Genomic DNA, 70,727 nt, shown 5'->3' with positions numbered 1-70,727 from the left:
GAATATCCTGTAGACATCTGTTAATCATTTGGTCAATGATTTAATTCAGACATTTCTGTGTTATTTTGTTGGGATCATCTGTGGATTGGTGAGAGTGAGGTATTGAAATTACTCACTATAACTGTGCTGGGTCAATCTGGGATTCTATCTATGGTAATATTTATTTCATGAAATTGGAGGTACTTGCATTGAGGCATATATGTTTAGAATAGTAATATCTTCTTGGTTTATTGTTCCCTTAATCAAAATGAAATGACTATCTTTCTCTTTTCCCACCAGTTTTTGTGTGAAGTCAGAGATTACAGTGGTAATGCATACTGGTTTCTTAGTCTATTTGCCTGGAATATCTTTTTACATCTTTTCACCCCAAGGGTAGTTAGTGTCTGTCCTTTGTGGTGAGCTAAATTTTGTGAAGGCAACACATAGATGGTCCCTTTGTTTTGACGCATTCTAGTAGTCTGTGTCTTTTGATTGGGGAATTGAGATCACCAACATTTAGAATTGTTGAAAGTTGTGTATTGATTCTTGTCGGTCTGTTCACTTTGTAATGGTTGGATTGCTTTCCTTTGTCTCTTGCTTAGAGCACTATTCTAGTCTAGTCTGTTCTTTCCTGTGGCCTTCTTCAGGAACTCATTTGCTCTTCAGTCTATAGGACTCTTTCCAGTGTCCTCCGTTGAACTGGCTTCATGACCAAAAATTCCTTTGGTCTATTTTTTATCATGGAAACTTCTTAATTTTCCTTCAAGAGTGACAGATAGTTTTGCTGGGTATAGCAGCCTAGGTTGGCAAGTTGCTGTCGTCTTCCAGACTTTTAAATACAGCATTTCAGGCCCTCCTAGCTTTCAAAGTCTTAGTTGTGGAGTCTGGTGTGACTCAGTATCTTGCCACTTTCAAAGTTCTATTTTTGTTCTCTGTGTTTAGGATTTGAAGTGACTGATCTTGGTTGTCAATTTGACTACGTCTAGAATCAACTAAAACTCAAGTTGCTTGGCATACCTGTGAGGGTTGTTTTTTCTTTCTTTTTTTAAAAATCAGAGTATTTATTTGATGTGGAAAGACGCACCCTGAATGTGGCTATACCTTCTAGTGACAACTGCACAGAAGAACATGGAAGGAGGTAGCTCTTGCTATTTGCCTGCTTGCTGTTTCACTGGCATGTCTGTCTATCCTGCTGCCGCAGCCTTTGTTCATTGCAATGTCTTCAGGATTCTAGTGCAGACTGAAGACAGCAGCTCTCCGGAATCTTCCAGGCCTCCAGCACCAGACTGGGACTGCTGAGACATGAGCCTCATGGACTGAATGAGGACCAGATTCTCAGCATTTCCACTGTGAGACAGCCACTGCTAGACTAAATGGGCCACAACCTAGAGCCAGTCTAATAAATTTCATTCATTCTATCAAGTCTGTTCCTTTAGATAATGTTTGTTTGTTTGTTTGTTTGTTTGTTTTCCTTTGGTTTTTTGAGACAGGGTTTCTCTGTAGCTTTGGAGCCTGTCCTGGACTAGCTCTGTAGACCAGGCTGGCCTCTAACTCACAGAGATCCACCTGCCTCTGCCTCCCGAGTGCTGGGATTACAGGCATGCACCACCACCACCCGACCTAGATAATGTTTTAATTAGAGTATGAGGAGGGAAGGATCTTTGCTTGTCTTGTCTGTTTAGTTTTCTAAATACCTCCTGCATCTGGATTGGCATCTTGTTTCCTAACTGGGGGACATTTTATGCTTTGATTTTTTTTTTTTGCAAATGTTTTCTATGTGTTTAGAGTGAGATTCCTCTCCATTTTCCATGCCTATAACTCATGCAGTTTTCTTTTCAGAGTTTCCTGTACATCTTGAAAATCCCATTCTTTGGACTGTTCCTGTCGTCCATTCAGTCTTCCCACTCAGATGTTCTGCTTCCTCCTTGATGCATGTCATGACCAAGATATACCCATTTCCCATCCCAGTTTTTTCATGGCTTATTATACTTTGTTTCTAGCATCTCAGATGGATTTGCTTCATTATTTCCATCTATTTGTGGAAGTCCTCTTTGGTATCATCGGCCACCTTCCTTATTTAATTCAGCTGTTTGTTTGTGTCTTTGAACATACTTATGATCATCATCTAACTTCTCTATCTGGGATTTAATTATGTTGTCTTGGCTTTTTGTGTTTCTTAAGTTAATGAATTGGGATTTATGAACCTGATGCTACTTCTTTACTTGGCTTAACTTTTTCAGCTATATTTTTTTCAGTTGCAGTATTTGCAATTTTCTTATGAGATTTGAAGGTGGTAATTCACAAAATAATTCCTTAGTCCAGGAGCCCCCAGTATCTGGTGTAATAAGCTGTATAATATCCCCTGAGTAGGGTATAAACTGGAGCACTCATAATTGTTTGGTGTTGTCACAATAGCTAAGTAATAACAGTGACCTCTTAGACATTAAAAAAAAAAAAAGCTGGTTGTAGTGGATAGCCATTCCAGCCTTGGCTTGGAAGTTCCAACCCCCACTGAGGCTTTGGTAATGGTTACGCCTACAAGGCAGGGCTGAGAGAGGATGCTGAAGACCCGAGTTCCAGATGTGAGGGCTCCTTTTGGTTCCTGGACCTTGGATGCTGGAGGTAGACCAAGCAGAGTTCTCCAGAGAACACCGTTGGACTGCACCATACCTTTGTCAGACCCTACAGCTGGTAGAGGCTGGGAGTGGTGGTGCACATCTTTAATCCCAGCACTCAGGAAACAGAGGCAGATGGGTCTCTGTGAGTTTGAGGCCAGCCTGGTCTACATAGTGAGTTCTAGGACAGCCAGGGCTACACAGAGAAACCCTGTCTCAATAAAATGACTGGAAGATGAACAACCAAGCACAGTATAGTGTACACACAGATTTTGGTTAAGATTAGCAGTGGGAGGGAATGGGTAAGGATAGGATTAGAACAACCTTGAAAGGATGGGGTGGGAATCAATAAGAATCAAGTGCTAAGTAACCTTTGAAGATGAATAAGAAGACAGAATGGGTAAAGCTGAGAGAGGAGAGCTGTGTATTGTTGGGTCTACAGATTTTAGGGACTGTTAAACTATGCAAGGTTATAATTAGAATTAAAAGAAAGAACTAGAGATAGCTCAGTGGTTAGTTAGTTAGTTAGTGGCTGCTCTTCCAGAGGACCCGGGTCCAATTCCCAGCAGTCACATGGTGGCTCACAAACATCTGGAACTCTGACCTCCTCTTCTAGCCTCTGAGGGTCCCAAGCACACACATGGCACACAGACATACATGCAGGCAAAACAGTTATAGACATGCAATGAAATAAAATGTAAAATATTTGAAAGAAGTAGAAGGAGGAGGACAGACAGACAAGAGAAGGAAGGAAGGGAAAAGGACTGGGAGTGTGTGGACTGAGGCAAAGGATGAAGAATACTGTCTAGTAGGCAAGGTGGAGAGACAGGAGAACAATCTCAAAGTAACTGAGCAATGCGCGAATGAAAGCAAAACCATCATGAGCTGGACATGTTAGAGCAGAAGGTCAATGCAGCCAACATAAGAGATGAACAGCATACCTATGGAACAAGTTCCTGACACAACTGCAGAGCTGAAAGATGAAGTTCTCAAATCCTTCTGCTTCTAGTAGGTTCCATGTGGTGCCATGTGGCAGAGGAGAAATGAGAGCTGTTAGTTTTCCCAACCTGAGTTCTTTGTGGATCTCTGGGGCTCTGGCAGCTGGAGGCCTGCTTCCCAGTGGTTTCTGGCCCTGAACTGTCCTCTGGACCCTTGGCATGTTCCTGTCCTGTGGGATTCCCTGATCCTTCTGCTTTTGTGGGCCCCGAAATGCTCTCTGGCCCCCTGTTGTTTAATTTTTAAGTACTTTATATATTCTAAGTATTGATCCCTGCCAGAATTGTACCTGGGAGAGATCTTCTTCCCTGTAATGCCTGTTCACTCTGTTGTCTCCTTTGCTGTGGGGAGCTTTTTAGTTTGATCTGAGTCCATTTGTCAATTCTGCTATTATTCCCTGAGCAGCTGGAGCCCATTCAGAAGGCAGCCATCTATCCTGTGTCTAGAGGTGTTTTCTCACAGTAGTTCCAGAGTTCTGAGTCTATATTAAAGTCTGTAATGCCTTTTGAACTGGTTTTGGTACAGAGTAAGGAATGGGTTGATAGCTCTTCTGCATGCAGATATCCAGTTTTCCTCGATGGTGGGCTGAGGAAGATTCTGGCCCTTTTGCAGGACATCAGCAGCTATAGTGACAACTTAGCAAGCAAGGTACTTGCTAGGCAAGCATTAGGGCTTGAGTCTGGTGCTCATGAATGGTGCTGTGTGCACAGAACCCCAGTGCTGGCGCATAGAGAAAGAAGGACTCCCCAGGGTGCTCTGCCTAATTGGTGAGCCCCAGGTCCCAGTTCTGCCTTAAAATAAGGTGGTGTCTCCCAGGAATCATATCCAAGATTGACTTCTGGCCTCCGCAAGCATATGGACATATATACATGGGCGTACACACACATATACACACATGCACGCACAAACATAAGGAATTCTCACTCACGAAAGAATTAGATAGCTGTCCTGTGAAGGCTCATTTCTAGGTCCTCTGTGCTATTCATTTGGTCTGTATGTTTGTTTTTGTGATGGTACCATGACATCTTTGTTCCTATAGGTCAATATTATAATTTGAGATCAGACATTGAGATCTTTCCTTTGTTGGTCTCTTTGTTCAGGATTGCTTTTTCAAATTCTGGATCTTTTGTGATTCATTTTAACTTACGATTTATTTTTCTAGTTCTGGGAAGAATATCTTCAGAATAGTGGTGATACATTATTGAACCTATAGATCCCTTTTGATCATATATCCATTTTCATAGTGTTAAACTTTTTATATTATTATTATTTTCTTTTTATGTGTATGGATATTTTGTCTGTATACCACCTATGTGCTCAGTGTCTGTGGAGGCCAGAAGTGGGTGCTAGATCTTCTGGATGTAATTCCAGCCTTATTCTGAATTTTTTTGTTTAATGTAGGCTCTTAAAACTATAAATTTCCTTTTCAGAATTGTCTCCATTGGCTCCCAAGCTATGGGAAATTGTGTTTTCATTTTCATTTACTTCTTCATTGGTCCACCACTCATTAAAAAGTATGTTATTCAATCTCCCCATGTTTATATTATTTCAGTAGTTAATTTTACTATTGATTTCTAATTGTGTTCCATTATGGTTTGATAAAATACAAGAAACTATTTCAGGTTTTTTTGTTTGTTTGTTTGTTTCTTGCATTTGTTAAGACTTTCTTTATGGCCTACAATATGAGAGTTTTAGAGAAATTTTTAGGAACTCTGAGACGATTGTACATTCCTTAGCCACTCAGTGAACTAGTCTGTGGCCGGAAGATGTCTTTTAAGTCTGTTTGTTCTCTGCTGATATTTAACTCTGTAGTTTCTTTGTCTGGGTGACCAACCTTCTGATGAGGGCAGGGAGTGAGATCACCGATTCTTACTATGTCTGAGCCCATCTGCGCCTGTGTGTCCAGTAGTATTTGTTTTAAGAAATCGGATGCCCTGCTACAGCCATATCACCCTGAATATGCCCAGTCTTGTCTGAAGTTGGGTATGCCAACCTGCAGTGTACAGCTGCTTACAATCTCATCAACTGTCCCTTTCATCACTGTCCAGCATCTTTTGTTTTTTTCTCTGGCCTCTGGTTGTCCACCCCAGTCTTCACTCACATCCCAGACAGCAAACTTCTCCCTCTTAACTGTTTGTCCTGCACCTCCCCCAGTGCGTTCTTCCTTGGCTTCCCTCTGTGATCTCTGGCTCCTGTCTCTTAGCAGCTTGCACTTCCAACCTAAGCAGATTTGCATCTGTGAATGAATCTAAGTCATACAGACTTCCTAGGTTCACAGTGATTCCTGGTGGTATCACTCACTGGTCCAGTGAAAGCAGAGAGGCCGTGGGGCTTGGAGATAGGCAAGCTGGGTTCTTGTTTCTTTCTAACCAAGAGATCCGACTGCCAGCCCTCTTCCAAAATAAGTCCCCAATCCCTTACCAAGGAGCAAGACTGGATTTCAGGGCACCCTTTTTCTGGGATCTTCTTGCTGGACGGCACAGGGCTCTCTTGTCTTAAACTTTATTTTCACGGGGACCAGCTGTATGCTTAGGTGCCTCCTTGTTCTTTGCTCACAGCCTTGGGGGTGAGGGTGGGGTTCTTTTCCATCCCATTGTTTTGCTTAGCACTCTGTGCTATGGTCTATTTTTTGTTTTGTTTTTATTTTTTTATAAATGTACCTAAAGTTCAGTATTTCTGGACTTCAAGTGGCCTCTGTCTACCGGTCTTTGTCCTCTGTCCTCTCTCTACACAAATCCCACTTCTCCCTGTAGCCACACACCTGACATTTTGTTTCAGATTTGTGGCAGCCTGGAGAATGTGCTGAGTGTGTCGCTGCTGCCATCTTCCCTTTTCGCGTCCATCCTGGAGTGGGTAGTTCTGCTGAGTGTAGAGCCCTGAGTGGACAGTTCCATGCCATGTGTGGGGCTGTGACAACTGTTCTCAGGTAAGGAGTCTGAAATTCTTCCCACTGTCAAATGCAGAACTTTCTTCTATCTGCTTTCAAGATCTGCCTCTGTCTTTGGCTTTTGCTGGCTCCATTATGATGTATCTGCATGCTGGTTTCTTTGAATGTAACCTGGTTGAGCCTTCTAAGCTTGAACTTGTATCCTAACTCCTTTTACCAAATTTGGGAAAACTCAGAAGGTGAAGATGCGTAGTAGTGAACACTGACAAAGAAGCCAACAGACTCTTGTTGATTGTCCCCTGACCTCCACATGTGTGCTGTGTGACACACACACACATACACACGTACAAAATAAATAAATGTAATAAGCTTTATTTTCTGAGATTATCATTATTTCCCCCTCCAAATTCTCCTACATACCCCTTACTCTCTTTCAAATTCATGAGCTCTTTTTTTTTTCAATAATTGTTATGCATGTCTGCGTCTCTCTCTCTCTCTCTCTCTCTCTCTCTCTCTCTCTCTCTCTCTCTCTCTCTCTCTGTGTGTGTGTGTGTGTGTGTGTGTGTGTGTGTGTGTATTCCTAAGTACATAAACATAATTTACTCAGTCTGTATAATGTTGGTATAGCTCTCAGCATTTCAACATGGCTGCCTAAACGTAAGTTGAACAAGGGCAACAGCAATAGACAGACTAACACGGACAGGGAAACCTCACAAGGGCTCAACCCTACGTACGAGATTTTAAAGAAAAATTTGGACTGGAGAGATGGCTCAGCAGTTAAGGGCATGCACTGCTCTTGCAGAGGACCTGAGTTTAGTTCCCAGCAGCCATAAGAGGGAACTCACAAATGCCTCTAACTCCAGCCCCAGGGGATCTAACCCCTCTGACCTCTGTGGGAACAGAGATAAACATAATTAAAAATAAAATTTAAGAAAAAAAAACTATTTTTCTGCATCAATCTCTTTCTTGAGTTCAGGGACAAGATCTGGACACTCCAACACTGTCCCACAAGTCCTGGAATCACTCATCTCCTGAAACAGTTAGCTTCCCGCTCAGTTTTTCAGACTGGACATTTCTGTTGCTCTTGAGCCAACTCACTGACTCTGTCCCCCATCTTCTTCTTTCTGCTGTGACTGTACTCTGTATCATTATTTCAGATACCCCCCCCCCCCAATTCTAAAACTTTGATCTAGCTGGTTTCTAATTAGCCTTTGATTTCGGTAATAATTTGTCTTTTACAAAAATTGTCAAGATGAATACAGTTCATTTCTCTCTGTCTCTCACTCCACAAATTTCTCTCTGATCCTAATGCCCATGCAATGCTGTAGCATGATATGCCCATCAAAGCTAATGCCGGCTTGATGCGCTTGGTGACTGTGGTGCCTTGGAAGAGCCAGACTCCAGTCTCTGCAGAGATTACACCAGTTCTTGTACACTCACATCCTTTGTCCTTGTCACTGGCCCAGGATGTCACATCAAAGTCAGTGGCTCTCTTTTCTAGGTTTTCTTCCTTTCCATTTATATCAAGATTTTCAGTGTTACCTAAGTAAAGATGGCACAGAGAGCTGATTTTTATTCTTTGATAATTTCAACATCCAGACCACCTTGAGGCAGTGTGGCTACCACTTTGTTTCATTTGTCTGTCTTGTTGTTTGGTGTTTTTGTTTTTGTTTTGTTGGTTGAATTTATTCTTCATAAACTGAGTAAAGCTTAGTTTTTAACTTGAATGTTTGTGTATGGTGTGTGAGAAGGGTGGATCCGGTTAGCCATTTGGAGAGTATAGTTTTCTCTTCTTCCTTCGGCTCACTCTCCAGTTCCGTCTATGGTTCTTCCCTCTCCCCCCACCCTCCCCCCTTCTTGCTCCTTCTTTCATTCTTACCCCTCTCTTCTCCCTACACCCTCTGCTCACGCCTCTTCCTTTCCCTTATCTCTGGCACCCAGTCCCTTTCCCATGCAAGCTTCCAGTTTCTTCTGTGGATGGCGGCTCCAGTGTCAACTGTGTCTTCAGTGTTTGTTGTTTGTGTCTCTCAGAGATTAACCTGGGCTTGAGTGATGGTGAGTGTTGTTGTTCAGACCTTTGGCCTCCAAGTGCTTTGGCATTGCATTTTGGGCCAGAAGAACAGGGCTCTTCTGCTAGAGTCCAGCTGTTCCGTGCCAGCGACTGGAGCATCTTCAGGGGCAAAGCTCAGGGAGCATGCTTCTCCCTTGGATATCGGTTACTCTTCCCATTGCTGCTTCAAAAGCAAGTTAAAGGTCAAGGGCTTGTTTGGTTTATAGTTTAAAGGGATGCTGTCCATCATGTCAAGAAGCCACAGCAGCGGGAGACTGAGGCATCTGATGGTATTGTAGCAGCATCAGGAAGTCAGCCTTCTCCTTTTTATGTAGTCCAGGACCATAGCCCAGGGGATGGTACCACCCACATTCAGGGTGGGTGTTCCTTCCTCAGTTAAACCTCCATAGAAACACCCTCATAAATATCCACAAGTGTGTATCCATGGTAACTCAAAGTTCAGTCAAATTGACAATGAAGATTGACCATCACATCTCAGTTCCCTCTTTCAGTCCAGTAGCATTTTTAGGAAACTGGCTTTTGTATTTGTTGAGAGTTCACACTTGTTTCTGACACAATGCTTGGCCCTTGGGGGTCTCCTGAGAGGTGCAAATGTCTACTATTTTCTCCAGTGACAAGAGAAAGGGCTGAGTTGTGAATAATGGAGTCATTGGGGCAAAAATCACTTGGCTAGGGTATGGAGGAGCCTTGAGGGGGTGCAGAACAATGTCCTGGTGCACCCTAACTGTGCACTGCATAGAACCTACATTTACCTCAGTGGCTTCTGTGTGTGAAAATGGGTTCCAGGTACCTGGGTGAGCAGGGACATCCTTTGATGATGTGCAGCCTGGGCTCCTTCACAGATGTGGATTCTGCCAACCTCTTCTCTGCTCATAACTCCTTGAAGGCTTCTATGGCTCTCAGAGTGCAGCTCAGCTGCCTCTACAGTCTACCTCCCCACCTCACTGAATTCCTTTATCCCATCCTGTTTTCCAACTCTAGGGGTCTCTGTGCTATCCCATCAGCCTGTCACTGTCTTCCCTAGCTGCAAATACATTTCCTTCTTTCTGGATAGATTTTCTCTATCTTCTGCTCCATTTAAATTTGCATCTCTGTACTTTTAGCTCAATCAGCTGGTCCTTAAAAAATAACTAGGTGTGTGTGTGTGTGTGTGTGTGTGTGTGTGTGTGTGTGTGTGTGTGTTGTATATGGATGGGCACCTGTGTCATGGCAAGCAAGTGGAGATCAGACAACAACTTTGTACCATCAGTCATCGCCTTTGGCAGTGACGTGTGCTCCAGGGATCAAATTCGGCTTATTTGGCTGGCACAGCAGGTACTTTTGCCCACTGAGCCATCTTTCCAGCCCACCAGCTGTCTAGTCTTTGAGTGATGTCTCCAAAATGTCCTCACCACATCATCTACCAAGGTTTTGGGGAGGCAGTTGCAGACTTTAGTGTCTTCATTTGTGTGACATTTTGATGAACATCCATTCCCCCCACCCCCCCCCCCGAGCTAGGCTACGACCATCATGTAACTGGAGATTATCTTTTCAACATTGTCTCTTGGCATCTGACACTGAGGAGGAGTAAGATGCATGCTTGTCGAATGAATAAATAAAAATGTATTCAAAGGTAAGGAGAAAGATGACATAGCCTTCTCTGCTGTCTCCACATCTGCCAGTTATTTATTTATAGCATGGGAGGAAATAGGCCCATGATGGCTCCTGACCACAGAAGGATATGATGCCTTCCTTTGGGGTCTCAAAGAGCCGTGTGTGGCTGTCTTGTTTGGCGTTCCCAGGGCTGAGTGAAGGCTGACTGGAGGAAGCAGGGCAGAGGGACAAAGGTGGGTCATCTGCTGAGAAAGGAGGAAGCTGCACTGGCCTCTGGCCCTCTGGGTTTCCCTCCCTGCTTCAGTAATGTATCTCTGGGCAAGAAGATGTAAACATTTAGCTAGCACATAATGGATGCCTAACACATGGAAAAGGAAGCCACCACAACACTGGTTAAATGCTCAGCTATGCCAGGAGGGAGCCCTGGAGATGTTCTCCTGGCTCTGGTGGGGCCTGTTTTGGCTGAAAGGGTGTCCTGTCCAGCCCAGCTGATGTGGGTGAGGAGCAGAAAAGGTGTGTTCTGTGTTAGAAGACAATACCCCAACAGATCACCAGACACGCCACACAAGTGGAAGGCTTGCAGGGAAACTCCAAGTCTGAAAGCTGCCAAGATGCCAGAGGTAGTCAGAGATCTGTTGGTCTCAAAGCTGATGCACTGTTCACAGACCAGCCTACTTCCCAGCAAGGAGCCAGAGCTCATCCATGTTTTAAAGTTCCTACTTATTTATTCTTTGCATGTGTGTGTTCATGTCTGTGACATGTTCAGGTGTGTATGTGCACATGTGTGTGTATGCGTGTGGAGGACAGAAGTCGACCTCAGAGTTTGTGCCTCAGGCTCTGCCTTCTTGTTTGTTTTTTAAGACAGGGTCTCTCACTGGCCCAGGCTTGCTGTTTAGGCTGGGGTGCAAGAACAACCCCTGACCCCACCCCTAGTATTTTAAGTTCATGCCACCTCACCTGGCTTTTTACACGGGTTCTGGGGATCAAACTCAGGTCTTCATGATTGTGTGGCAAGCACTTTACCAAGTGAGCCATCTCTCCAGTCCTACAAAAATATATTCTTCTTATTGTGGTAAAATACACACAACATAAAGTGTACTATCTTGCTCAGTGTGAAGTGTATGGGTTTTGAGAAGACTCATGCTATCCCATCCCTCCCACTCACCTCTAGAACTCTATTGATCCTGTCCAGGTACAACGCCATCAAACCGGCTCTCTCCCCTTCCTTCCCTCAGCCCTGCAACAGGCCTTCCAGTTTCAGCTTTGAACTGGTGAGTGGGATGGTGACTGGCTTATTTCACATGTTGGAATGGCCCCAAGCTTCATCCTAGTTGTTGCTTGGGTCTGGGTCGCCTTCTCTCTCAGGACCACTCCACACACATTGTACATGTTTGCATTTACTCCCTAACCCTCCATACCCACACTACCACTTCTGTGTTTAGCTTCAACCATGGGCCTACACACCTCTCTCGGATATCCTTGCCTTGGCTTCTCTGGAGATGTGCTCAGAAGCAGAGCTGCTGTGTCATGGGGTAATCGTACTTGAACTTTCGAAAGAGCAGCAGGCTGTTTCCCTAGTGCTCATGCCACGAGACATACCAGCCCTGCGTGACGGCTCCAATTTCCCTCCAGCCTCATCAACATTCATTATCTCCTGGGTTCCTTGCATAGCAGCCACCCTAATGGGTGTGAGCGTGTATCTCACTGTAATTTTGTCTTGCATTTTTCTAACCATTAGTCATGTTGAACATCTTTTCATACACTCATTAGCCATTTGTGTATCTTCTTAGGAAAAATGTCTATTCAACTCCTTTGCCTATGTTTGAATTAGGCTGTTTTCTGTTGTTGCTGTCGGGTGGAGGCTTTGTTGTTGCTGCTGCTTTTGTGATGAGCTCGCACTATGTAGCCTGACCTGGCCCCTGCTCGTGATTCTCCCACCTCGGTCTCCAAAGTAGCTTGAATTATAGGTGCCTGCCATTGTGTCCACCTAAATTGGTCTGTCTCGCTTTGGGAGAATGAGAATGGGGAGCGGAGCCAAGCCTTTGTGTCTGCTAGACAACACTCTGCTACATAATTTGAGTTATAGGTGTTTATGTATTCTGGGTCAGTCCCTTATTAGATATGTAATCTACCAATGTTTTCTCCTTTATACTCAGTTAATAGTGTTTTGGATATGCGTATTTGAGTGTATGGGTGTATGTGTGTGTGTGTGTGTGTGCGTGCGCGCGCGCGTGCGCCTGTGTGTTCACACACCTGTCAGGAGGTGCATATGGAGGATAAAATCAACATTGAGTATGTTCCTCTACTGCTGTCCATCATATTTTTTGGGGGAAGACAGGGTCTCTCACTAAACCCAGAACTCACTGATTGACCAACATCAAGCTCCAGGGATCTTTCCATCTCCAGCTCCCAATGCTGACTGAATTTGTACGTGGAGCTGACGATGAACTTTGGTTGTCATGCTTGTTTCAATCACGTTCCCCTTTGAGCCCCAGCCCCAGCCATTGTAGTCCTTTTTGATGCACGACATTTTAGAATTTTCACCAAGTCTCTCTCTCTCTCTCTCTCTCTCTCTCTCTCTCTCTCTCTTTTTCTTTCTTTCCTTTTTTTTGTTGTTGTTGTTGCTGGCGCTATTGAGGTCACATCCTAGACATCACTACCAAACAATGCCATGAAGCTTTTGTAGGGTTTATGTACTTTACAGATGCAGAAACTGAGGCTCAGAGCCCAGGGCCACACATAGACCATCCTGCGTATTTGCTCACTGGTGTCTTGGGAAGTGCCATGTCTGGCCACACACAGTCTAGTCTACTGGACTCACCGGCCTGTACAGGGTGGAACAAAAGGCAAAGGCTGTGAAAGGAAAGCAGATCTTGTCATGCATTGACTGTGCCAGCTCTGACGCCCCTTACTCCACATACAGGCACCAACAATCTGTGTGACCTTGGCCCTCTGTAGATGCTGGACAGGACAAGATCATAGCATATAGCCAAGGGCCTGGCTGTCTAGTAAACAGAAAACCGGTGGTGACATAGTAGTTCTTCTTGTGGTGGCTCATGGTGTTCTATGGTTGGCATGACGCCAGTCTCTGAGGTAAGCCCTAGGGTTCTCATTTCCACCAGGCAGCCCTCCTGAACACCACACACAGCTTTCTCCAGCCTCCAGCAAGGCAGTTTTGGCTTCTTTTAACAACTGATGTCTAAGTCTCAGGGTGGGAAGACACTCCCAAGAGAGGGGTCTGTGGTTCAGGGTGTTTACATGCATGCAGGTGGTGCCTAATAAATGTTGGTGAATGAGGAAGCTGGTTCCATGCCATTGGTATACTGAATGGCACACTAGACTAGCATGGGTATGAATAATCTCACAGAGATTCATCCAGATCATGACAGGAAAGAGGCATATAAGCAAGGAAAGATTTATGGGGTGGAAGGTTCACCACCCCACCATTATGCCAGAGCAGGACAGGGCCGGCTAACAAGAACAGAGACTTATGGCTGGAGGCACCTTTTGTTCTGACTGTGGATTGGGAGTAAGGAGCAGGCTTTTGAGCCTTTTAAGCCGGGAGGTTTGATTTTGTTTTCCTGACTACAGCAGCCTCCCCGGATTGATCTAAAAAACCCTCAGGACCACAGCAGGGCCCAAAGGAAGCCAAACAGCCTTAGGATCAGACATGGAAATGGACAGGTCATCTCCTCTAAGGAGTGTTGGTTTTGCACCTGTCCTTCAGTCCCCCCAGCAATACCTCGACCACAAACCCCAAGCCTCTGGGAGTGGAGACAGCTCTGGGCTTTGGGGGACCAACCTGGAGGCGGCCCCCTCCCCATCTGAGCCCTATCTTGGAGCTTAGTAGCAGGACCTGTATCTAGGCCCAGTGTGGGGGCGGGGGATGGAGTGAGCCAGCTGCAGGGCTTGTCTTCCGAGAGCTCAAAGGATGACAGTCCCCCCACATGTGCGTGGGGCTGGTACTTTTCCAGAGCTTTTAAATGCATTATCTTGTTGGAGGCTCATTTGAGGCAAGGACTCAGAACAGACTGGAAAACAACTAATTTACTGAGTCCTGAATGGAGAAGAAGCTGAATGCAGCATGTATTTTTGCTGAATCTCAAACCAAAACAACCTTTTGTTAAAGAACAAACAAATAAACAAAAATGCTGAACACTAATTCGCCAGGGAACACAGTCTGAACTGGAGCCCCAGGCAGACAATCACAGCAGAAAACTCAACAGGCGTTCATTGGGCTGGAGGGGCCTGCTGGGACCAAGCCAGCACCTGGGTGAAAGCTTTGGGGGGCACAGCAACATGTCCTTGCAGGCAGGGCACAACCTTCCCGGAAGCCCTCCAGCCGGGAACTCACAGGAGATGCTGGCAGGTGCTTTAGGTGTGGGCTCTGCGCAGGGGGAAGGGGGCTGGCTGGGGTGATGCAGAGAGATGTGCCTCAACAGGATGTCCTCTTGAGAAGAGCTTGGAAGAAAAGGTTTAGGGACAGGTGTCTGCTTTTACCAGTGTCTGATGGAGTCACAAGCAGACATGATCAGTGGTGGAAGTGCTAATTATTCACTGGTTCCCTCGGCCCCCAACACCCCTATAGAAATAACTTTCAGTTGGTTCCCTTCTTTAAAAAAAAAAAAAAAACAACATTTTTTAATGTGTTTGTGTGTGTGGTGTATGTATTTGTATGGGTTCATATGTGTGCACCTGTGTGTGTGGGGTGGTGGTGAGAATATGAGAGTACTTGTGTGTTTACGTATAGAAGCCAGAGGTTGACATTCAGTGGCCTTCCTTGATTGCTTGTCTACTTTAATTTGTTAGGTCTTAATTTGTCCCCACTGATTTGTTAGACAGGCTGACCAGCAGGCTCCAAGGATCTGCATGTCTGTACCCCTCAGAGCTGGGATTAAAAGCACACGCTGGTGTGCCTAGCTTCCCCGTGGGTGCCATACATCTAAACTTGGGTCCTCCTGCTTGCATCTCAATGCGTCTCCGAGACCTAAAGTGTCTTCAGCACTCCTAAAGGGCAGGTGAGCATAGACTACTTCCTAAAACACTCATCATGTCTTGTAAGGCATCATTCTCCTGCTGTAGTCACTTTGAATAGCCCTGGACTTTCCAAAGTCCCAGAAGCAGCAGGTCATTTGCAAAGATGCTGGATATGGCACTGGCTTTGTCTTGTTTCCTCCTTGCAGTTTGGATCTAGCTTTGAATGGATCTGTCCTCTGGAGATGCTGTGCTGGAGGTCTGACACTCAGCACAGCCATGCTCAGACGTGGTGGTTTGGAGAGGTGGTGGGATCATGAGGGTGATAGATAGCTTTCATTGTCAACTAAACATAAGCAAGCATCATCTGGGAAGAGTCTCCAGGGGGAATTGTCTTAAGAGCTGAATGGTTTGGGAAGGCATAGTCTACTGTGGGTGGCACTATTCCCTAAGCAGGACATCCTGAACTGGGAAAAGTTGAGTCATTGAGCTGAGTACGAGCATGCATACATTCATTTCTTTCTGCTCTCGACTGTGGATGTGATGTGACCAGCTGCTTCAAGCTCCTGCTGCCAGTGACTTTCCACAGTGACGGACTGTAGCCAGGAATTCTAAGCTAAAATAAACCCTTTCTCCCTAAGCTGCTCTTTGTCAGTTATTTTGGCAACAGAAATGGAAGTAGGCAGGGCACTGACTTTACTGGTAGATTAGCCACTGAGGAGTCCATGCTGAATGCTCCTGTGGTGAGGCCTGGTGGTCAGAAGCAGGCCTTGAAGGACATCTCCTCTCTCTCTGCTTCCCAGCTGCCACAAGATGAGCAGCCTCCACAGCTATCTGCTCCCCACAGCTGCCTTGTATCTGTTACAAATCAACGCAATGAGACAAACTATGGATGGAACCCTTTGAAACCATGATGAACTTCCCCCCTTTCTACTGATTCCCTCAGGTATTTTCCCACCGTTGTGGAAAGCCAGTTAACATCCTTTGCTGGTAGAGAGAGAACTGATTTGGGGGGAATGACTTCTTGTGGTTCTGAAACCTGAGTGGGGATACCTTCATAGCTGTTGACTATACCCTTTTCATACAGCCCACTCCCTCAGGCTGTAGCATGGAGATTGGCTGGCTGTCTCCTGCAAGGCAATGGTCCAGATGAGGCGCTTAGGCCCATGGCTAGGGGGACAATCCAGACACTGGGTAACTGGGGGCACAGGAGTGTCCAGAGAAGGTGAACTTAGGTAAGGCACCCCTGGCCATAGAAACCATAGCTTCCAGCCCACCAGGCTTCTAAGCACCTACAGGCCATTTGTAGTGCTCCCTAAAAGATCTAAGTTATGTGTCTCCATTTTCCTTTAGCACTGAAAACACACAGGCTCCTGGTAATGGCTCTGTCTAAGGCTCCCTAAGTTAACGCAGAGAGGAAAGTCTTTCTTCTGTCCTCTCTAAGTCCAGGAGAAGCTGGCCAGCTCCCAGCATGGAAGCTGAAGGTTCTACTCCCTCCTTGAGCATGTCAGGACCCTACTGTGGTGATGGCAGTGATAACCACAGCTCAGCTCACTCAGAGCACTTCTTTTGTGGTCCTCAGAAGTCAATCACTCTACTTTTCCACAGTTAGGATACCCTGCCTAGGAAATAGTGCCACCAAGGGTAGGCTGTGTCTTCCCACAGCATTTAACTTATTAAGACAATTCTCCACAGACATGCGACAGGCCAGCTCAGCATAGACAACCCCTCATTGAGACTCTTTTCCAGGTCATTCTGGGTTGTGTCAAGTTGGCAAACCAACCATCTTCCTCATGATGGTGGTGATGGTCAGGCTGGCTTTGCACATCTTCCTCATCCACACTGGGAAGCCACATTTCTTCTGTGCAACTCTCCAGAGCTCTGGCTGACATGACCCCAGGGGTGTCCATCTGCCTAGATAGTTGACCTGTGACTGCTGGGGTTCCAGCAGAGCTTGGGGAAGCAGTTATACCCTTCAGTCCTTTGGCCCTGGGGAAAGCAGAGCCTTTGGCTCACCCCTGGAAGACCTAACACTGGGCATGCCATCCAGGCCCTGAGCCTGCAGCTGGTCCCCAGCTGGCTCCCTATCCTTGTAGCTGCCTTTGTGCCCACACAAGGGAGACTCAGTTCCCCTGCTGATCTGTGACCTTGCTTCCTGTGTCCACACGGGCACAGCTCCTTGGCATGGGGAAGGGGGAGGGGGAGTGATGGTGCCAGCTGCCCCAGAAAAGGAGCCAGACCACCTCTGTGACACCTACCTCCTCTGGGGTGTCACTGGGGGAAGCTGGCAAGAGCTGCCTACTGCAAGCAATTAAGTGAACTAATGACCCATGAAGCCTCCTGCCCTCCAGCTTGGCCATGCCTCTCCCTGCACAGAAGCCCACAGCTTCTCACTTATTTGGCCACTGCCCACAATGACTATTAATCGTCAAGCAAGGTTTCTCATATAGGGCTGGGACTTAGGAGCTGGCTTTGACTTTTCAGGTCCACCTAGGGCTATGTATACAGTAGGTAGTTAACATTTGCATGGCCATCGGACCCACAAACAGAACACCTTCTTTCCAAGGCAGAAGAGACCTAGAGTCTTAGGGCACCTAGGCTGGAGTTGTCATGGACTTAGGACATCCAGTGCATGCATTCTGCAAACCTACAGCCAGGCTCTTGCCTCATCACCCTTCAGAGAAGGTGGAGGAAACCCTGTCCCTACTCGCTGGGCTAGCCCTGATATCTCACAGTTACACTGGGATGTACTGTGTTGGAAGACAAAGGGGAACAGCGATTTTCATCTAGACAGGAGAAAGCATACCCCCAGATACCATGAGGCTGGCCTCCCCTGCAGCCCAGGTGTGGTTTACAGACTCCGAACCCTGGCTGGGCTCCTGGGAATCATAAGTGGTTTCCAAACCAGGCCCTTTGTGGCCTAGTGTTTCTCTGGTAGGAACTGGGAAGATTCAGGTTCAGAGCTGAGGAAAGCCATGTCCACCCTAATATAACGGAGCCTCTCAGAAGCCATCCTACAGTCTGTGGAGACAGTGGGAAAACCAAAGCAGCTGGGGAACAGGCCTAGGCCTGAGGGCTGCTGTCCTCTGCCCCAGACTCCAGGGTCCTGGGCTGCAAAACCAGTTCAACTAGCCAGCTCAAGACCAGACAAAAGTCTAAGGGCTGCTGGGAGCAATTCTGCACCTCAGCCTCTGACAGGCTCCAGACGGGTTATCAGACAGAGGAGTAGAAAACACATGAGCAGAGGCAAGGGTATGTTCTGGTCATATTTAATTCAACTTCAAGTGAACTGGAGGGGCTATGAGGTGGCTCTTCCTGCTTCACAGAATGGAGCCTCTAACAGCCAGTCACATCTATCAAGGCATGGGCTGGCTGGGCACCCCAATGAGCCCCAGCTGGAGCAAGGGCCTGGATCAGGAGGTGCACTCGCCACAGAGGTGACCTGAGGTGGTTCTAAGGACCAGGTGGGGGACAAGGGGCAGTGAGTTTGCAGAAGCCGACTTAGGAGGTCTGTGACAGCTTTTACCAGGCCCCACCAAACCCCAAGCCGTCTTCTAAGAGAAGAATGGCCACTCCACCCATCACCATGGGTTACAGAAGGAAAAGCCGAACTCATCTCAAGATCTAATCTCTCAATTGCTTAAAACCAGTCAGCCAGTGCAGAGTGAGGTAAGGACCCGTGTCACCAGGTGGGAAGTAGCTCTCATACGAGCCTGCGTCTCTTGGAGTCACGTCCTACATCATCACCCTCCTGGGCATCCACCTCACAGTCCAGTGGGGAAACCAGGTTGAGCAGCGGGTCCTCGGAGGCACGGCCAAAAAGTGCCAACAGGAGAGCCACACCAAAGCCTGTGGCTCGCTCGCCCTGTGGACAGAGAAGGTGGAAATCCTAGGCCAGAGGGCACCTCTAGGCATCCCATACCCCTCTTCTCCACATGGAGGGCCTCAGAAGCAGCTCTGAGCCAGAGGGGCTCTGTAGGGACAGGACAGGAGGGAGGGAGGAGCCCAGGCTGTAAGGAGGAGACATGATGTGTCTGGCAGGAGTAGGTGGGTCGCCTGGCCTGGAGAGCATCCCTGAGGCACTTACAGCATGTACGGGAGCTGCGATGTCCAGATGGACCCAGACCCCAGGCCAGTCAAATCCAATGTGTGAAGCAACGAAGAGGCCAGCACAGGAGCTGGGGCTGTTGTCCCGGTCCTGAGGACAAGAGGGTGACATCTGGTGTCATCCTGTTCCCAGCAGTGCGAGGGGTCTACCCTTACCCCTCAGCCATAGGCACAGAGGTGAGCCAGATGACTGAGAAGGGTTCTGACCTAGAACAAGGCGTCTGCCTCCCCCAGGAAAAGGGAAGACCACAAAGAAGCTGAAGGGGCAACTAAGTCAGACTCCAGTGTAGGGTCTGTTCATCGAGCATGGTCAGTGAGTGTGTCCTGAATAAAGTCACACCTCACCTCGGCACTGCTCCTGGTGCCTGGGGATACCCGTTTTCCAGCTCACAGGCTCCCCAGGGGCCCAGCTTTGATCATCAGTGCAGCCAGGCCCCACACCTACCGCCACTGAGTTCTTCATGTCGGCCACAGCCGAGGTGAACTCGCTGAACTGCAGCTCAGGGCAGTAGACCAGAGGGTGAACCAGGTCCCCGCACTTGCGGCCAGCCTTCACGCAGGCCACCTCCCACTCGGCACTGTTGGTGAGCACGGCTGCATGGTACTTCCCTGTGGCAATGCCCTAGGTAAAGGACACAAGAGAAGCAACCATACCAGGGGGGGACAGAAGAGAAACATAAAAAGCAAAAGTGGAGCAGTAGACAGACAGACCAAGGAAGAGGCAGAAAGGAGGGCAGAGAAAGGAACCTGAACAACAAGCAGGCAGAACATATCCTGGTTCAACACCATGAGGGTACGCTTCCTCGCCTCCAAACAACAGCTGCTCCATTCTCACCTGCCAAGAGGGGTCCAGGCTTATGGGGCACAAGGGGTGACATGTGACACTCACCTGTGCTCCAGTCAATGTGGCCACGTCCACGATGATGTCAGCTCCCAGGTCTTTGCAAGCATAGGACACTCCATCGGCTAGCACCAGCCTGCCCTCAGCATCTGTGTTGTTTATTTCTACGGTCCTGGGTGGGACACAGACCCTGGTTCAGAAATGCAGCTCTCCAGAGTGCTGAGAGACCCACTTTGCTACTGGAGAGCCCAGTCCCTGTAGCTCTTCCATCTCCATGACATGTGCCCTCCCCAGGAGTGTGGCAGGTGGGAGGCAGGGTGGGCTTCTCCCACACCCTGGGTTAGGCTCAGACTGACCTAGCCTGGCTCTAAGAGGAAGCCAACAGTCTAAACAACAGTTCCAGAGCTGAGAGGGCTGTCCTTACTTTCCTGAGTACAGAAGGTGAATGTCATCAGGCCTGGTGGCATTGGGGCCCACAGCATTCTCAGCCAGGCAGAACACAGCATGGAGGTTATCTTTGAAACCCTGAGAGGAGAAGCAGATAAGAGGTCCCACAGCAGACCAGAAGCCCTGGAGGGAGAGCTGGGTGCTCTCAGGCCTGCAGACAGCAGGAGACAGACTGGGGCCCTCAGGAGCAGCAAGTGGAGCTCAGGTCTGAAGCTTGGGAAATCCTTGCTAGAAGAGGCAAGGCCCTCCAGAGTCCAGACCATGTAGCAGACTTCACTACACAGCACATAAAAACCTTGAATTTGAGGCAATCCTCCTGCCTCAGCCTCCTGATGGTCATTCTTACCCCAAACAATTGCTACTGAGAGACTGGCAGATGACTTTAGTCCCTCATTCCTTCCTACCAGTGGTCACTCTCCCTCCCCATGGCAAGAACCAGTCTTTCCACTGCTGCGTTCCTTCAGTGTGACCCTACATTGTGGCTGTGGGGACTTGGGTATCCTGTGGGTCAAGTCACTGCTGTTGCTGGTCATTCTGTGACTCTCACTGAGGCACAATCCTCTTCAAGAAGATGGAGGGAAGGTCAGTGCTAAGTGGACAGGGGAGGGCAGGGGCTCTTGTGTGAATGTGTGCCGGATAGTTCTACACCGGGGGGAGGGGTCCTCTCAGCACCCACAAGTCACTGGCTGTAGTTCCTGTAGGTCCAGCACCCCTCACGCCCATCAGTGAGTACCTTAGCATCAGCTGGCGCAAAGTCCAGAACAACCGATTGCTGAGCATTTCCTTTCTAGCGTGTCTTAGGCACCAAACCAACAACCGGACTTCTCCAAACAGGTCCAGCCACAGCCGCTCCCTTCAGAGAACCTTTGGCAAACTCCCTAAGCTACCTTCTTACTGAACAACCCCTGGTAAGCTCCATGGCCAGGGAAGTGACGTCCTGGAGAGAGGAAAGTCAAACAGAATCTGAAGGAGAAAAGCCAGATCTCTCATCCTCACCTGCTTGATGGCGGCTCTGAATGCCCCCAGGATGGCTGCGGCACCCCCACAATCTCGCTTCATCCCTGGCATAGTGGTCTATGGTGACACAAAAGGACCAGAAGAGAGGGTATGAGTCACAGGAACATGATACAGCTGGCAGCAGACTCTCAGGCTCCAACCCGCATGGCACACCAGGGCCTCGTCTTTCACAGGGCTCTCTGAACACCCCTAGAACCACAAAACTGACCATCCAAAGGGGGTGTTCTACCAAATCAAGAGTAAGTAATGTTCAGAAATGGTGGTGATAGATGTTTTATTTCTGTGGAGTTTTAGAGCTATCAAGCAATAGATAATATGATAGGGGGAGACCAAGGAGCTATCCACTGGCCAGATTCACCATGACTGGGTTCAGAAGCCTGGACCCCATGCCAGCTTGGAAGTCTACACTAGGGGCCTCTGCCTTCTTCTCCACCCAAACACCATAGAAACTGAGACTCACAAGGAGTCACCCAGCCAGCACCTCAAGAGGCTTGGCCAGGCTTCCCAGTGGCAATCAGAACTATGGGTCCCATCTCGGATAGGACCCTGGAGGTGATGTGTTTGCCAACATGTCATTTGCCTGTGTTCCTCACTTACCACAGGTTCCTGTTGTGTCTACTCTGAAGAGGGATATAGGGTAACCCTAGGCTCATGCCTATCCCATCCTCCTTGAGCTCAGGTTGGCAGCCATCCTGTGAGTGGCTCCAGCTTCTAAGAGTTGAGTCCAACTATAGTCAGTCATAGTGTGTTGACTGATTGCCCTTGGCCCATCCATCTCCAGTCACAGTGAGAGTACAGCCTCCATGATGTCCTGCCCACTTGTCCTCTAAGCAAGCACCCTGAACCCCAGCCTCTCCGGCCACAGACACTCACACTCATCCTGACCCTGCTCCCATCGACTCCTACGGCACCCTCACTCATCTTCACGTGTCCACCCCTGCAGCTTCCCGGGGCGGCCCAAGTCTGTACCAGCTCTTCTCCTTGCACATGTTGGTCACCTCTCGTGCCATTGCCATTCAACCATCAGTGGGGGAGGGGGGTCTCTCCACCCTACTGTGTCCAGTTCCCTGCTGGGTCTAAGCTGTAGCCCCTGCCACCAATGTAAATGCCACCTCCTATGAACTATTTATGTCGTTACACATGTTTATGTCGTATAGGCTTCCAACTCAAATTGACAAGTTCATGTTTTAAATAAAAACAGGTCCTCAGAAGTTAAGAATCTTGGCTTGAAATGTATGGAGTGGTTTTTGGAGTCCTTATTGTATTCCACGAAGCCTGGATTTTAGATGGAAGAATTTTTGGACATAAACTGTGCTGCCTTCATAATTATGTCAAGTGAAAAGGATCCATCTTGCATGACTGAGAAGAAGCCATCTTTCTGATCTAATCAGTAAGAAAGCACAGGACTGTCGAAATGAAGAAATGGCCCCACAGGCCTGGCAGTAAATCATTTCAAAGTGACCCACCCAGAAAATGTCTATGATAGCTGTTCATGGAATACGGTGTGACCCTGCACAGGTGTTACCTCCTAAGCAGAGTGCCACGCTCACAGATAAAGCTCGGCTGCTCACAGGAGGTTTCCTGCCTCATCTGTGTCACCTCTGTCATTACAAAGGAAAAGGTTCTCAATGCTAAGGTGCCATCTGCCCTAGTCACTTGGACACATGCACAGAAGCCATGGCTGGTGGAAGTGTCAGAGCCCTGGTCCAGCAGAGGCAATGGCCTGGCAGTGAACTAGGGCTGACCAGCTTCCTCTTTATGCACTCCAGGAAAACCATGGTGACCTCACTTGCAGAAGGCCCTCCATCAATCAGTAATGCTAAGTTTGGAAACTCTCCTGGGGCTGGAAAGATGTCTCAGAGGCTAAGAACACTTGCTGAGTGGACTGAACTCAGTTCCCAGCACCCGTATGGTGTCAGACCATCATCCATAGGCTTTTTGTGTGGTGCACAGACATGCAGGCAAAACACTCATACACATAAAACAAATCTCCAAAAAAGGTAAAAAGTCTCACCTGCGTGTGAGTCACCTGTCTCTACTGCATGATGGCATGCCTCTGCTGCCTCTTCCAGGTCAGTCAGAGCACAGGGCGGTCATGAGAGTGACAGGCCCAGCCAGTCACTGCCTGAGGCAGCAGAAGAGATAGTTTCCAGATGAGGCAAGACACAGTAATAACAGGATAAGCCTCCCCAGGAGAGCAAAGGGCAGCATCACCACCAGCTTTAACATGAGCTCTCCAACACAAGGCAGAACTCGGAGAAACCTGTGTCTGCAACTTGACAGCCTCCCCAAGCTCAAGGACTTCTTTGAGAAGCTAATGGTGACTTTAAGGAATGTGAGGTTTCTGGTAGCAGGAAGTACACAAACATGCACTGCTATGCACAGCTCTGTGTGCTGACAGACTCCAAAGACCTACCCACCATGTACAAGACACACCTAAAGGTCAAGAAGGTTCATTTACCGCTTCGGGCCCCATATCAGAGCAATCATCCAAAACTACCACTTGTCAAGTTGGGGGAGAATAGCAAAGAATGTTCAGGGCCATGGCACATGCCTCCTCCTTGTTGCCATTATGAAGTGTGCGGCCAGACTGTCTGGATGCATTCCCACGGTGACAGCCGGTTCTTGGCACAGGCGGCGCAGGGTCCTAGCTGCCCCATTAAGTTCCCATGAAGGAGAGATTGACAGAGTGTCCAATGCCACACGTGGAACTGTTTCTCATTTGAAAATCATATTATATTCACCACATTTTACTATTCATGGTGTGTTATTTTCAAATGGATCCTAATTTTAATTATCAATTTTAATTTACTGCACAGGACCTACAGGCCATAACCAGCATTACCAACCAAACCCACTTGGGATCAGTACTTTGTAAGAGTGTAAAGAGGTCACTAGGACCTGCCACTCCACTGATTCCAATCTACCACTGACCTCTTTGCAAACAGAACCAGGAAAGGGTTGTCCAAGTATTCCACACGGTTTGCTCTTGAGGCACTACGTGAGCTTTTATAAGCCCACTGAGTTTTATGCCCGGCCTTGAGAGGGGCTGTGGAAGCATCTGCAGGTCAGGTCTGGGATTTTGTGTTAACCCCTGGAATCTCACTGTCTAGTCCCATGCCAGGAGCTCAGTAAGGCTCAGAAAGTACCCCTGGTTCACCCCAAATTGGGGCTTCCAAGGGTAGGGGACAAGTGGGTTGGTTAAGAACAGCCAGTGTGCCACCATGGTCATTGTGTCTGCCACATGTTTGCAGGTTAGTGTGACCACAGGAGGACAAAGCTGGTGTCTCAGTATTGGAGGCTGGCCTGGACCCCTGTGCCGCCAGTTACCCAGAGTCTATGGCCTGCTGGAAGCTACACAACAGAGGCCAAGTGAGAGGACCTCTGGCCCAGTGTTCCTCCTGAACAACAGGAGTTATGGCCACATCAGAGGGTTCCGGCCTGCAGAAGCCACAATCTGTGCTCTGACCTACCAACAAGCCCACAGCAGGAGTAAGCAGGAGTCCACCACCCAGCAGAGAGCAGGAGCTGCAAAGGGCAGCAGTCAGGGTCACTAGGCCAGGAGCAGGGCCTGGGTGGGGTCTTCCAACAGCAATAAAGCAGCTACCCTGCTTCTACTTGATGTTGGAAACTAAACATGCCTCCCCAAATCTTCTGTTGCTCAAAGTTTCAGCGGCTCCTGCTGCTATAACCATAGCAACATTGTCTTCTGCCCTCACCCGACTTTATGGTTTCACGATATACCCTTAAGAAGCAGCCTGTTTTTTATGGTTGGAGTAAAAGGGCCTCTGGCCCTGGTAGAGAGGCTCAGCTAACCATCCACTTGTGAATGCTACAGAGGGGCAAGACAACTGAGCTGCCTGCAGCGCTGGGACAGCTATGTCTCCGTCACAGCAGATGACCAAACCCAAAGTCCTCTTCCTCGATTCTCTGCAAGTCTTGGAGTGTGGTGTCTGAGACATTTTGACACACAGATATGTGGAGGCTGTTAAAATGGATTTCAGGGATCTGAGCACATGACCAGCACTGCAAATTCTAGAATGTGAACTAGGATTGTTTTCAGGGCCTCTGGTATCAACTGCCTGGGGTGACAGAAACTCTTCAGAGTTAAGTAACAGTGTTCTGGGGTTCTGAGCAGGGACCCACGAACAGCCCATGTGTATCCAACACAGATACGTGCAGGTTAGATGAAGTCAAATTCCTAGGATGAGAGAGACCCGGGCAAACTTCTTTAATGCCTCAGTCCATTAGCAATTAGCAGAGACTGTGATGGAAGCTGTGTTGTGGGTTTTATCCCTATTAAAATACATTAATGATATTTGAAGTGTTAATATGCTGCCGCTCTCTTTATTTGGACTGGAATATTTTTCTTTTCAAATTTTTCAACTGGCAAGATAATATGTGTGGAATTCAATAAAAGAGAGTGTTTGCCATGGGTTATTTTTAAACTTGTATTATTAGCTCCATCCCCTGAGTAGTCCTGGAAATAATTGTGTGGGATAGAAGAGGAGGGATTTTAAATAAAACAATCGCCCACTCCTGATACCTAGTGCATTAGGTACTCGAACACGCTGGTCTGAACTGCACCCCAAAACCCACATCTCACCTTCCCTTTGATGCTGAGGCCACCGGTGTCATAGACGATACCCTTGCCCACCCAGGCAATGGTCTGTGTGGCCCCATCAGGGGTGTGGCTAAGGATGGCCAGAGCAGGCGGGTGGAGGGCAGCCTTGCCAACCCCATAGATTCCTGTGCAGAGAAAGGGAGTGTGAGGTGCATACTTCCCAGCGGAAACTTCTGGGGCCCTGCAAACTCTGGTGCTAGCTGGCCCACACTTCCCTACAGAGCAACCCTGGATGATCTCCCTTCCCCATCCTGCTAGGGGCCAGTGTGGGATGGGGGAGTGCAGATCCATTCCAATATCTAATACTGCAAAGGATTGCTAGGCAAGAAAACTCACTGAGGGAAAAAAATATATTGTATGTGCCCAGGAGGAAGAGAGCAGGAGTACAGAGTGATGTACTTGGATAATGCTTCAAGGCCTCTCTGCCCATATGGGTCCCCCTACTCTGATCTTTGAGTCTTCCTTCTCCAGCCCGTTCCCACGGCCTTGGCTACACCACCTCTCTTGCTCACTGCTTACATGCTCCAACTTCCCAAAGAATGAGGAGCTTCTTGAGCACAGAGGCTATAAACAAGGAGCCCCGCCCAAACACTTTCAACCATGGCGAGGGTGAGAATGACCATCTGACAATCTCCTACTCATCAGGCAGGACCCACTGCAACTGCTAAATCCTGAGAGAAACTCCCTAACATAAAGGGCCTCAGTGATCAACTGGTCCACGTGTGGGGATTGGCTAAAGCAGCTGGCCACCAATGATACCACTCATGAGCATTTGGATCATGCAATCCCCTTTCCCTTGGATGAAGTGGTCCTAGGGTCTCATCTGTAACAGCACTCAGAAGCAACAGGGCCTTCTCAGACTAGGTGGACATCTTGCTTGGTCATGATTCACAACTCTGTCCCCAGACACCTTGCTCTGAGGTAAACACTGGTCACACTGTGATTAGCAGCTCCCCCAGCCCTAAGGCTAGCCAGCACCCTGCAACAGCTTCTTTCCTGGAGTCTTCACACAGCTGTGGCCAGGAGAAACCTTAAGCCATCAGAGGGTTGTGACCAAGAGAGCTGCTTCCCGAGCCCGGAGGGACTTGGACCTTAGAAAGGACTTGTTTCATAGTCACAGACAACTGTGATGGTGACCTTAGCCTACTCAGTCTAAAAGCACCTCAAGACAGCCCAGCTTTTCCTCCACTTCCTAAGTACAAAGAGATCAGAGAAGGAGGTGGGAGAGAGAGACATGTAGGTCAGGACAGACTCCATTGCATGGATATCACAGTAAAAATATTCTATATGGAGAACACTATCCACTGAGATGCCAAAAATGGCCATGAATTTGTGTATTCAAAGAACAGAAGGCCCTGCTGAGCTGGCTCTGAGCAGGGGTGTGGAAGGCAGGAGGAGATCAGGCAGGGGAAGTCCATAGGTCTAGTGGCTCCCAGGATCAGCATCAGAGCCTGGAAGGCTGCCTCTGTCTCCCCCAGGGATGCTCTCCCTCCCAGTCCAGTCTTAGACTGGAACCAAGGCTGATTCCTTTCAGGTCCAAGCAGTATGAAACTTGGGACCCTGTACCAAATGTCCCCACTGCTAGCCCTGCTACCTGGGTTCCCCAGCCTCTCTTGAAGGCTGACAGCTGTGGGAGGGCAGCTCTACGCACCTCCAAATCCTCTGGTCCTCAGCTGCTCATCCCGGATGATGATGGGGGTAATCCCCAGCTCCTTTCCGACTTGAGTAATCTCCTGGACATATTCATGGAAAAACAACTTGAGACACATGAAGAAGGCTTGAGTCAAGGCAAGGCCGGGACTCAGGCCGAAGATGAGTTTGTGGTGGGAAAGGAGCCACCTCAGAGGCCAGTGGCTGCACCTCTCATGATTAAGCCTGGGGGGAAGGCTGGCCCTGCATTTAGCTTCCTGCAGCTGGTGGTCCCTGTCCTACAGACAGCCCCATCCTACCCACGCACTCAGCTGAGGATGCTGACCTTTGGAGAAAGGTGGACTCTAGAATTTGATGGAAACAGCCCTAGGATTTCTGGGCCACAGAAAGCACTAACTTCGGGTTTCCTTGGCCTCTCCTTGTGGTCAGATGCCCCCTCTCCCCACGTCAGCTTGTCCCTCTTCTAGAAGGAGAGGGCCACGAACCTCAAGGAAGATGTCTGTGTTCATCTCATTGCATGGTGTGTCCACAATGCGGGCAGCTAGCCGCACAGCTTCTGCGGCATTGGTTAAACACTAGGAAAAAAGGAAGTTCGTCACTGGGACCCGGGGACAGGGTGGGAAGAAGTGTCCTTTCCTCCTCCGGTTCCCCAGGGACCAAAGACCTCAAAGACATAAGATTCTAGAAGAATGCACAGGCTGCTCACAGGCATAGAGGGAGCAGGAGCTTTGGAGATCACCCCAGGGTGTTGAGGGGGTGCTTCCCATGAGTCCCCTGGGGGTACAGACGTCTACCACCCTGTCTTCTTTGTCACTGAATGGCCTACTGGGGCATGGCTGTGGAAGGAACCAGACCAAGCTCTGTCTTAGGGAACTCATGAGTCTCAGAAGACCAAGGAGAAGACCAAAACCTGAGATCATGGACCCCAGCAGACCTCCGGTCCTGTGCCAAGAAGGACAATTCAGAGACAGTCCAATAGTGACTGAAGATGCTAGGTGTATCGAGAGAAGTGTGATCCCATGTATCTGCAGAACCAGCACAGCCCTGAACCCCTGCCTGCCCACCTTTCTCTGCCGTAGGGCCTTCCTCTTAGCTGATTTGAGCATACCTCTACTTCATTTAACCTCGTGTACCCAAACTTCTGAAGCCAGGGACAGCTGGCTACGTCATTGCCTCTCTGCTGGCCGGAAGAAGCAGATATTAAGGGGCTTGCGGAGGCGCAGGGCAGCAGCTTGAAGTCCATCATCGCCTCCCCCAGACTTGTATGTCAGGAGGGCAGGCGCAGGTCGATTCTGCCAGCTGGCCCCCGCCCCCGCTGTCTGATCATCACAAGAGCCACTGCGTGTCCCAGGTAATTAAACCTCGAAGGCTCCGAGTAGAGAGACCTGGGAGCTGACAGCTCAGATATGAGCTGTGCTTGTGAGGCCCCTTCCACCTGTCAGCAGTTGGCGGCCTGCGTGGGATGTGTGTTGGGCCGAGGACTGGCCTCAAGGGAGGCAGGGATGACCCTGCAGACCCTCCACAGGCACAGAGCTCCACAAAGCAATGAGTGAGAGTGAAGAGGATGGAAGCCTCAGTTTCTACATGACAAGAAAAGCAAAGTCCATTTGCTCTTCTGTATGTGTTTATGTGAGGCCTGCTACATGTCAGGCAGTGTGACAGACTCTCAGGTGACAGAGGGCAATGCCAGCAGAGACAAGGGTGAGGCAACAAGTTGAAGTCCATAGGACCCAGAGCTCTAGGACTGGGGGTTGTGGGGACACCTTACTGAGGAAAAGGAGGCGGCAGCACCAGGTGTCCAGACATGAACGTGCCCGGCTAGTTGAGGGATGAAGGAGTCTGCTGGGGGAGGATGGGAAGCAGTGAAGGGATGGAAGTGACCAGGGCCAGAAGTGTGTGGAAAGAAGGGAGGACCGTGCTCCAGGCTAGGGTCTGGAAGGAGGTGAGCCTGCAGCTCAAAAGGAACTCCCCAGAGACAGGGACAGACACAGTCTCAGTGGCCATTGCCAGGTGAAGTCCAAAGGCAGCTGACACCTCCCAGAGTGGAGACAGGCCAATGGGGAAGAGAATGCAGAAGGATGAAGGCAGGTTGGGGGAGCAACAGAGAGACAGGGGCTTGAGAATTGGTGGGCATGCTTCCAAGAGGGATGGCACACACACTGTGGCCATCAGAAACAGAGAAGGGGCCCAAACCAGGTGGGGTGGGTGGGTAGAGAAAGGAAGTTAAAATAAGCAAAGCAACCAGGCTGTTTTCAAGAACACAGAAAGCTGATTCAAGATGGCAGAGGCGGACCCCGCCTTCTCTCTAACTCTCCCAGAAAGACAGAGGACAAAGCCCCCAAGTAGGGGCTGGCTTGGGGCTCAAGGTGACAGCCTTGCTGAGACCAAAGTGGAGGGACAAGCTGGTCTCTGGCTTTTGGGTGGGAGTGACGTCAAAGCAGTGGGCTTGGGGACCACTTTGTGGGAAGGCAGCTCCATCACAAACAGGTTACAACCTGCACTGGTTGCCTTAGGCCTCAGTAAGACGACACACACCTAAGTGCTCCCCAACCAAGGGAAAAACAGTGCAGAATCAAAACACAACTGTGCCAGGTGCTGGGCAGGCACTCAACAAACACCAATGAGCAGAACAGGAACTCAAACCCAACACAACAGCATCCTGAAGAAGAGCCTGCTGCATTTTTGGGGAGCAAGAGTTCTCTCCACCTGAGCTCCCAGGAGGCAGTGTGCCCTCTAGACACCCACTTGCAAGGTGGACACTTCCACCGGGCCATTGTCTTGTCCCACCAGGAAGAATTCCACCACCACCGTCCTCTTCTCTGTGCGCCGGGATGCCCCTGAACGGTGTGTGAAGAGTGGGAAGGCCCGGGCCAGGGCACAGGCAGAGGCAAACACCTCAGGCTGTTCACAGACCATCTGTAGTGAGAGAGAAGGAGTGGGGCACTGAGGCTACAGCGGGATGCCACTGGGACTGTCCCAACACCAGCACTACAGTGGACAAACCCAGAGGTCTGTGACCCACAGTAACCTGAGGCTACTTGAGAAAAGTGTCTGCCACCAGATGTTGTCTGCTGTTTCCCAGACACAGGAGCAAGGCACAGACCTAAGCCCAGGCCTCAATTAATCTAAGCTGGCCTCTCTGATTTGTCACACGAACTGATCTGGTGGAAATCACTTTGTGGTTGAAGAGCTGGAACAGCCCGCTCCGCCTGAGGTGGGCCATTGGCTTTCTGAGTACAGTGAAGGGCCAGCACAGCATGGCCCTTGCTTAGCACTCACCAGGATGCACCGGTGGGCTCCAGGCGGCAAGCAGGTTCTCACAAGCCTGGTGACGAAGTGGGCTGCGGAAGGGCTGTTATGCCTGCTCACTCTGGAAGGCAGAGCTGCCACTGTGGCACAGTTCAGGTAGAGGGGACAGCTGTCCGTGGGGTTGGGGTTGAGCGTGGCCAGTGCTGCCTGCCAGAGCTAGATTAGAAAGGAGACAAGAGATGGGCTTCAAAACACATGTTGTGTCAGGAGATGCCCTACTGGCTGCCACGCCTGCTTGTCTAAAGCACTCTGGCCCTTTCACCCTGGTGGGACTGCACCTCGAGCTGGCAAGGCCTGTCTGGGGACCCTCTGCTTCAAACACTTGGAAGCCCGGCTCCTGGGCCTTGGCCAGTTTCCAGGACGGAAGCGGGTCTCGAGGCCAGAGGTCAGGCGAAAGGCTGCCACTGGGTTTTCTGGAAGGCCAGGCCTAGTGGCTCGGATGCAGGTGGCTCGGCCTGGGCAGGCTGGCGACATAGGCCGGGCCTCGCAAGGCCAGGGCCTTCGGGACAGGAGGCCTGGTCTGTGGCGGGCCTGCGCCCAGGGCCCCGCGGGGCGCGCGGGCTAGGCGGGGCCTGTGTCGTGGGGCCTGGGCTTGGCGGGCGCATGGCGGCCGCGGCCCGCTCACCTCCTCGGTGACCCGGGGCTGCAGCTTCCCGCGGACGTGGCTCCAGGGCACGCGGTGCAGGTGTTGCAGCTGGCCCAGCAACAGCAGGGGCCGGCTCTGGGGGTCAGCGTCCCCGGCGCTCGCCTGGAACTGCAACCCCACGCTCGCCATCTCCCCCCACCCCCGACCCCGCGCCCCCGGCCCGGCCGCCCAGCACCCTGCGCCCCGCTCCGGGCAGGCTCGGCGCCGCCCCGGCCCGCCCCGCCTTCGCCGCCGCCGCCACCGCCGGGCCGCACCGCCCTGCAGGGCCCACCCGGGGCGCGAGGGGGCGCCGGCCGAGGCGGGGCGCGGGCCGCACTGCGCCTTCCGGGCCACCGTTGGGGTCGAGTGGCGCGCGAGCCCCTGGAACCGATCCAGCTCTAGCTCCAGTAGGTTCCGGGACATGATGAAGCTTTCCTTGCCAGGGGCGGCAGTGGCTACTGGGCAGGCCAATTAGGCATTTTCAGGTACCCCCTTTTTCAGCGTAGGCTGCCTCCTCAGCCTAATCCTTGGCAGAAAGGTCACCAAGCAGCAGTGCTAGCAAGCTGCCCCTGAAGCCTGCAGTTGGTCACCCATGTTGGGGTGAAAAGTTAGCAGTGTGGGGACATTATGGGAAGGCATTTGAAAGGAGCCAACACTGCCCAGGTCGTGACTGCTCCAGACATGATGCTGGCATCCCTCAGTGACCTCCAGTTTTATATGTCACTCTTAATCTGAATTTTTTTCTTTAATAAGTCTTTACAAGTAGCAATACAAGATGGCTCAGCGAGAAAAAGACCTGAGTTCTAACCCTGGATCTAGAAGGAGCAAACCAACGTCCACACATTATCCATTGACCAAGAGGCACCCACTCACACCCACACCCACTCACACACACAGAGACAGAGACAGAGATAGACAGAGAGATAGAAAACTATATAAATAAAAAATTAACCTAGCCAAGCCAGATTCATAGCATAGCATTCCATACCGCTGACCCTGCAGGCACCACCTGCCTTGTGGTCACCACCCCAAAGCCACCTATGGTGTCCTCCCTCAGGTTTGAAGGGTTCTGTGGCAACACACTGGCCAGAGCAGGCCAGCCCTGAAGATAGGCATGGAAAGGACATCACAAAATAGTAGCTGAATAAGCAGAGGGAATTCCTTTGAAACACTAGTTTGCCTAATACAAAAGTCAACGCTAATTGGATCTTATTTTCTTGAAAAAGATTTTTTTTTTTTACAGCAACTGAATGTTTTCACACATTTGTAAAGGGTACTAAGTGTTCCTCGAAGATCTATCCTGATTTTATGGTGTTTGCAAATACAGTGCGAGGCACAGGCACTCAGGAGGGGGCCAAGACAACTTGCAATCTACCTAGAGGGTGGCAGGATCAAGCTGATCCCTGTGAGCAAAGTAGGACTTCACAGGCCAGTTCACAGCAAGATGTTCCCTGCAGGAATGACACTGGGGGGGGGGGGGGGGAGGAGACAAGATGACAGAGAGTGAAGAATAAGAGCCTAAATAAGAGCAGGAATTGGTGCCTGGAGGTGAGCAGGGACTCTACTCACTCCACAGCTACTACAGAGCATAAAGAGATCCAAGAAGCATTTCGGAGGGGTTGGGAGACAGGTTGGTGCAGGAAGCATTTGCCATGCAGGCATAAGGGTCTGCGTTTGAATGCCCAGTACTCATGTGATCCCAGCACTGAGGAGGCAGAGGCTGGAGGATTCCGGGAGCTCGCTGACCAGCTAGTCTTACCTAATTGGTTAACTTCAGGTTCAATGAGAAACACTGCCTCAAAAAGAAAGGTGGAGTCTGAGGATAAGGCACTTGTCGACAAGCCAAGTCTGATGACCTGAGTTTAATTCTCAGTTCCCTCATGGGATGGAGAGGACCAACTCGGGCAGGTTGTCTTGGACCTCCATGAGTACTGTGTCACACTCAAGCAAAAACACAAACACAAAATAAATATATAAGTAATTGTAAAGACAAAAATCTGCCCCCAAACCAAACAAAAACAAAGATGGAGATTCACTAAGGAAAGACACCTAAAGTCAGCCTTTGGCCTCTACATGCACACACACACACACACACACACACACACACACACACACCAGCATTTCAGACAGTAGGGCCTGGCAGCCTATAGCAGGGAGATGAAGGAGGAGAGAGGCAACTCACAGGTCATCTGAAACACTTTCAGAACCTGCCCCCCAGAGTTTATGAATAGAGGAAATGACCTCTGTGAACCACAAAGATGGATGAGGTACATCAGTTCAGCCAACATTTATTGAACACTTACTACACACAGATCAAGGTGGGAGTTAGATGTTTCATATGAGCAAGGGTTATTGATTCCTTGTTTTACACCACCCCCACCCCACAAATCGAAGAAATCCAAACCAAACCAAACATTCCACTTTGGATGCCTACAGATTTCTTCACAACAACATGTGACAGACACAAGTTAAGATTCAGGAAACCACTCCCCTCTCACAGCAGACTTCACAGACACTGGCATAAATACGGCGGGAGCACTTGGTCTAGATATATTTTATGAAGGTGTTAACCCATGGCTCGGGATATACCTCATTGTCAGGGAAAAAGTCAACCTCTACTTATTTGTTTTATTTATTTATTTATTTATTTATTTATTTATTTATGTTTTTCGAGACAGGGTTTCTCTGTGTAGCTTTGCGCATTTCCTGGAACTCACTCTGTAGTCCAGGCTGGCCTCGAACTCACAGAGATCTGCCTGGCTCTGCCTCCGGAGTGCTGGGATTAAAGGCATGAGCCACCACCGCCAGGCTACTTATTTGTAGTTTTTTGTTTTTTTTTTTTCTGAAGACAAATGGCCAGACCCTGCAACCCAAGATTTTGCAACTTACAATTTTGATGACTTGAAACCAATTCCACATGGGGCATTCAGCTGCAGTGCAGAAGCAGCAGAAAAGTTCAGAGGCTTCTGGAAGAAAGCAGAGTAGAGTTCTCAGCAGTTGCCAAGTCACATTCTGAGACAGGGCTGTTTAGATTCACTGATCCATGGGTTTTCTCAATGCTCGTTTCTGGTATCTTCACTTCCCTGTCATATACACAGTCACATATTTATTTTGGTGCCGGAGACTGAGCCCCAGGGTCTCAGCATGCTAGGCAAGCGCTCTGCCACTGAATCACATCCCTAGATCTCCTCATTTTTCATTTTGAGACAGAGTCTCGATAGGTCACTAGATGGGTCTTAAACTCATCTCTAGCCTAGGCTGGCCTTGAACTTGTAATCCTCCTGCCTCCGCCTCCTCAGTCCAACAGCAAACATCAATTTTGAACAGCCCTAAGCCCTGTTACCTCCATCGAGAGCACTAGTGTGTGAAAGCTGCTGAAGGTGTGCATGGGAGGTGTCACACAGCCACAAAATCCAGACACTCAGTCGCTGGGAGAGGACTGAGCAGGGAAGGCCCTGTGGCCTGGGACAGACCTTTGGCTTGGGTCTTGAGGGATGAACTGAGTTTGTTGGCAGTCTGATCCTGCTTCAGGAAGTAACTGTTCATAGGGTGCCCTGGGGTGGTAAAGAACACAGTCCACTTGGAACATCTGAACTCACACGGCTGGACCCAGCATTTGCCTAAGATAATACTCAGCCACAGAGTTGTGCACGCCCTTGTGCACCAGTGGGGAGTGCCTCAGCTAGTACTCATGTGAAATAAGAGCAGCTCATTGTGTTGACAGTGATCTACAATGTTAGCACAAAGGAAGTGGAAGCCAGCTTCTGGTCTGGTGATCCCCACTCTATGACACTTTCCTGAAGAAACAGGAGCTCACTGCTGTGAAAACCACATTTCTCTAGAACATTAACAAACAAACAAACAACCTTCACTGACTATGGAAAGTTGAAAAAACTAGAACAATGAGAACACTTTTGTGCCCTTCAGCAAGACCATGTATGTTTATAATCTATACATAGTCATGTGTACATATATGTGAGCATATTTTTTCCTGCACTGTTTCAAGCAAATTGCATGCACTTATCCCTGTGAACCTCAGGCTGTCTTGAGAACAAGGACACTGGTTGGACCATGTCATCCCAGCAACAGCCATTCAGACCCACTGGAGAGTCGACAACAGTACCCTCTAGCACTGTCTTCCTTGTTGTCCTCAGATATCCTCGGTGGCTTTTGCCTTTAACATCCACAATCCAAGTAAGGATCAGGCGTTCCATTTGGCTGTCAGATTCTCTAGTCTCCCTGAATCCGGAATAATCCCCGTTCTGTTTCTCACAAGGAGACTGTGTCACGTAAAAGGCCCTCCAGTTTGCATCTGTCTGCCTCCTCACGATTAGATTTGGGTTAAAAGTGTTTGGCAAAAACCTCTTTATGCTTTCCACTGTCCCTCATGAGGAGGTACAGGATCTAAGTGTCGATTACATTTGGTTTAAGTGGGGTCTGAGGGATTTCTTCATGGTCAAAGTACAGTTCCCTTTTATAAATGATAGAATGAAAAGGCAATGTCTGCTTTAGTTCTGCTATTCATAACCTCCATTTCTGTTATTTATTTTTATAAAAAAATTATTTTGGAGACAGGGACTCATATAGCCTAGGATGTTCTTGAACTCGTTCGTGTACCTGAAGTTGACCTTGAACTTGTGATCCTCTTGCCTGTTCTCCAAAAATTGCTAGAGTGCTGGTGTGTGCCATTATCAGCTGGGAACAAACCCAGGGCTTCAGGCATGCTAGGCAAGCACTCGATGATCTGGACCACATTCCCAGTCCTTACATCCCTCATGCAGCAGCAGCAGCTGCAAAGGGCTCTGGCTTGCACTGGTAGTCTCGTTTCCTCAGGAGAGACAGAAGAAACTAACCATGATGTTACTCCGGTAACTTGGTGTTCTGAACCGAGGCACCGGAACAGACATTTGTTTTCATCCACTGTGAGGGGTACAGTGTCTCCCCTGCTAGAAACTTTCTCTTTTCCTAATGGGGAAACTGAAACCCCGTCCCAGGGCTGGAGGGACACTTTGGGGCTGATAGCATGTCTTGGTGTTCAGTGTCTTCAGTGTCAGTGGAGCTCCAACCCTAGTCCTGTACCAGGTGCAAATAGCGGTCCTGTGGTTTCAACTTGTAGGCTGTTCTTTCCAGCTAGTTGTGAGCAGTGGTCTCCTTCTCACTCCCTGGGACTGGCTACGTCATATAAATCCAATAGAGAATGAAAATGCAGAATTTCTATCTCCAAAAGGAACAAGGCAGGGAATTGAACCAAGCATGAGACCCTAGGGCACCAGCAGCCTGCCGCTATGTCCTTACAAGCACTCACGGGTATTTGCCTGCTTGTCTTCAATACAGTTGCTCAGGCTGGTAGCAGCCCTATTGAACTGGTTCACCTATCCATCTAACACATTCTTACAGGTTTGTTTGTATGGTTGGTCTGGAACTATAAGATGATTAGCTCATTCTGTTCTTTCTTGCCCAAATTCTAGCAGCCACTTTTCCAGGATGCTGTGGCTTCTTTGGGTAGCATTTAAGTGGGAGCACACTGGATCCCACATCACTACTTGACATGGGGTTCTTGCTTTTCTGATCCTTTTGTTGGGCTGAGATTGACCAACATAGGACATCATGGACTTGTAGACTCCTTCCATCCTGATCCCGCTGTAGGATTCTTCCTGCCACCTACCCTCCTATGGATGACCATTTTCTTCTCAACCACCATAAACAGCACCAGGCTCTATTCCTGACCACACCTGCCATTCCTTTATTCTTTTTAATGCTTGCAGTATGCCTACCAACATGTCAAGAATTCACTTCTGCGTGGTTTATCTGTGATAGACACTTAGGTTCATATTTTTGTTCAGGTGGAGGCTTGCTCTTCTTGCTTCTTGTTCTATTTTCTTTTCTGAATACATGAAACATTTATACAGCTCAGAAATCCTAGCTGTAAAAAGGAATGCTCCAAAAGGGGTCGTTCCTGTCCCGGCTTCTATTCATTCCTTTACCCCCACAGGTAGCCATTTCTATTAGTTTCTGGTTTATCTTGCCTGCCTCTTCTTTGAGAAAAATAGAGCTACCACCACCATGCATCTTACACAAAAGGTGCCACACAATCTTTTGCACTGAACTTGAAAAGCGCATGGCATGCAATCTCATCTCTTTGACAGACTTCATTCTCTGCCATCAGAAGGACAAGAGAGAACGTGTTAATAAAAATGTACTAGCAGAACCATTTATTAACAAGCTGAACCTGGTCCTTTGGATACTAGGGACTTCCGGAGAAGATGAGGGGCTGAGCTAGTCCCTGAATTAGCCTCCAAGCTCAAGGCAGCAATAACCCTCATGTCTTAGGAACTAAATTCCTATTTACCTTGAACACCAGCACAATTATTTTTGTAGTTGCAAAAGTTTTCGAGGGCATATTGAAGACCTAGAGCCTTGGGACTGGGAGGTTGCAGGAAGGAAGAGGGAAATGATTAACAGCAACTACAGTCCCACATTCCCTTAAGCAAACTCAAACTGAACATGGAGACTTACAGAAAAGCAAAATGGGGGTAAATGTTTATTCTGATCAAATCTTTTCCTGAGGAAAAACCTTCCCTGGCTGGATCCTGTTAGAAGGCGGATTTCTCCAGTGTATTGAAATGACTCACTGCAACCTGCGTCACATTTACTTCCCAAACACCCTTGTGTTTATTACACATCTATCTGTGCTATCCAACGCAGACCTTTCAAAAAGAATCATAAATCTGTTGCTGAGGATTTGGGCAATTGAGTGGTGTGAGGAAAGGGTGGGGGAGGCAAAGAGCTAACCTGAAATTCTTTGTTGTCTGGAACAGTGAGCAATGAGAAGCAAAGTCAATATTTTCTTCTCACTGAATCTGGAAGGTCCCTTATTTCAGGCTGGTTCAAAGTTATGGATGGAAAATTCTGGGTCTTTAAGGCTGGTTCATAGTTATGGAATAAAAATTCTGGAAGGGCCTTTATATAAGGTTAGTTTATAGTTATGGATGCAACATTCTGGAAGGGCCCTTATTTCAGAATGGTTCATAGTTATGGATGGAAAGTTTTGGAAGGGCCCTTATTTCAGGCTGGTTCATAGTTATGGATGGAAAGTTCTAGAAGGTCTCTTATTTCAGGCTGGTCTTGTTATGAATGGAGCTTTCTGAAATGCCTTACATTACAGTACAGGCTGAAATGTTAGGTCTCAACCATTTATAAAACTTGACTGGCATTCCAGCCCAAGCACTGAAAAAAGCATTCTACTCAGACTCATGGTTTTTCCAACATCTTCATAACATAGCAACACTTAAAACATTGCCCACGAGAACCGTAAAAGGGCATTTTGAAGCCTTTTTCTCCCCATGCTAGGTACACTCAGCAAATATGTGCTATAAGGTGCCATTTTAAAACCAGGATTTATTTGTTGCATTAAACACAGCAGCACATGAAACTTAGATGACACCGAATCTTCAAATGAGAGGCTACTTTCCATTTCCCAGCATGCTCAGGGCTACAGACCAGGAGGTAGCCTGGTGCTGTGACCCACACTCCTCAGGGAAGATTCTGGAAATTTGAGGGGAAGGCATGATGCAGTCAGTATCCAGCTGGAGACTCAGAAAAGTCTGGGTCCCTGCTCTCCTGGTCTGTGTGCACTATGGGCTGGGGGCTTGGGTAGCTCCCAGTTGTGCAAACAGAAAACATATGCCTCCATAAAGCAGACATGAGGGCTGGAGTTCTGTGTAAATCTAATTATTAGCCTGAACCGAAGGTACTGTCACTGTTTAACTCACCCGACCTTTTAAATGGATAACCAACCTTGAGGCTTAATTGGATTTAAAAAAAAATCAATTTCTAGCCATCACATAGTGTTGAAATGAAGTACCACATTCTCAGGCAATTGTAAAATCAGGTCTGCCCGAGACAATTTTTTATTATTTACAACTTTAAAATGACATTATCCATCTCTGTGAGCATTTTATGCACACATATACCTTTTGTAAACAACTGCAAGCTCACATGTACGCACACTAGGCGAGCCACCACCCAATCATTCCTCTTCTGTTCGGCAGCAGGCTGGTTCATCGGCAGCAATCTCTTTGCACCAATTACACAGAAGCTGAACTGGGGATAATGGCTCACTGCTGTCTGCAAATCTCTCTTAGCTGCAGCCTGGCATCATCTTTGTAATAAGAAAAAAACCCTTGAGGAAGCTTTTTACCAAATCACATCTTGACCATTAAATCTTTCTTGAAGAAGGTCATTTAATTTTATGGAAAGAAATGAACAATTAAAATGGAATAAGCAGAAAGAAGTGCTGGTCTAGAAATTAGGAAGCTGACAATTCCAGTTCTGAGTTACACTGGCCTTGTGACCATGGCACATATGGGCATGGGTCTCAGTTTCCACTGTCTGGAAAAGGGGAAGGCTCAGTGTGGGAGGGTGTTCTTCATCCCCCACAGTGGATAAAAACAGAGGTCTGATGCCCTGGGTCAGAACACTAAGTTAAAAAAAAAAAAAAAAAAACAAGCATTTGATTCCCTCAGCATTTCCTGGGAAAATGAGACCAAATGATACAAACAGGGAGGGCCCTTGGCCTCTATCACATCTGTAAATGAGAAACAGTGATTACTAATGGTGGAATTTGGATGGTTAGCTTAAAGTGATTATAGAATTATAGTTGACAAACAGAAAATGCTAAACCCAGTGGTCTGTTTTAACGAAGCCTGATTTCAATGTGCATTATCAAATGGAGCCTTGTTTAAATAGCCCATTTTTGCCAGATTATGGAATGAAAGTGGAGGACCATACAATTATCTCAGTATTCAGGATAGTCCAGGGAGCTCATTTGCACAATTGGACAAATGATTATTTTCTTTTGCCCCAATTGGCCAGATAATTGTGCACGAGTCTCTGCCATTTGGCTCTGTGGAATGTCCTTGATGTGGTAAGAAAACCCAGGACAGCCAGGTTTAGCCTGTCTGAGGGTGTGGAGTTGGGGACTAGATGCACACAGCTGGCATCCCCCAGTCTAATTCTAAGCCCCAAATAGGAAGCACTTGTACATGAGCTGTATACATGTCCACCGGTGCCCTCATTAGCTTGTCCTGACACCCATCAGCTTGCAGGGTCTGCTTTCCTTCAGTTTCAAAACAAACTAAACAAAAACATCAGATAGAAGGTTAAAGGTGCAGTGTGGGTGGTCAAGAGAATTCAGAGAAAACCCAGAGGCTTCAAAGGGCCAATAAACACAGGAACACAAAACTGAGACCCACACTAACATGCACTGAACAGAGCTAAGCTCCCAAATACCCATCAGATGAAGAGAGCTGCCTCCTTAGAAAAAATTAAATTAAATCCTATTGTGTAACTACAGATGCTGCTGTCTCCTCTTTGCCCACCTAATAGCAGCCCACCATGGAAAGGTTTCTTCACACTCCGATATGGCTGAAATACAAGGGACTCTGATCATCAAAGCAAGGAGGCTCACAGCTGGCAAGCTCTGTTAGGGCATTCACATGCCTCTTTGGGTAGAGAAGTAGGCTAGCTATGACTTTGCAATGGCAAGCACATGAAGAAGGCTGCTCTTATTTCACATACAATGTTCACCATAATTAGTGGTGTGACTTCATACACAGCTAGTCCTCCGACAGTCAAGATGAGACTCAAAGGGGTCCCACACCGTTACTGCCCACCAACCCTGACCCAGTGCCCAAGTCTCACGGCAGTTTGCTTAATGGCAATGTCCAATGGTATGCACACACTCTTGTGCAACCAATTGAAGCCCACATCACCAAAGACTCCATTGCAAAGATGACTACGTTTCCATTCTAGAGCCACCCACAGTCCTGCATGGTAGCACTTGTCTGCCTGTAATCCCAGCACTTGGGAGGTAAAGACGGAGTCACAAGTTCAAGAGAAACCTGGGCTACACAGACCCTGTCTCAAAAAAAACCCACCCCCTCCTCTCCTTACATCTATCAGTCTACACATTTCCATGCCTTCCCACATCAGGAGGGAGGGCTTGAGCAGCACCACTCCTGGACCCAATTCTCTAGCCTTATGGAAGATGGGGCTAGTTAATGGTTGATGAGAAGGAAGGGACCATAGAGCCAAGTGCAGGACACCATCTGTGGCTCCACAAGCTTTCTGGGGGAGCACTCACAATTATGACCACCAGTCTGCCAGGACTCACGGGCAGTGATAGCAATCTGACTCTGGCCCTCTATCATGTCTCTCCCAGATATGCATGTAAATGAACATCAGCATTCTTCTCTGGCCTTGGAGGAATACCTGGACATTCCTAGCAAACACTGTCCCTCATGTCTGTCATACCACACTGGAGGAAGTCATTTTCACATGCAAGCCACTTTGGGCACAATCTGAAGATAGCCAAACATGCTCACATAAAGTGTGTTTTCATAAAGAAAAATAATTATCTGCCTTTTATGTGGCTTCCATTTTTGTATATTGGATAGCAAATTGATTGGTCCCTTTGCGGGCCTCCATTAGATAGACAAATCGACTTTTAGACACTGAGGAAGAGGCCTCAGGCACAAAATAAATAGCCATGGCCCCAAAGATCCCAGACGTGGCCAGACCCTCTGCTAACACAACACATTTGAACAAAATATGACCCCCATCATTAAAATTAACACTAAGAATACAGGATGCTCTTCATCTGTGAGACTGCTTTATTGTACAAAGTTTCCAGTAGCGGTGAATTAGTTAGGACAGAAAAAAGTCATTTTGGATAGAAGCGCTCCACTAATTGCTTTATTTAAGCACACAAGGAAAACAGTCTTATCTGGCCAATTAGGTTGGAGGGTTTTATTACCTTTAAGAAGCCATTAGCTGGGCTGAAACACTGCGAGCACTTGTGTCAAAACACATAAATAATGCTCTCTCAATTAGTGGAGCGCCGAACACCCGATCAATTAGACACACGCTGCTTCACACAGTGGCCCAGCCAGCAACCCCTACCCCTCCCTCCTCTGCAAAACAGACAGACAGACAGATGGACAGCAGTTTTCGGCTAGTCTTAGGAAAGATCAGGGGTCCCAAAGGACCAACACTTCTCTCTCCTTCCACCCCACTCTACAGAAATCACCCAGGACAGTGGAAGGTGGTATCCAGGGGTTGGACTCCTTCCCTACGGTGCTTCTCAGGCACAGGGAGAGATGTGATTGTCACCTCCGTGGCTAGACTGAAGTGCAGGAGGAGCCCACAGACAGTGGCTGTCAGCAGACAGAAGAGTCCTCTTCCAAAATCAGTTATCCTGAGGTCCTACTAGGGCACTGGTGCTAACTTCTCTTGTGTCCTCACAGGTTTCTGATCTTTCCCCACGACAGGCTCAACACAAGAAAGCAGTGGAGTCCCTGAAGAGCGAGTGCACAAGGCTCTGATCCAGCTATAGGCCAGGCCCCCTCAGGATGACCATCAGGGTGGCTGGGCCCAGACCAGAACCATACTATCTTCAAACAGAAGGGGACAGTCCCTCTTCCCACAGGTCCTTGGGACAATTTCTAACCAGAACTGTTAGGTTACCCAGAAGGGTTGGGGAAAAAACTACCTCCCCCTGGGGGAAAAAAAACAACAACCCTATTCAGGGAAATAAATAGAAATAAATGGTGCTCCTTTCTTAAAAGGTCACTTTTCTTCAAGGCTTTCACAATGACTCAGCACGCTCCACAGACTGCTTAAAGCAGGCCTCCTAATTGGACTAGTCCCCCAGGAGCAGCTTGTCTAAACCTCAGAAGTAGGGAGAAGAGGCCCGTGGACCCTTTCTCCCAATTCTGAAGTGATGGCGTAGGTGATGACTCACCTTCCCAACATTCCCTACTAATGCCACCAAAGGATCTGATAAACCTTTGGACCCCAACATCCCACAGCTTAGGCAGGGAGGCTGAGCTAATGGTAGGTCTGCATGAGTTAGAGTTTTGAGGCACCCCTTCAGTGATATCTATATATACACACATTTGCATATGTACAAATGGAACTGTGATACTCTCAGCAGTCCCAGACTCTTAAATAATGAAACTGTGACACACTTAACAGGCCATACTCTTAAATCATTTAAGAGAGGCAGAGACAATTTTTAAAAGCCATCAAAAATTACACAAAGACTACTCAAAGGACAGCAGTGTCAATGAAGACGGCAAATGAGACACTCATACCCTCATCTTCAAAGCTCATCACTGCCCACATCACTCTAGCTCTGCAGAGCACCAGAGTTAACAAGTAAGTAAACAGAACCTTACTTTGGCAATCTGATATGCATGTGATATGTGCACTCACACACACACAGAGCACACGTATCTACACATAGCATGCATACATACACAGAGCATGAATATCCACACACACACACACACACACACACACACACAGGGCTTTCCCTTGTTGAGGCTCTCACTGTCCTCAGGAATATCCCTACTTTCTGGGCATTGCTAAGTGACAATGGAAGAGTCGATAAATCAAATCACGGGAAGAATATTTTACTTTGAAATGGAGTGATGTTTGGTTAATAATTCGAGATCCACTAATCCTAAATGGGGTGACCCATTTAAAATGGCCTCTGTGTAAATTTACAGTTCATTAAATGGAGTCAGGTTTGGACAGGTCATTACGTAGCTAGAATGTAAGTAATGGACTGAGTGAGGATGATTGGAGACACACTGGCTCAATCTAGTTCATGATACTGTCAAGCTTTCTTATAATGTGAGGTTGGTTCAAATGACCAACTCTCTGATTTGGGAGGTTTTGCTTAGTAACCGCTCTTGGTCTACAGTAGAAAATACGGTGCAAAATTCTGAATGAGGGAGGAATAGGCTATTTACAATTGATTTAAACGCATGAAGCTGGTTTAACTGGCCCGTCTAAATGTGTTAATTAACATCAATGATAGTTTCTTATTTTTCACACTTTGTTACTCTGATCGTTAACAGTGATGGAAAAGATAAATTAAGTTAATGGGGAACGGATTATAAATTCTTGAAGGACTTCTTGGTTTGTTTTCAGCAGGGAAGATGAAGAGGCATTTTTGCCTCTACTCATAAATTTTTGGTACCAAACTTCTTAAAAACCAGATGGTTAAAAAAATGTCCTCAAACTTATTTAACATGCTGCTCAGATATGAGTGCTAAAACTGAGCACACGCACATCACACTGGTGCTCAGCAATGCCTGTAAACCTTTTGTCCCCTCGCTTTCTAGAAAACATGTTTATATGACAGCTGGTCACAGGGCCAGTCTCCTCAGCAACAGCTTCCAGTCCTTAAACTCTGGACAGAGATGGAAACCCACAGCTGTGCCTGCACTCCAGTCTACAGGAGGGTGTCCACAGGAAGGTCCCCTGCCCGTTGCTGGGCCAGTGGGCTGCGCTCTGTGGGCAGTACAGCAGTGTGTCGCCAGCGAAGCCCTCATACCCAAGGAATCCATGCAGTAGCAGTCTCAAGAATTTGGCACCACTAACGGGACTTTACACCGATGAGGACCACAATGAGGACGACAATGATGACAACCAGTGTCAAGATCACGAGCATCTTCCGGTTCTTCTTTTGGTACTGCTCTGCCTACAAGAGAGGAGGGAAGGTGTCATTTCCCACAGACAGCACACAAGCCTGGCTTCTGCAGGATGGTCTTATATCCACACCACAGGAGAGGACTCACGGTTAGACCTTCCTTCAGTGTGAACCACCAAGACCCTGAGCCATGTCCCCGCGCCCAGGACGAATGTGCATTGTCTTTTTTTCCCTGTACAGGAAAGGGTGACCAGAAAGCATGGAACCAGTGGCCCCAAGAGGCCCTGTCTCTACTTCCTCTGAACCTGGAAACAGAAAACCTCATTGTCTGAGGAAGAAATGGCCAAATAGGCCCATCTATGTCGGTTGAAGAGCTACCTGAGGACCAACCCTGCCCTTACCCCAGGACTGATGGCACACAGAAGGGCGCCCAAAGCCCCATCTGCACACCTCCCCCTACAGGCAGCCCCCAACAGCACTGCTCACCTGTACCCACCTCTTCTACAGAAGCACTGGGGAGCCGGCCCCCCCATCAATATGTGGTGGTACAGAAACACTGATGTCCTCACATGGCTGGGGACTGGCATAGACCCCCAAAGAAGGAGAGCAGGAAGAGACAGGGAGCTTAGCATCCCACCACCCACCCAGAAAAGTCCCTCCTCACCTAAAAACAGGACAGGAGACCACACGGAGAGCTGGCCAATGGGGGCAACTCCCAAGTCCCAGCTGCCTCCCCATGGTATGGGCTGAGGACAGCCCCATTCTTCAGAGCAACCCCAAGAACCAAGGAGCCAATGCAGACCACCTACTGAGAGAACTCTCCAATAGCTCCAGACCAAAAGAAAAGCTTGCCTCAGACCTAGTCCCTCCCATGGAGAAGATTCCTCTCCCCCTGTGTCTGCATCACAACACAAACTATGTTTCCTAGGTATGACTTGGGAAACTCTAGGACTGATAGGTAATTTTGCAGCACCTCAAACCCACTAGAGAGCAGGAAGCTCAGGGAGATCCAGCTTGTGAGACCCGGGCTGGTGCCTCCATCACTCTAAACACCTACTAAGCAGGACTTGCCCTAGTCCTTGTCCGTGAGGGGCAGCACAGGGATGGCAAAACCGCTGTGCTCAACCTGCAACCTGGAACCGTGAGGAGATAGATGGGGGTTCTGCTTTCAAAAGAAGAACATGACTTGGGAAAATGCTCAACCCACGGCCAGAGGTACCAACTGGTATCAATGCCAGGGAAGCAGACAGGTCTGATTTGATCTGTTAAGCAGAGCCGGCCAGCTGCATTCCCTTCACAGGAGGCATGTGTCCAACCGCACACATGACGCTCGCGTTCATGAGCCCATTCCTCATAACTGATTATAGGACTTCTAAAATGATTTCCATCAACTTCTTAAAAAGAAATTTAACAAACATGCAAACCTCGTTCAAGAGCACAACCCTGGTCACCAAGAGCACAACCCACCTCATTTCTACAATTCTTGAGAGTGAGACAGAAAGGGAGAATTCGATTTTACCCACCAGCAAGTCATCAGAAGTGAACCCCAACACCCTAAGTTAGCAGCAACAAGCAGATGGCCTCTTAGCCCACATCAAGAGAAGCCAATCAACTGACTTCTAATAAAGCTCAGAAAGATTAAAAAGCAAGCAAGGAAACCCCAGGCCCACAGAAGGATCCAAGCCTTGCTGACCTCTCGGTGAGACCTGCCTGACAACCAGGCTGCAGAAGGATGATAGCAAGCCTCAGAGCTGCTCCCACTTATACCCCTTGTGTCTTGGGTTGAGGACGTGTGACAGAAGAGAACCTCCTAGGAATTCCCAAGACTTGATAACAGTTCCTAAAGACACAGCACAGAGAACACTGGTACCTTGTGAAGCTGTTTCAAGCCATCTTCGGTCTTGACACAGGACTGTTCAACATTATAGTCAATTCTGTCAAGGACTGTACCCTGAGTAATAAGAGACAATACAGATGGTCAATAATTACAGTTAGGGAGACTGGATGTCAAGCCCTGAGCCATGCGTTTCCCAGACCTGGGGACTCATTCCCCAGCAGTGCAGGGCACTCTGCAGAGTGTCAGCCACAGCAACAACAGAGTGGGTCTCGGGGTTTGGTTTAGCATCTATAGATATATCCACCTTCCAATGCACTGGGCTGAGAAATTCGTCATAGGAGTGGGCTCTGGGAAGCAAAGGGCCACAGCTTTCCACTTCCTGCTGCATAAATACTAGGATCTGGCAGATAGAGAATACCAACTAGGCTCTACCACCACGACCAGGCTGCTCCAATCACCATTTCAATGACAACTTGGACCTCAAGGACAGGTTATTAAACAGTCTCTTGGTTTCTACAGGAAGCATGGAGAAAAGATGGCAATTCCCTGGGAAACATGGCAGTTCATCAGCTGGCTCTGATGGTGCCTCAATGCTCTCTCTATTCTGTAGCTGGTTTCAGGGGACCAGGACCCAAACAAATCCCTGCTGGCAAGATAATAAAAACGCCCTAATCAGATTGTAACAATGAGCAACGATTTAATTCCACTTAAAAGCTGGTGGCTCCGATGGCCATTACACAGTGCTCTGCCACTGTCAGAAGGGAACCTTGTACAAAGGCAGGATTAGGACAGGCTTGGTCAGAGTCCCCAGGCCTCCGAAACATGCATGGACACAAGTATCTTTGGGTCAGAGCAGAAAACATATAATTGCTATTCCCTTTTTCTTGCAGATTAAAAACAAATCAGCAGTTTCAGAGGGAATGACAATAGCCCACAGTACCTGCAAACACACACCTACCCAGACACATGCAGTGTGAGGAGCACATTTAAATGTGTTCCCAATTGGAAGACAGGATAAAAGGGCCACAGGGAAGGATGGGCAAGACACCCCACAGGACACACACCTGCTCCACAATCATGGCTCCCAAGTCCCTGAAGATCTCACTGAGGTCAGATATGGACTGCACAATCTGACGGATCTCCCGCTCTCTCTCCTCCACCATCAGTGTATTCTGTTCTACCAGTACCAGTTGGTCATCCGTGAAACCCTGTCTCGACAAGAGTCGCCCGTTAGGAAAGCTGTGGCAGGCAGTTCAGACAATAGTTAGGGAAAACCAATTCTGAAAATATTTTTATAAAGCATTTGGCAACAGGTAACTTACTTCCTTGACAGGAAATAAACACCCCAACCCCCAAACAGTATGTAATATAGTAGCTGAAGTGGGGGTGCAGAAAGAAGCTACATGTGCAGCCACATGGATCCCAGGGATGGCTTTGTGTAGTTCAGGCTCTGGGATGCACACTGCAGGTCTCCCTGTGACAACTGGGAAGGAAGCACACATGGCTATCCTGCCTGTGCAAGGGCTACTTGGCAGACACCAGACAACAACCCCCCTTTCCCCCAACTGCACAGGAGCAAGAACCTTAGGAAAAGAAGGGGCAGATGGGGGTCTCATCACATACCTGACCATACAAAGCAGCAGCATCTCCATCATCCATTAGTGGCACCGATGTGTCAAAGAAATGCTGTGATCTTTCCTCTCGGTTCTTCATGCCTACCAGACAGGGGCCCACTTTACTTGAATGCATATGGCTACTGTTCCACCAATTAAAAAGGCAAACTAGGGTAAAACCCAAAAGCAAGGTAAGGCCCCCTAAACAGGTCTGAAGAAGACCACCTCCAGAGGGAGGAGCCTTGCATTAAAGCATTGCAATAGCATGCAAGTGTTCGGGGCAGACACTCTCTAAATGCCCAATTCACTGGACACCAAGCCAGGACACAACTTCTGAGACTTTTCTAACTGCTAACACAAAACCAGTATCTCTCCTGGAGCACTCTAGTCAGTTTGGAGGGTTGAAGTTAAAACAGACATGCAGGTTGTGGGGAGAGGGGAGCAGGGTCTCAGGAGTAAGTGGGGTTTTATTCATTGCAAAGATGACAGAGAAATGCAGTATCAAAAGGGGCTGATACAAGAGTGTTTGTACCCTACTTTCAAGCCCCAGGGGCCAGGTAGATGTCACTTTGTGGAGGAACTGGCTCTTACATGTGTGTCATCAGAACTCCAAAGCCCAACATCACATCACAACAAGCCTTCTTTTCTAAATACGCTGTGACTTTCCAAGTCTGTGGACAGCCAGGGCTGGATGCTATTCACTTGGACAAGAACTGTCAATACCACTGTACCAGGAGCCAGGCCTTCCCTCCTCAGCAAGGGTCTCCTGGGGAAGCAGCTTCCTCTTGTTCAAAAGGTGTGAATGTGCCTAATTAGCTGTTAACAACGAAAGGCAAGGGCTGGATAAAGAACCAGCCCCTAAGGAGGAGAGAAGCCACAATGTTTCTTACTCAAGAGTCCCTCAACAGGGCCGGCAGCACTCACGTTTCAGGTAGCCCGACTGTGCATGCCGGAAGCTGGTGGACAGCTCCTGCAGGGCCTGTGCCAGGGAGGCCACCACGTTCCGCAGTAGCCGCTCTTCCTGCTCAGAGCAGGCCCTTCGTGCCCGACTGGGCAGGGCCTGCACGGCACGCTGGCACCTGTGGAAGAGCTGAGAGAATAGCTCTGGCTTACATCAAGAAGCCTCTCCTAGCCAAGGCCTCTGCCAGGAGGCGCCCTGCTCTGCAGGCTGGTATGCAGGGCTGGGCACTGCATGTGCATGTGCGTGTGTTAGGGGTTGGGGGTGGCCAGAGGTTTCATGTGCACCCTAAAGACCTAACTAGACTTTATCTTCTGTTTGTACAATGTCTATGGTGTGTCCCATTCTGCTCACTTCACGCCTTGTTACTCACTGTGTGCCTGACACTCCTTGACTTCCTACAGGAGGAGCACAAGGCAGGTACTGGTGTAGTTTTGTGCCCACTTTACAGATGGGAGGGCCAAGTCAGAGACTGAGGGGGAAACGTTTCACGGTGACTCAGCTGGAGAGAAGGCTTCAGACACTTGGGTGTCTACTCTCAAAGTAAGATGGTGACTTAAGTAGTCACACCACCTAAAGGTTAAACTGGGTTTCCAATAAAATCCCCAAGATGTCTTCTTACTGAACTGTGTTTTAGCATAAATTTGCAAGTCCTGGTGTATCATAGCAATTATACATTTTACCATCAAATGATCAAATGCATTACTATGCTGAGTCTAATTCTTACACAATCAAACACAGTGGTATCTACCAACAACTGAGAAACAGTGCCCACACCTCCAAGAAACCACACACACACATGCTGGCAACTTATATACCTTGGGCTTTTGCAAGTCCCTATGAGGGCTTTAGGCTGGAATATGAAACTCCAGGACATCATCTGCTGGGTTCAGAATAGGGACTCTGTGGCATTGGAGGTGGCCATTCAAAGGCTGGGCTTGTGTCCTCACCTGTGTGATCTCTTGGGTGGTTATCTCGATGGCATGCTCTTCCTCGCTGCTGTCATCCAAGGTGGGTCTGTTCAAATGCTTGTCATGGAGACTGGCTAACTCCTTCATCTTCTGTTTAATGCGGCCAACATCATACTGTACCTAAACAATGGAAGTCACGAGAATCCCACTCATGCCTGGCAAGTACCTTTTTGCATTCAAGATGATTAGCTATACCAGACTCTGCATTCAGTTGAATTTGGTGGCTTACTGACACACAAGTAACTTTTTAAATTCAAGTTACCAAAAAAAAAAAAAAAAAAAAAAGAAAACAACAAAAACCCCACAAAAATAAAAAATAAAAATAAAAACACAAAAACACAAAAGCAGAGAGATGCTCAGTGGTTAAGAGCACTTGTTGCTATGGTAGAAGATTGGGTTCAGTTCCCAGCACCCACATGGTGGCTTATAATTAATCTATGTAACTCCAGTTCCAGGGGATCCAATACCTTTCTATAATCTTCACAGGCACATACCTGGTACACAGACATACACACAGGCAAAACACTAATACACAAAAAATAAAATAAGCCAGACAGTGGTGTCACAAGCCTTTAATCCCAGCACTCAGAGGGAGAAGCAAGTAGATCTCTAAGTTCAAGGCCAACATGGTCTAGAGAGTGAGTTCTAGAACAGCCAGGTCTACAGAGAAACCCTGTCTCAAAAACCAAAGCTAACAAATTAATAAGTAATTAAATAAACTAATCTAAAACAAGCACACTCTTCCTTATTCCATGGTTTTTCATTTCTTCCTATAATTCAAGTAGTTGCTGCTAATGTTAAGTCCAAATAATCTAGACAGACAAACAGACACACTCTTATTTTATTATGTGGTATATAAATGAATATTTTCTTTTTTTGCAAACAATACATTTTTATTTAACAATTTTTATTTAAATAAATTTTCTATTTAGTTGTTCTTCATTCATCCAGGTCACATGGGTTCAGGATTTCTGAAGAGAGAGTTAAGTTTTAAGTTAAACTCTTAAAACTTGACTCCGGGACATGCATGTATCTTCTCAGAAAAACACAGCACTATTGAGTGCTTGTTTTGTTCTGTGGAGAACATCAATCTCTGGTCACAGCGTTAAGAGCTTTTGGTTTCACGATCCAATAAGCCCTCTTTGAAATGACCTTAATGAATATATTCTAAGTGTGAGTGTGTCTGAGGTTACAACTTTAACTGGGGCCAAACTGACTCATGGCAAATATCTGAGGCAATGTTGTCATCCAAACTTAAAAAAACAAACAAAAAAAACAAAACACTTAGAAACTATCATTTAACTTACTTCATCTACTCCATCCACCCATTTTGGAGGTGACCGCTTTGTCACACCAATTGCAGCTTCTGGATCTAAGCTGATGCCTGACACCAGTGCCATGCGGTCATCGGCAAGCTACAGGGAATGATGGACATTGAAAGATGGTTAGGGGTCAGTTAGGACATAGATCCCCTACTGTCCCAGAGAGGACGTGGAAAGGTAGGGAAATGACGTGCCTGTATTACAAGCTTGCCTCTGACATGCTAGGGTCTGAACTCCATTCCTATCTTTTCATGCACCAATTCTTAACTTCCTTGGACATCCTTGTGGACGCGCCTTTGACTCGATTTGGCTACAGAAATGTAATGAAAATGTCAGAAACCTAGCTCCTTAGCAAGAGCACTAGGCAGGAGAGCAGGAAGCAGAGTGCGTGTGTGTGCTGGTGTGTCAGCAGCAGGACTGCTGCTGAAACCATGTTGGGCCAGTTACCTCCTCAGTCACAAGACCACGAACCACAAGTTAACATGTGTCCAAGAACTGCTTGGAAGGGTTAACTAGACTGTGCGTGGACCGCAGCCATTCTCCAGTCTCAGCGTCGCCCTCTGCACACCAGCCATTTCTTTGCTTCAGCTGCATGTCCACTGGCTGTACTTTCCTTACTTTGAAATGACAGAAAGTTTTTGTTTTTTAAATTTGAAATTCCAGCAAGTGGGAAGGAGATCACAGGCTGGCCTGGTTATTTATTTATTTTGCCTGGAGGCAATGAATGGATTTGAAAGGATCTAGAGGTCCTCCAAAGCACAGAATTTTTAAATGCTAATTCAAAAGACCCAAATGATAACCAAAAGACAGTGGTCAATAGACGCCCTCACAGACAACACTTTGTGAACTTGCTGGGGCATAATGCAGCACTGGGTGAGCAACATCTACCACCCTCCTTCCTTGCAATCATGTGCATTTATTTTTCATGGATCTGACAAATTCATATTTGCTTACCTAACAATGAAGAAGCAAATCTAAAATTCTCTCTCTCTCTCTCTCTCTCTCTCTCTCTCTCTCTCTCTCTCTCTCTCTCTCTTTCTCACACACACACACAACCTTAAAATCTCTTCAAGGAACAAAGCCTCTGATCCCCAAGAACAAACACACTCAGACTCCAACTGTCATCTTCAGCACCCCACACACTTCCAGGAGCCTGGCCTCCACCTACCCCAGCATCCAGCAAGGGCTACGATGATGGAAATTGGACCCAAGGCCTGGGGGTTGTGACCACATCCACCATGGTCCACATCACCACTGCAGGCCCACATTACATCTATGCCTGAGCTAATGAGTGTGTCCTTCAAATATGTGCTGCAGACTACAGGTCCTGGTGGTTCTCAGCCACCTTAAACCTTCACTAATGGGAAGTCTTCATGTTTATGATTTTAATCCTCAAAAAAACTAGCTGAGCTGAGAAACATTATTTCAATCATAAATACAGAATTGAAATATAGAAAAGTTAAACAGCCTGCCTTAAGGCACCATGCTGGTAGTGTGACTGGTAATGTGACAGATTAAAACCTAGGCCAGCTGATTCCAGAATCCCCACCCCATTCCACAAGCTCACTCTTAGTAACCCATGCAATACAACTGCAGTTCACTAAGCAAATCAACAGGACAACAGGCTGCTAAATTGAGACAGTAAAGGAGACCCAGGGCCTCGGATCTTCCCATAGCATCTACACAGGGGCCGGAGAAGGCTCCAGCACTCAAGTGCCAGTCTGCCCAGGCCTGCCCTGCTGATCACTGTGGAAACAACCCCACTCCTCGTCCACCAAGAATGTCCTTGTGGGGGGTGTACTGATCAGGCAAACCTCTGGCTTAGCCCTCAGCTCTGGCCTGCTATGTTCTCTAGCAGATCTTGACAGATTCACTGCTACAAGGGGTGGAACCTGAATACTCCAGAATACCACACAAAGTACAACTTTAAATTGTCACGGTATCTACTAATGAGAGCCAGAGAGCTTAATTTCCAATCTGCATTATTCCCATGTGTGTTTCAACAGAGAAAGTATTGACTTGTGAACAAAATAGGCAGTGCTGTTCTCACCATTCACAAATGCCTGGAAGATGTGGAGAGATGGTACCTTTAAATTCACCTGGACTCTCACTAGTGTCGTTTATAAGGTCAGAAACCACATATGAGCATCCAGCTGAAGCGGACCACAGTTTTAAGCAGCTCTTTCTTTTAGAGGTGTCCCAATCCAATTGTACATCAAGACTGAAGTCAGAGCACTCTCTCATGGGTTCTAAGGAAGCTGATAAACAAGGAGACCTCAGAAGGACGGGCGCCAGCTTGCACAGCCACTGCAGCTTTCTCACATTGCACCAGGACTGCAGGCTTGCATGTGGCCAATTATTTGTCCTGATAGAGTCTATGGCCATTGCTCATTGTGACAGAAAGCCTGTCCTACTGAGAAGAAACATTCTATGTCTCTTATTGGTACAGGTTTGTAATGTGTAGCACAGTGTGTACTACTGAAAAAGAACATGTGTTTTTGAAGGGAAAACAATTGAAGATAACGTCAACTATTTGAAATGGGAACAAACAAGAACATGAAAATGTATCTTACGGGCAAAACAAATAATCACCCTTTAACTTCCCGCACCTCCCCCCACTTACCAACAAGCTGGTATGCTATGTTGAGCTCATGCTGGTCTCCAGGCTGCTGTCCTTCCCTCAGACCTCACTAGCCATGCTTCTCTTCTAACCTTGCCAAATTTCAACTCTCCCTACTCCTAAAACCTGACATGAGTTAAGACTTTTCTTAAATAAATTTGTATTTCTGAAGTTAAAAAAAAAATAAAATCTATGTATTTTTAAACCAGAAAAAAATGTTATATAAGCTTTACATTTGAGAATTAAGAATTTAAGAAATCTTTAGTCTTTGACTTGGGGATGTCCTCCAAGAGCCACAGAGGGCTCGGTCCTACCTCAGAGCCCTGTTCTTATGCCGAATGCAGAAACCCTTGGCAGTGCTCACAGCAGTGTCTGGGTTTCCTGCAGGTGTCTATCACCCTGTCTGGAGACAAATTCCTGTCCTATGGAAAAAACACATATACACCCTGTCTTATAAATCCTGCTGCTCCAAACCACAGCTCTGCATGCTTACAACACCTCACTGCATGTGCAGATTCACGCAGTGAGATCAAGGAACAGTACAGAGATCTACACCAAGTTCAACCACAGAACAAGCGCAGCTCTCACAAGCATGAGCACTCTGCATGAGCACTCAACATTCAAGAGTCCAGAAGTGACACTACAAACCATAGCCTGGCAACTCTTGCAATGGGCTGTGGATCCTGAAGCCAGAGCACAGTGACAGACAGCGTGGTCTAAGAAATCTCCAGGCTCAAGGAGGGGTAAACAAGCAAGTGGATAGAAGAATCTAGGAGTCACAACCAAATTATCTTCATCTGAGATTAAAAATAATGCTTTCAGGCGGTGGTGGCGCACGCCTTTAATCCCAGCACTTGGGAGGCAGAGCCAGGCGAATCTCTAGGAGTTCAGGACCAGCCTGGGCTACAGAACAAGATCCAGGGCAGCCACCAAAACTACACAGAGAAACCCTGCCTCGAAACAAACAAACAACAACAAAGCTTTCTTCTCATTATGAAGTTATTGAAAACACTTTCCAGATGGCACCAGAACAAAGAACACAAACCTTGGGAATCTCTTGCACTGTCTTGATAATCTCCCTAATTCACTGACTCTCCTTCATCAACATATACAAGCTAAAAAACAAAGAGGAACAACCCTGCCCATCACCATGGCTCTGAGCATGCTTGCAGACTTGGCTTCTGCAACCAAAGAGAAAATCCTTCCCCAGAGCTTGCTCCAACCTTCAGTGGATGCTGAAACCCTTGGGCATGGACACCTGCTCAAGGCCACAAGGGCTAGCTCATAGGAGTAGGTGGTTTGGGATCCTGACACTTATACCTTAAAATTTTTAATAGCTCCTATCATCTGGAAGACTATTTGTCCAAGGCAGAAAATGCAAAGACCAGGCACAGGAAACAGATATTGTCCTGGATAACACTGTGGATGGAGAATGGCCTCCTCCTTGGCCAAAACTCTATTGCATATTTCCTGAGCAGAATGGAAGCAGTGTCCCCAGGGTCCTCAGCCTGAGTAGGAGAGTGGCTAACATGTATTCCTGCAGGACTACCTGTAGGGAATAGGGGCTCTCAGATCTATGGCTTTATGCCAGGATGCCCAAGTGGCAGATGTTTACTACTCCCAGAAGACACTACTTTGAAGCCCGACCTCCCTCGGTAAAGCAAGCCTCTGGACACCTTTCCCAACAACATCCCTAGTTCCTTGTTCAGCACCTGGCACTTCACAGTAATTAACACACAATTATAATTAGCTGAATGAGTCAACAGTAAATGGGTGGAATGAATGGATGAGGTAAATAAAGTAGGCTGCGCATAATTCTGGAAGCTACACTTCATAAAGAACACGATGGCGCTGGGGAAGGGGGAAGTGAAGCGTACAGAGCTGAGAGCAGAGTGCAAGGCTGCTCAGCACACCGCACTTCCCCCAGGACCCTGTGCACAGACGCCAAGCACAAGAAATGCAAACAGGGATCCAATGCGCTGGTACACATCTGTGACTCCAGGACCTGGGCTGCCAAGAGCTGGAGACCAGCCTGGGCTACATGCTGGTCAAAACCCCCAGAGAAACCCACAAGGGTCTGCGAGCTCCTCCCAAACATGGCTAGTCTCTAGAAGCTGCCTCTACAGGAGGGACTAGAGTAAGCTGCTCACGAGGGCTGGCCTGAGGTGTTAGAACCACTTACCTGCCCTCCCACAATCACACCCCTTTCCTCGGCTGCAACCTTGCTCAGCAAGGAGGCACATCCTTATGTCCCATGTGTGTCCACCAGGGTCTATGTGTCAGGGCTTAACCTAGCAGAGGTTTCATCAGCAAATCCATCTCCATCTGCTGTGCCCCATGAGACCCACCTGCTAGCTTCACTGTGTAGAAGCAGAAACCTTACATCTTCCTCAGCCCAGGCTGGGTGCTGGCAGTGAGGATCCTGGGTGGGACAGGAAGGCCTAGCTAGCCCTGGCTACCTAGTCATTGAGCTTCAGGCTGGGGTATGTTTTAACAATGCTTCTTGTGACAGAAATGATGCAGGCCAGTGGTTAAAGGCATGTGTACAGTAGGATGGGGCTCAAAAACTGAAGCTTTCTTTTCACCCCATTCTCCTTCCCAATCTCAGGAGGGACCACTGTTAATGGAATCCCGTGTATCTTTTCAAACACATGAATATGCGTTATTCTTCTTAAAAAAAAAAAAAAAAAGGAACAGGAGTCTATCACCATTTTGCACCCTGTATCCTTCCCGGTTGACCACAGGTCAGGAAGCTCATTCCCCCTAGCCTTCATGGTGGGATTCTCATGAAGTCATAAGGATTAAAGAGTTCTGCTTTTCGCTTGACTGGCTCACAAGGAAGGATGCTTGAGTGGTGCAGTGTGTTGGCATCACCAACTGTGAGTTTAGGCTCTTCCAATACATAGCTAGAACATAACCAGGAGCAAGCACCTGCAGGATTATAAAAGGAAAGGGTCTTGACCCCTGATCTGCCTTTCTGTACAAACCAGTCTTCCCTCAGAAAAGTTCTCACTGCTCCTTCATCACCGAGACAGAAAGAGCCACTAATGTGGTCAGCAGCAGTGTCCTGCCCATCTCTTGGCCCCATTAGCAGGGCTACTGAAATCAAGTGACATGGATGGATGCATACTCTCCTCACCTTCCTGGGGAAATGCTGACAAGAAACAAAGAGGCCAAGCATGTGCTGTCAGGAAGGTCAGAAGTGGTTCCTGCAGCAGAAGCTGAAACATACAGCACCCCTGACTTCATTAGGAGCACAAGGGACTGGCCAGATGGCAGCAGCACTCGTGGCTCCATCCCTACCGGCTGGAGGCTTCCATCAGATGGCCTGCCCCTACTCTATCCCCTTTATCTCAGAAATCAGGAGCCCAGGCCATTGTCCTGTGAGCAGGCAGCTTGCTGCCCCGTCAAGCAACTCTCCCTTGTGGCTGCTTCCAAACTGAGAACTTTCCCAAAGAGTAGACATGTCTCCTAAGCATCCTTCTAGGTCACCACTTCACATGGTGTGAACACTGGTGAAATATGAAATCAGTACACTCCATACAGTAATTCCAATCAACTCTACATGTATGCCAGGGCTAGTGTCATCTATATGACCAAAGACTAAAAGAAAACAGTGTTTTATAAACTAAAATCACCCAACACACAAAAATCCCCAAAGCACAGTACCTCGTCCAGCTCCTGTGGTTGTGGTGTTGCCGTCGGGCCGTCCGGGCAGGAAAAGCAGAAAGGCATGGGCAGACAGACACACAAGGCCATCAGGTGAGGAGACACGTATCAACATACTCAAGTGACTACAAAACCAGCCCTTAAAAGGTTGCTCTGGAGTCTTCCTTCTTAGAAAAGGCTACACCAACATGTGTTTTTATTTACTGTAGTTCTTTTGGTAAAGGAGGTAATAATCTATAAATAGTTGTAAAAATTAAGAGACATTGCAAACAAGCAAAACATACTTGCTTTGTTTCACTTAAGTATAGTGGTAATTTTTATTCATAAAGATCAATTATCACTTGCAATATCACTTCTAAATTTCCTTAGAAGATAAAATAAATGCTAAAATATATAATGTTATTCTGTCATATAAATGCCTATTTTAACATTACAATCAGCTCAGCAAATGCAATGAAATAAAATATAAATAACCCACAAAACTGTCTACCAATGCATTCAGATAATATTGCAGCCACTCTACCTTAAGACTGTACAAATCAAACCCCATGGCCATGGCTCTATCCCCAGTGACATAGACATCAACAGGAATAAGAAAAAGCAATCCTGCCTGTGCTGTGATTTGGCACAGCTATGCAGAGGGCTACACAGTCCTGCAAACCAAGGAGACAATGCAGACAGGAAAAGGACCCCACTTAACCAGTGTGTAGAGGGGGCAATGGGCACTCAAGGATTAAATTTCAGTTGAAAGTTAAAGCTTCATTTTTAGACCAACGTGAAACTATCTTCTGAAGAGACAGTTACTAATGACAGATAATCTAAACAACAAGGTCCTTTATTTCCTATGGTTTCGATCATGGAAATAATTAGTGGTGAATTTCAATAATCAACTGTGTTGGTTTTTTCTATGTTTAGCAGTAAATTAAAAAAATAAATTACATAATTTTCTTATTTAAAGATTAGTAGTACAAATGAAGCTTGATTAGACACCAAAATACTATCACACAATGCTAGCAAAAAAAACTAAAAACAAAAGCAAAAACCCACCAAAAACAACAACAAAATCCACACACAAAGTAATCCCATAATCCCTCTGCTTAGAAGTCTAAGGAGAGAGCATCTTAGAGCTGAGGGCCTCTGCACTCATGCACTGCACTGGACAAAGATGTATCACACACACAGACTGCTGTGGTAGGGGCTCACGAGGTCACGTCATGGAAATATCTCATTTCATCTCACTTTGCTTTAAAAAGAAAACAAAATTTTTATTTTTAAAAAGCGTAGCAGATCCCTAGAGAGAGCACAGACATCTTTTATCAATAGTTCAGATGCAGGAGGAAGACTGCAGTGGAGCTGGAGCCCAGATCCCTTTGAGGGTCCTCCCAGGGCTTCATCTAGGGCAGCAGCACCGTGAGCCACTGCCTGAGGGGCCTTCCACCTGAGCCTGTGCTGCTGAGTTATTAGCTGGCCGCACACATCCTCTTTTCATTCCTACAATTACTAGGCGCTACGAGGTGAAATTACAATCATGAGATTCTAGGATTAAAAGCAACACTTACAAATACTCAAAACAACACTTCAAAATGTCACAGTCACAGTATTTGATGATGGCGAGGACGGGGGCAGCTCAGGTACATCAAGCCTTTCCCCATCCTACCCTCCAGCCTCTCTATTTTTATTAATCATTCCTGGAATTTTTTGCACATCAGTACTAAATTCAGAACACCACTTTTTCAAAGACCACCCTCATTCTACTTCTTAAAAATCAGGTTTTCAAAGCTCCTGCCACAAAATTACCAGGAAATTTAGTTATTTAGACCTGAGTTAAAACATAAGAATCACCATCAGGAGAGACCATAATATAGTAAAAAACAAACAAACAAAAAAACACCTTAGTACTCATCACCACCTTCTAAAACCTGTATATCATATAAACCAAGGCTTGTGATCTGCCCATGGCATGCAATCAAGCAAACATTGAAAAATTCTAAGTAGCATTTGGAATTTATAGTCTAAAGAACTTGCTACATAAAACTGAGAAGTGGAAACCCATCTGTGTTTGCTCAGGGGTCTGGAAGAGTTGAGCAAAGTGAGCTGGAAGCCCAGGTCTGTGCTATACTGATGTTTACTTTATCCCTGTTGCTGCCAAAATAAGTTTGCTTCACTTTCATCCAACAAAGCACCCTCATTCAAAAGTCAGTCTCCCTGTTCAAATGGAACCTTCCTTCACATGCAGAAAAGCAAATATATCTAAAGAGAATATACAATGATTTCATACTTGGAGCCTACAGACAGAGACATAATTCTCCAGCTTCGATGAGCAAGTTAAAACTGACTGTGGACGGCTATAAAAAGAAATAAAGAAACCAGGCTAACCTACTACAAAAGAAAAAAATGTAATAAAACAAGCCCTTCACACCCACCGGGAAGCAGCCAGGGCCACTGTGGCCCAGGTATTTACCCACAATTCCACATTCGTGAGGTGGGTGACAGGGTCAGTGCCTAACTCCTCCACCCATCACTCTTCATCTGAACCATGAGACATCCAGAACAATACAAGGTCACACATGGAAAAGGCTTGGCCTTGCCAAGCACAGAGTAAGCATTCATAAATCTTCACTAATGTCACAGTCAAGACTGAGAAAGGACCTCAGGATCCTAAAACCACAGTTAATTCTTAGGTTCCCTCCCCCCATCAAGCACACATGTTATTAAAAATAATGTGCTAGTTTCAAACTAATCTAGGAGCAATTAATTCTAGCTTCCACTTATAGACTGTGCATGCTTTTACAGCAGAATATAGATCAGGCAGTCGAAACTAACCAAGTACTCCTACCCAGGTTCAGATTTATCTCAAGATCGAATAAAACAAAAGCCACACTGTACCTTAACCAATTCAGCTTCCCCCTTTCAGTCATTCCAAGATTTGATTTTTTTATTTTTATTATTTTATTTTTAAATTATTATTTAACTTTATAAATCCATCTAAGTTCCCAAAGCCAACTGCTTGCAATTGCCTACACAAGGCACTGACTTAAAACCTGTACTTGGCAGACATGTGAAGAGTTACTTTTGCATAGTACTGGATCTACTTCTATGCATTTTCTTCAGTAGCCTTGAGCTGACTATGTTGACTATGGATTTCTCCTTTTCAATTTAAAGGTAAGGCTGTGTGCTTTGGTCAGGAGAAACAAGTATTAAAACAGAACTGAAGAAACACTGTTGAATTGATGAGGCCACCAGAGATCACCTCACTTAAAATCCTCAATTTAGCAAGGAGACAAAAAGATGTCCAAAAAGATTACATCCACAGCAGAGCAGGGCTTAGACTAAATTCCCAGACTTCCATCCCTCACTCTCCTTTCATCATACGCTGTCTATACGGCATGATGGATGCCCTAAACCTAAGGCAGGACATGGCTCCCCTAAATTACCAACAAGTGCCTTTGGCTTGGACACAAAAATCAAACCCCAGTCTGTTTTTAACAATTAGCTTTACTAATATGAACACAAAAACAGTAGAACTCAAAATTCTAAATGAGTAGAATCTTGTATAGTTGTTGTGCTTTAAAAAGAATACAGAAAAATCAGCCTTCATTCACAGGGAAGAAACTTAAAACTATTCATTTGACCCGGGGCCGGCTGAGTCTAGAAAAATCCTCCAGGGAATAAGACAGCTATGGGGTCCATATGCAGGAAGAATCAGTGTCCTATGCCACAAACACCAGGGGTCAGATCCTAGAGTGGGAGACAAACTGCTAGCATTGGTAAAGTAAAAAATGACAGCTGCCAGAATGCCATGTCCATCACAGACAAGTCCAGCAAAGAAATGTGAGGGTTCCACAAAAAGGGACAATTGGGCCAAAGGCCTTTAGGTCTATTCTGGTCCTTGGGTTGTTGTTGTTGTTGTTGTTGGCTTGTTTTGCTGCTTGAAAGTCCTCCTTAAATCCCTCCTTATTTGTGACACATTTACCGGTACCTAGCCATAAATCTATGTGCATACATAGCCTCCTACTGAAGCTATCACCAACAAACCTGTAGTTTTCTCTTCAAATCACAATTTTAAAAGTATGGGCTTATTGTTTTTTAAATGTTCAGGCTTCTATTGTGGTTTGTTTTGAGTTATATAAGATATGCACATCCACATGCTACTTTGTAATCCATTTCTGTAATGTTGTCCTCAAATAAGGATGTGAAAGCTCAATATTAAATTTTTAAATTTAATTATTAAATTTTAAATTTTATTATTTTAGATATTTGCTTTTAATTACATATGAGACAACAAACACACTAAAATCAATGTCTAAAGTTTTCCCGTTTAATTAGAAATTTAAAATTACAGGTAATGATTTTTAAAAATTAAATTCTCAGGTGTGGCTATTTCCCCTTTAATTATGTAAGTTTAATACACATTTACAAATTGTCTCTTTTGTCTTACATGACTAAGACAAATTATATACTTTTTAAATTTTTATTTGTAATTTCTCCAAGCTTAAAAATGTGCTGAGAAAAATGCAAAATGGTAAAATGTCCCTGACATACAAATGCATAACTAGATTTAACAATTAAAAAATGTTTTGCGCTGGGCGGTGGTGGCGCACACCTTTACTCCCAGCACTCAGGAGGCAGACCCAGGTGGATCTCTGGGAGTTCGAGGCCACCCTGGGCTACCAAGTGAGTTCCAGGAAAGACGAAAAGCTACACAGAGAAACCCTGTCTGGGGGAGGGGGGGAAGCAAAACAAAACAAACAAACAAACAAACAAAAAATGTTTTGCAGCCAGGCATGGTGGTGCACACCTTTAATCCCAGCACTCGGGAGGCAGAGGCAGGTGAAGATGGGGGGGGGAAGCAAAACAAAACAAACAAACAAACAAACAAAAAATGTTTTGCAGCCAGGCATGGTGGTGCACACCTTTAATCCCAGCACTCGGGAGGCAGAGGCAGGTGAAGATTCACCTGTGAGTTCGAGGCCAGCCTGGTCTATAGAGCGAGATCCAGGAAAGGCGCAAAGCTACACAGAGAAACCTCATCTCAAAAAAACAAAACAAAACAAAATGTTCCGCTCTTTTGCTTCCTCTATTTTTGAGAACAGAATATATAAAATAAATGCTATTTCAATATTAAACATCTCCATAGATATCTAATAAAGTTAGCAAATTTAATTATAATTATTTGGATAACCTAATATCATCTAATATCTTGTCCATAGTCAAAGCTGAGTGATAAAGTTTTGATTTACCACTCGGTTTTGAAATTTGCAAGTCAAAATGTGGTTTTCAAATTTCTCTGCGCCAGAAGCACGGTATGAACAATGCTGGAGTTTCTAAAAATTGTCTTAAGCATATCTTTTTCTTCAACATATTTATAATGCTTTCTTGATTTCCAGAAGTTATAAAAAAATTGTAATCTCTGTTAATATCTTGACATTCTTGATTATTTTATGTGCAGAAATAATTTGTGGGAAAAAAACCTTATTAAAAAACTGAAAATATAACAATTTTAAACAGATTTATAGCATGCATTTGTTTTTTTTTCATGAACAATATTAAAATATAGAAATGTGGAAATGTGTTTTTGTCTTTTAAACTCTAACTTAGGCAAACTATTTCTGTTGAATTACAAAAATCTGTTTTTTGGAGTAGTCCAAACTGATCATGCAGGTATATCTATAGACCTGACTCCTTTTAGTCATCTAAGAAAAATGCCAGAGGCACAGTATTATAATTATAATTATACAGTAGTATAATAAAAGCATTCAGTATTTTCAAAAGCATGACATAGGAAAATATTTTTAATGTTCTTAACTTCAACATGAATTTTAGTTGCATTTATAAATCACTTTCAAAAAGCTGTCCGAATCTGCTAAATAGATCTGTGTATCTGTTGACATTATCTGCTTTTCCAAACCATACCTATAGCTAAGCATTTTAAATTATTTTATTCCACAAATATTTAGACATACAAACAGACACATATTCAAATAGTTTAACTTAGAAAAACATTTAAAAAGCAGCTGGACTCAACAACGCCGTTTTGAAAAGCTGCCTGTCTGAGACACCGTGTTATTAAACTCTCTGAATTAATGGCTAATTTTTTTTCTCATGTTACCCAAATGTTCAGGGTGCTTTCAACTTACAGAATTAAATTTTTAAAAACAAACAATATATTTTTCAACAATTAAAATTGAGATCCTAGAAGCTTTAACATGGGTTTAGTTCTGGGGTTTTTGTTTTTTTTTTTCCCTTCCCCAGGCGGTAGCATAAAATTAAGTCATAAAAGGCAGGCGACTCTTTTTTAATATAAGTGAAGACCCAACAGCTGTATTATTCCGTCTCCACTCATTATTTCTCGGCATATTTCTGGAGACTCTTTTCAAAAACCGTGTTAGAATGAACCCGTTTCCATGCTAAGATTTTTTTTCCTACTTATTTCTATGTAATATTATTTCTTTCAGTTTACAAATGTAAAAATCCTTCAAATATAAACAAAAGCCCCGCACACTCAGAGCCAGTTTTCTATACCTTGTAACCAAAATTTACACCCTTCATCCTTTTATTCTTAAAACTGCTCACACGGCTTAAAATCCTTTTTCTGTGAATAATATGGCCAAACATAATTTCCACGGTGACTTAAAAAAGCGACAACTGTCTTGGCAACACATTGACAATCACGACACAGAGCTTAATTTTTCATTAGCACTTCGATAAATGATAAAAGAAATACATGAAAAGGCAATACAGCATCTAAAAGGCGGGAAAGGTGCAGGGTTTCACAAATCGTACTTCAAATACAACCTCCTAAGGTCTTGGGGTGACTGTTCATTCCCCTATGTTCCAAGACTGCGTCCATTCAATCGTTCCCTTTACAATTAAAGGTATTACAAAGCTAACAATATTCATCTAGTTGGACCATTCAGACCTGCTCCCTATCTGAGAGGGCAGTAAACTGAGGCTCAGGAAGTCAAAGCCTCCATCAAAAACAAACCAAATACAGCAATCTTTCTGGAACATTGCTTTGAAAAAGAACAACAACAAAAAGCCCCACTACTGCTAGACCTAGTTCCGGTCAATAAAATCAAAAGCCATCTGCTATTTTGGGGGATTAATTTTCACATCCACATCATGCTTTTTAAAAAAAAGTTCGAATGGAGGGGAAAGCTTAATTTCCTGTGTGGGAAATGGAAAACAAAGTGCTGGGCACCTTGCAGTCTCACCAACATGAACCCCCGGAAAAACAGCAAAGCAATTATTCTTGGGGTGTATGGTTACACCGAGGACTAGGCCATTTTAGGAAAAATGGTGGGAAAAGAAAATCACACACACACCCCAACTCCTTCCTGGGGGAGGGGGGCACACACACCCCAACTCCTTGCTGGGGGAAGGAGGGGTGACAGTTTTCTCTGCAAGGATTTGAGTCAGCTAACCAACCACCAGGCTCAAGGAATCAAAGTGAGGCCATTTCAGGAGGGCGGGCGGCGCGCAGGAGGGGGTGGGGAGTGGGGGGAGGGGGAGGACTCCAAACAAAACAAAACAAAAAGGTTGGAGAAAGGCCTAGATTCCAAGTCCTCATGGTTAAAACATATGTAAATTGAAGCTGCTTGTCGTGCTGTGACGACGGGAGATGGGGGAGGAGGACTAGGAGGCCCATGGAAGTGAAAAGGGTAAAGTAAGGTAGAGCAGAGCTTGATACTGTGGTCCCCACTGGGGGCTGTAGGTGCCCCATGACCCCTGGCCAAGGAACCCTTCCACTTAGTATCACTCCTAATCGTCGTTGTCTTGTTCTTTTTTCTTCCTTTTTTTTTTTCTTTTTTTCTTTTTAGACAGAGAGACAAACAGAGACAGACAGACAGGCAGAGCCGCAGTGCACACTGTGTGTGTGTCTGGAGAGGCCGCCAGGAGACTCACCGCAGCAATGCTACGTGAATGCAGAGGGCTGGAGGTGGTGTGACTACTCACTTGCTCGGCTAACAGCTGCCGGTTTTGGATGGAATTATTCCGCAACAACAAGAAAGCGTCGGTTAAACGCCTGGTGGCCATGTCTCACCCTTTGTGCACCCCTCTCTGGGTCCCCCACCCCTTTATATTCTTGATATTTTCCCCCCTTTCTTTCTCTAGCTCTGGCCTAGCTGGTCCGCCCTTGCATAGAAACCTCTCTTGACAAAGCCTTAGGCCAGAACAGGCGCAATTTTGCGCTCCGCCAAAGCGCAAAGACCCCTCCCCAAAATAACCTCGGCTTTCTAATTGTCTGGCTCCCCCTACCAAGGCCTGGCTCAGATCTCAAAGCACTTGAATCCCCCCAATCCTTGCGTCGAAATCCAACGTCCTGGAGACCCCTCCCCAATCCGACCGCGGATGTGCAAGCGTCAAATCCACCAATCAGGAGAGAGAATGGAAAAGACCCCTACCCACTCATTTCCTAGGACCGCCCCCAAAGATTTTGGCCTTCTAGCCTTAACTTAGCGCCTGCGTGTCTGGCATGTGGCTCTAACTCGGAGATTTGGTTAACTCTCCTCACAAGAGGCCTGCTCCAAACACCAAAAAGGCCCGAGCCCAAAACTACAAGGGAGCGTCTGCAGTCCCCTCCAAGTCGACTGAGCTTTCTAGGGCTCAGTGACCTGACCCCTTCCTTTCTCGGGTGGCTTGGTCCTCCACTGCCAACAGGCTGCAGGCCTCCACTAGGACCTCACGGCCTGCCTCCCCGGCCTCCGCACTCTTCTTCACCGGCACCCTCCGTCCCGGGACACGGCTGCAACCCTGCCCCAGGGCCGTTTCCGTGCTGTGGTCCCCTCCCCGGCATTCCCCCGGCCCTCTTCCTGTCCGTCCCTCACGGGTGCCCCCCTGCGATAATCATGGGCTTTGTTTGTAACGTTCCGGGAGAGGCATCTCCCTTGTTGCCCTGCCCCAAGGGTGGGAGCGCTCCGCCCTCTCGGGGTATTTCCCGGGGTGCACTGTTTCCCTTTTCATAAGTGTATGCAGGCTTTGGGCCGGGCGTCCTGGCCCAAAAAAAACTTAAAAAACTTGGCCCTGGAGCCCAAAACCACCGCTGGGGTCCAGGCAATTGTGAACTTCTAGTACAACTGCCAAGCAGACAGAATGTGGCTCTTGCAGAGCCTAGTCCTGCGCGGGGGCGGAGAAAAAGTGGGAGACGACTGCCTCTGCAGGCCAGGCACGCTTCACTGCAGGCGGCTGGCGCTGCTGAGATGGCTTGGTCTTTTTTTTTTTTTTTTTTTTTTTTTAACTGAAAAAAAAAAAAAATGAAAAACAACCAGGCGATAAAAAGGAACGGAAAAAAAAAAAAAAAAAGCTTGAGCTCCAGGCCTTGCAAACCTTGCTGTGTGCAGTCAGGGGGTCGTCGGGCCCCCACCCTTGGGCGCCACACTCGGTAGGCGGCACTACAGTGTTGTACTGGTCAAATGGGAAAGTTCCCTGCTAACTTGGAGACCCCCCCCACCTCAGTCCCACTCCCCAGAAAAAATTTGTGTTGTGGCTATGCCTGCGTTCCATCGTGCAGGACCTTCGGGTCGCCTCCCAGTGTCTGGAACCATGCATCCGGCTCACTGCTACTCTGGCTTGGCTTGAGGGAACTCGCCGAGCCCCACCCCACCCCGCACTCCCCACTCCCCACCCCCCACCCCCAGAGCTGCAGCTGCCGCATCCCTAGAGCAGAGAGGCCTAGCAGGCTGGAGTCACCGGCAAGCCCAGGTGACAGACCCGTATCTGCAGTGCAGATTCATGGGACGCATCACCCAAAGTCTTGCCCACAGCTTTGGGGGCTGCATTGAGCACACCTTGGCCACACTTGGGGTCGCCTACATCTCTCCCACGCCGGCCAAGCAGAGCTCAGAGCTCGGCGCTCCAGCGAGGCCAGGTATAGGAGCTAGGGTGCCTTTCCTCTTAAGGGCGCGTGTTTGTGCTTTTGTGTGCAACTAAGCATTCGTGTGCAAATGTTCGTGCGTTAGTGTGCAACTAAGCATTCGTTTGCAAAGTATCTTTGAGGTACATAACACAATCAAGGTATGGGAGAAGAATCAAGGCGCCGGCGAGCAGCGGTGCACGCTGATGTCGGCTGGTGAGGACTGGCTTCCACTGCCGAGCTCGGTGCAGACCCCCAAGTCCACTCCCCAGGGCTGCCGACGATCAGCGGGAGCTGTTGCGGGGACGACAAGCGGCTCAGACCCCGCTGGAGGCCACAGAACCGTGCACTTGGCGGCTCCAAAGCCACAGGCCCCGAGTTCATCTCGTGTAGAGAAAAGCCGAGTAAGCCTGTGTAGACCCCGGGAGATAGCTGTGCAGTGAGGGAAGGAAGAGTTCCGTTGCCAACCAGCAGCCGACCCTTCCAGTGAAAGCCGACCCCAGTCACGTGGCAAAGCCCCCTCCTCCTCCTTTCAGTGCACACGGCGTTAATAAACAACCGCAGAGCCGGGCTCAGGCAGGAACATTGGATTAGAAGCTGTAGACCTTTTCTCTCCTCCATTCTCTAGAGCACACATCCCCCCCACCTTGCAAAGCAGGGGTTGTTTACTTCTGGCTAGAACCTGATCTTCCTCCTACGCTGGACGGCTGTGTTTTAGTCATCTTTGTACCCACTGCCATCTCATCTGGCTTGTAACAAGCTCTGAATAAATGGTTTTTTAATACGTGCACGAATATTGGAGACCTGAAATTAAGTTCCCAAATGGTGTGACCTCCATCCAGCGTCTCTAAAGCCTTTAGAGCTTTCTTTTAGTGTATATATTATATTTTTTTTTCCGATTTTAATAATTTTTGCAATCCGTGCCTGTCCACCTCTCAGAGGTTATTGTGAAGATCAAATACAAGCACTTTGTAAACTGTCAGATTCCGGACAAATAATATATAGAATGGTAATTTATTCATTTTCTGCATTCAGGAAGCTTAGCAGAGAAATTCCTGGTGTTGTGTTTCAGCCCGAGGTGACGACCCTTCTTGGTGAATCTTAAATATTTATTGTAGGACATTTAGGAAACCAACCAAGTTTGCATCTCTTTGAGAGAGATGAACAGTGTTCGCACATATGAATAATAGAACAAGAAGTCTCTTATCCTCCAAACAGGCACCTCAAGCAACTCCAGAGCCCAGGAACAGGGAGATGGAAGAATACAGGAGCTGAGCACAGGAGCCAGAAGGCAGCCTGGAGCAGCTAAGCCCTGGTCTCGTGGAGGCGCAGGGTTTGGGCAAGAACTGGTGTTAAGAGCTGGGAGAAGCCACCTCTCTCTCTCTCTCTCTCTCTCTCTCTCTCTCTCTCTCTCTCTCTCTGTGTGTGTGTGTGTGTGTGTGTGTGTGTGTGTGTGTGTGTGTGTGTGTGTTCGGTTATGTTCATGTAGACTCTGATCCACATTATGTGTGTGTGTGTGTGTGTGTCTGCGGTTATGTCCATGTAGACTCTGATCCACATTATGGGGGAGCAGGAATGGGGGGTAGGGGAGTGTTAAATCATTATATTCCAATGTTCTTAGCTGTTTCATTTTTCTGTCAAGTAGCTTCAGTTTTGTTTTTTTTTTAAGCATTCCCTCATGGCCAAGTGTGTGTTACCCTAAAACTGAAATCTACATTGATGGTTTTATATTTTAAAAGCTTTCACTGTGACTCATTCTTGGCCTGGGGTAGGATTCTGCAATCCTCCCCACGCTTACAGAGCTTTGGTGTCCTGTTTCTTGGGCTTCAGACCCACTCTCTAATGTTTTGCCAATGGGTCCACAAAGTCCCTTTTGGGAACAAGTGTTCCCTTGTCTACTTGTCATCCTAATCAGTACGGAAGGATCCATACACATGGACTTCCATTGTGAAGGCAGGCTGGCAGCAAGAGCAGGATCTCAGGAGCAGGCTATTGGCTGGACAAGATGGCTTTGCGGCACTGAGAGAGTCCCACAGCCTTGAGGGAAGAAAGGTAAAAGAGATGTGCTAGGAAAGCCCCTAATCCTCAGCACAGTGAGCACGGTGGGAATCTCTTCTTGCAGCAGTCCGGCCATCTGAAAGCAATGGTTGGGTCCTGCACTCCCAAAGAGGAAGGCATAGTTGTGGGAACTGAGCATCATCCAAGCACATGTTGGAGATTCTTGTCTAATGGTTTGGGAATCCAGATGTGGCTGTAACCTTCCCTCATAGGAAGGGAGTTTAGCTAGTCCCAATGGACACCACTGAGTTTTGACCTTCTAAAAAGGCAGGTGGCTATTCCCACACCCAGATGAGCAGCAAACATCCCTTAGCCCAAGGAATAGCTCAGTTGCAGAGATCTGATCAGACAGGCAGACACAGGAAATAGCAGCTTTGTATTCTGTCCACCTAAATTGTTGCTCACAATCTCAAGGGTGTCTGACCCCAGGAAGCTTCCCAGCTCTGCCTTCAGCCCTGATGCTTATTCCAGAACAGAGAATGGCAAGAGACATCGGTTTTGTTTCATGCAGACTTCATTAGCTTTCTGTCCCATACAATTCAATTCTACAAGCATTTCTCAAATCCTGCTGGAGGCAGAGGCTAGCTGTT

General features: G+C 47.1%; 2 protein-coding genes and 1 non-coding gene across 7 annotated transcripts; all 3 read right to left on the bottom strand.

The window, feature by feature from the left end:
• Positions 1-18,368: 18,368 nt before the first annotated feature.
• Npepl1 (aminopeptidase like 1) lies at positions 18,369-45,204 on the bottom strand. 3 transcript variants are annotated; one of them, XM_036184072.1, is made up of 13 exons: positions 45,141-45,204; positions 34,625-34,701; positions 31,081-31,266; positions 30,547-30,717; positions 28,287-28,376; positions 27,803-27,884; positions 26,134-26,276; positions 21,507-21,584; positions 20,488-20,588; positions 20,112-20,235; positions 19,668-19,844; positions 19,203-19,313; positions 18,369-18,980 (listed from the first exon to the last, which is right to left on the bottom strand). In XM_036184072.1, exons 1-13 carry the CDS (start codon positions 45,151-45,153, stop codon positions 18,819-18,821), a joined length of 1,515 nt encoding a protein of 504 aa, XP_036039965.1. In that variant the 5' UTR covers positions 45,154-45,204; the 3' UTR covers positions 18,369-18,818. The 3 variants fall into 3 exon arrangements, with proteins under 3 accessions (XP_036039965.1, XP_036039966.1, XP_036039964.1); XM_036184073.1 differs by having other exon boundaries at positions 34,625-34,698; XM_036184071.1 differs by lacking the exons at positions 34,625-34,701; positions 45,141-45,204 and adding an exon at positions 31,736-31,962.
• Stx16 (syntaxin 16) lies at positions 45,168-67,023 on the bottom strand. Of its 3 annotated transcripts, none has more exons than XM_036184074.1 (9): positions 66,132-67,023; positions 58,227-58,238; positions 51,923-52,030; positions 50,595-50,735; positions 49,611-49,776; positions 48,697-48,788; positions 48,138-48,281; positions 47,107-47,187; positions 45,168-45,287 (listed from the first exon to the last, which is right to left on the bottom strand). In XM_036184074.1, the coding sequence occupies exons 1-9, from the start codon at positions 66,261-66,263 to the stop codon at positions 45,183-45,185; spliced, it is 981 nt and encodes a 326-aa protein (XP_036039967.1). In that variant the 5' UTR covers positions 66,264-67,023; the 3' UTR covers positions 45,168-45,182. The 3 variants fall into 3 exon arrangements, with proteins under 3 accessions (XP_036039967.1, XP_036039969.1, XP_036039970.1); XM_036184076.1 differs by having other exon boundaries at positions 66,183-67,023; XM_036184077.1 differs by lacking the exon at positions 58,227-58,238 and having other exon boundaries at positions 66,183-67,023.
• On the bottom strand, positions 51,641-51,769 carry LOC118583286. The gene has a single exon (XR_004944872.1). It is a non-coding gene; the product is annotated as a small nucleolar RNA SNORA25 (small nucleolar RNA).
• Positions 67,024-70,727: the final 3,704 nt, after the last annotated feature.

The sequence above is a fragment of the Onychomys torridus genome, chromosome 4 (genome assembly GCF_903995425.1).
Source record: "Onychomys torridus chromosome 4, mOncTor1.1, whole genome shotgun sequence".
NCBI classification, from domain to species: domain Eukaryota; kingdom Metazoa; phylum Chordata; class Mammalia; order Rodentia; family Cricetidae; genus Onychomys; species Onychomys torridus.
This window is presented reverse-complemented; position numbering and strand designations above follow the sequence as displayed.

What these genes read in the sequence shown, in the direction of transcription:
- Npepl1 (XM_036184071.1), bottom strand. Translation starts at nt 31,885, where the DNA reads ATGGCGAGCGTGGGGTTGCAGTTCCAGGCGAGCGCCGGGGACGCTGAC. An exon ending in ACACAGACATCTTCCTTGAG is followed by an intron (nt 27,885 to 28,286) that starts GTTCGTGGCCCT and finishes GAATATGTCCAG; the next exon opens with GAGATTACTCAAGTCGGAAA. An exon ending in GAGGACCAGAGGATTTGGAG is followed by an intron (nt 26,277 to 27,802) that starts GTGCGTAGAGCT and finishes TTCTCTGCACAG; the next exon opens with GAATCTATGGGGTTGGCAAG.
- Stx16 (XM_036184074.1), bottom strand. Translation starts at nt 66,263, where the DNA reads ATGGCCACCAGGCGTTTAACCGACGCTTTCTTGTTGTTGCGGAATAAT. An exon ending in CCACCCAAGAGATCACACAG is followed by an intron (nt 49,777 to 50,594) that starts GTGAGGACACAA and finishes CTATTCTCTCAG; the next exon opens with CTCTTCCACAGGTGCCAGCG. An exon ending in GCTTGAAACAGCTTCACAAG is followed by an intron (nt 45,288 to 47,106) that starts GTACCAGTGTTC and finishes CCTCTCTTGTAG; the next exon opens with GCAGAGCAGTACCAAAAGAA.